General features: G+C 46.2%; 1 protein-coding gene and 1 long non-coding RNA gene across 3 annotated transcripts; one reads left to right on the forward strand and one right to left on the reverse strand.

Annotated features, from left to right (window-relative positions):
• Positions 1-28,246: 28,246 nt before the first annotated feature.
• On the reverse strand, positions 28,247-30,511 carry HELT (helt bHLH transcription factor). 2 transcript variants are annotated; one of them, XM_025471814.3, is made up of 4 exons: positions 30,193-30,511; positions 29,627-29,731; positions 29,266-29,362; positions 28,247-28,893 (listed from the first exon to the last, which is right to left on the reverse strand). In XM_025471814.3, exons 1-4 carry the CDS (start codon positions 30,217-30,219, stop codon positions 28,397-28,399), a joined length of 726 nt encoding a protein of 241 aa, XP_025327599.1. In that variant the 5' UTR covers positions 30,220-30,511; the 3' UTR covers positions 28,247-28,396. The 2 variants fall into 2 exon arrangements, with proteins under 2 accessions (XP_025327599.1, XP_025327598.1); XM_025471813.3 differs by having other exon boundaries at positions 28,247-28,896.
• LOC112675221 (uncharacterized) lies at positions 28,478-42,769 on the forward strand. The gene is made up of 4 exons (XR_003145820.3): positions 28,478-28,555; positions 35,583-35,790; positions 37,630-37,830; positions 41,256-42,769. It is a non-coding gene; the product is annotated as an uncharacterized LOC112675221 (long non-coding RNA).
• Positions 42,770-71,238: the final 28,469 nt, after the last annotated feature.

Raw genomic sequence — 71,238 nt, forward strand, 5'->3', positions numbered from 1 at the left:
CCATGTAGAATTTAACAGAATCTTGGGGAATATAACAGACAAAGAAAAACTGTGAGAAATCCAAAACAGAGTAATGGCTGTAAAAATAACTAATGGCTTCTTATAGATGGCACTCAGATATTTATACACTGGTGTTCACAGCGGCAGCATTCATAGTAGCCAAAAGGTAGAAAGGTAGGCCTGGGTGTCCATCAGTAGATAAATGGATAAACAGAATATGGTCTATCCCTACAGTGAAATCTCCTTCAACCTTGCAAAGGAATGAAATTTTGACACATGCTGCAAAATGGATGAATCCAAAAGACATTATGCTAAGTGAAATAAGCTACAGAATAAAGGGATAAATATTATGTGTTTCTACCTACGTGAGGTACCTAGAATAGGTCATAGAGATAGAAAATAGAATACGAGTTACTAGGGACAGAGGGAGAAAGGGATGGGGAGTTCATGTTTAATGGGTACAGACTGGGGTGATATAAAAGTTCTGGAAATGGATTGTGGTGATGGTTGCATGACAGCCATGTGAATGTACTGAGCCATATACCTAAAAATGGTTAAAATGTTAAATTTCATATTATAAATGCTTTACCAATATGAAAATGTAGAATAAGAGAATGGGTGACGTGATATATAAGTTTAAGTGGTAATGAAAAATGTATGACAAGAAGTTGACAGATCAGCCCCAGGGATAAGGTCAGATGTAGACAGGTTCTGCTTCCTTCCTGTTTCTTTTATCTTACCACTCATACCTTTCAATTATTATAAATTTATTCTCCTATTTCTTCACTCCCTTGTTTTTAGACACTTAGATAGGGCATGGAGAGATATAAAGTGGAAAATAAATTGAATTCATTTAGCCTGAGGGAGAGAAGATTTGGGGGAGGCCACAACAGCTGTGTTTAAATATTTACAGGGCTGTCAGGTGGAGGAAAGAGGAGGCTTATTCTGTATGCTCAGAAGACAGAAATAGGATTTCATGGGAAGCAGATCTTTCCTGCCTCTGGAGAAGGAATAACATTTTAATAAATAGAAGAGTCTATAAATGAAAAAGACTCCTTTGAATGCTGGAAATAGGCAAATAGTAGCTAGGGATTTTGTGGAGGGGAGTGTTCCATTAGATGGGATGTTGGGCCGGGAGTCTCTGTATTAGCATCCCAGCAGGGAGGAAGAAGGAGGTTTCAGCTGGCATTTTGAAGCGTATATAATGAAGAAACCATTTTCAGAGATGTGAGCAAGATTGAGGGAGCCTGTAAAGGATGTTGAGGCACCCAAGAACTAACACAGTGGGAAGGCCTTCCCATGAGGCCAGAAGTAGCAAGTAGGGCAGTAGGCAGTACTGTCTGAGGAGGTCAGTGGAGCTGTGGAAGAGGAATCCTCAACCACTCTGGGGTGAGGGGGGCAGGCACAGAGTAGGGGCTGACAGTCCCAGAAGGAGCAGCCACAGGCAAAGCCATGGCACCAAGACAGAGAAACAACAGGGATAGAACTTCCTCCCAGCCTTGCATCTCCTATGTTGTTTCTCTTTGGGCAAACCCAGTCAGCAGCCAGAGGGCCCAAGGGGTGAAGTAATGCGGGTTGTAGGGAGAGATCAACTCTTAGGGCAATGAGCAAGACAGAGAAATGCCTCTCTGCGGTCTCTTTTCTTCTATCTAAGAGACCTGTAAGCTTTGAGGCTGTGACACGCTCGATTTTTGTAGCAGAAGTCCAATTCTGCTCCTCCCCCCACAAAAAAACTTGAAAAGAGCAAAAGACCCAAAGATTGCACCTGATGTTCTGTGAATGACCAGTATGTCATATGAAAGATGACATTAAAGAGGTTATCTGACAGTATCTATAGGGTCAGTGAAATGCCCTTGAAAGATGGGAAAGAAGCTGTCAGTCAGCATATTTATTGAGCACCTACTGAATGCTAGACACTTTTCTAAGTGCTGCAGACCCAGTGGTAAGGCAGAGAGACTCTTCTCCTCTTATATAGTAGAAGTAGGAGATAGACAATGAAGATGTAAGTAAATGATTCACTATCATACAATATAGTGAATCAGTTAGATCATGAACTACACCATTTCCTAGTGTGACCTTTATTAAGATACTTGCCCTGTGTCTCTGTTCTATATCTGTAAATGGGGATTAGTGATTATATTTGTCTAGTTATGTTGTTCTGAGGATATAACTGGTAAGTGTATGTAAAAGGTTCAGATCGGTGCCTAACACATAAAAGTGCTACATATAAATGTTGTTATTATCAGACACTATTAGGTACTAGATGAGAGAGGGGATAAGAGCAAAAAATGCATAGAAAAGAGAATAGTGGTTATGAGCATAATGGCAGCCATGAGATAGGGAGCAGGAGGGCTGCTGAGCAGCATCGCTGACATGGGAAAGAACCAGAGGTCCCGGGGAGAGGGCAGAGAACAGCGACCTGCCCCTCCAGAATGGTGGCAGGTTTCAGGGACAAGGTAAGTGACACTGAAGAAAGCACAGTCATGGCCTGGTTAATGATAAATAGGAGACTGAGTTTTTAATGAAAATCAATAACTTTCAGCATTAAGGACCAAACAAATGGAAAAGATGCTTAATAGAAGCAGAATCATAGTACCTAAAATCTCAGGCTCTGGAATCAGACTGGCGCAAGTTCAAATCCAGCTCTGCCATGTAAATGCTATTACCTGACCTGGGGCAAGTTGCTTAGCCTTGTTGATGACCAGTTCCCCCTTTTGGAAAATGGAAATAATCATACCTACCTCAAGGATTATTTTGAGCGTGAAATGAGATCATCTATGGTAATTGCTTAGCACAACGCCTAGAACATTCTAAGGCATCTAATCAGCATGCGTTGCCGTTGCTTATGGCTGTTGTAAAAAGAGGGAATGAATACCTATGTATGACCTGAAAAGAGTGAGCGCGGTAAGATTTTTTTTTTTTTTTTTTTTTTTTTTTTTTTTTTTTTGCTTTAGTTGCTCTGTGTGATGTCAGGGTTTAAAAAGGACAATTTTTACATTTCTTAGCCAACCCCAAATCATCCTAGGGAGCAGCTATCCTGTGATGCCCTCATCAAACCAGAACATCTGCTCATTTTCTGCATAAGCAGTTACCAACAAAAAGATCTCTAAGCACTCAATGGAAAAACAAAATATTGTAATGATAAAATTCAGGACTCAATCTGTGTTTATTTCTGAATGATTATTTTGACATTTCAGGCTTACAAAACAACATTCAGCTGAAGAATAGTACTTAGAAAAATTACTGAAGAAAATTTATTGAATTCCTATGCAGAGGGGCACCTGGGTAGCTCAGTCAGTTAAGTACCTGCCTTCAGCTCAGGTCTTGATCTCTGGGTCCTGAGATTGAGCCCCTGCTCAGCAGGGAGTCAGCTTTTCCCTCTCCCTCTGCCTGCTACTCCCCTTGTTGTAGTCTCTTTCTCTGTCAAAAAATAAAAAAAATAAAATCTTTCCAAAAAATTCCTATTCAGAACAGGCATATATTAAATTGGGATGTGCCATAAACCAATTAGAACTTTAACATATGAACATGAATTATGGGATTCAGAAGTTGAAAATCCATCTTAAGGAATACATAACTTTATGAGACTTTGAATTATAACCTTTACTGGTTTTAGGTTGACTATCCTTTATTTTCAGGTAAGTCCAAGAAGTTTATGAGGGAAGAAATTATTTTGAAATTTTTATTCTTGAGGTAGTTGGGCACTTAGCATTAAAATGCCTATAACTGGGCAGCCCTGGTGGCTCAGCGGTTTAGCACCGCCTTCAGCCCAGGGTGTGATCCTGGAGACCCAGGATCGAGTCCCATGTTGGGCTCCCTGCATGGAGCCTGCTTCTCCCTCTGCCTGTGTTTCTGCCTCTCTCTCTCTCTCTGTCTCTCATGAATAAATAAATAAAATCTTAAACAAAAAATGCCTACAACTTTTGCAAAACTGTGGAGAATAAATTAACAATGCCTGGCAGTGTGGAAAAGTCTTTTGTAATGTTCCTTTTCTCTTTGAGAACTTAATAGTTGATTTACCATCGGGGTACTAATCTGTTACATTTTAGGAACTAAGAACAACTGAATATGTAAAACAAAATCTGTATTTAAGGGCATTGCTGGGGCGGCTGGGCGGCTCAGTTCAGTTGGTTGAGCGTCTACCTGCCTTTGGCTCAGGTCATGATCTCAGGGTCCTGCTCACTGGGGAGCCTGTTTTTCTGCCAACCCACCCCCCTCACTTGTGCTTGAGTGTGCTCTCTTTCTCTCTCAAATAATAAATGAAATATATATTTTTTTAAATAGAGATATTTCCTTTGGTTTTTCTTTTCTTTCTTTTTTTCTGTTTTTCTTCCCACCCCCCCTCTGGGGAAAGCTTACCTTTGTATAGTTAAAAAGCCATGTCTAATTCACCTTGAGAGGCAGCTATATATTCTGAAAGGCAGTGTTTCCAGAGTCCGATCATTTGTGTAGTGTCCCTTGCTGATCTAGTAGAGAGCCTCCCTCAGGGGACTTTGGCTGTCATATATATCTCTTTTGCAAAGTAGGCAGGCCTTTCTCCTTAAGGAAGACTCACTGGCGTGAGGTTGCTGGCTTCAATATGTGTGGCTTCTTGTCTGAGTCCCCCACGCTGAGTTCTTGTATGCTCTTCCTCCAAAGGTCATGTCTGACACAGTGTCCCCACTGTGCTGGGTCAGCAGGAACACAGGATGACCATTTTCGTTCATCATTATTTGCCTAAACTTAGAGAAAATAACACCCCTATTGATTTTATCCTCTGCTTTCCCCTACAAACTGTTGTTGTACTCACAGAGTAATTATTTGTTTTCATGCCAGAGGCATGTGTAAGAGGTGAAGATGGATTCTCTGCTTTTCAGTTTGGGCAGGACATTATTGGATAATGGACATGGTGCAAAGAATGGCTGATAAAATCTCCTTATTTCTTCCACTAGTCACATTGAGACTATTTCAAGCATGTACAAGATCAAGCATCCCCTAGACCTTTTTTTATTTTTTGTGACTTCTGTGGGTTTCCATAGAACTCCAGAAGTGCTGTGCCCTCTTTTAAAAATTAAATTAACTAAAAAGGGAAAGGAAAAGAGCCTGCATTTTCTGAGGTTTCCCCACAGGCTTTTTATCTGTTTAAACTAACAGGGATTTTTCGCATATTGACATAAGCATTCATTTGCTAATTTCTTGGACATTAAACTGCATGGAGGCTTCCCCAGGATCTTGAATGGAGCCGAAATTCTTGGGTCCTCAGGGCTGCTCAAGTCCTACATCATTCCCTGCACACATACGGTTTTTCCTCCTCTATCTCCTTAGATAAAAGTCAGTGCTGATCGCCTTAAGGAAAGAATGAGTTAAATGGACCAATATTCTAGGCCTGGATCTAAAAACCCAGCCTTTTCAGAGGCCCCTGAGCACCTGCAGCAGCAAGGTCATTTGCACATACATAAATAAATAAATTAACAATGAATAAATAATTTAATCCCGGCCACACAATGCCACCTTGCAGATTTGATCCTTTGCAGCTCCCAGTGAATCTGTCCATTTCTAATTCTTTTTGATAAAGTCCTCAGATACTTGCTGTCAGGCTCATTTTCTTATTGTTTTCGCTTGATTAGTTCTGTATGACCTAAGGTTGCCCTTAAGGTCCACATCTCTCGTGAAGACCCTGAAAGTCCTTCTGTTTAGCACTCCCCCCAACAAGGACGGAAAGCCCCTGCCCATTCCCCACACAGACCTTGGAAGGCATTCTGTCCCTAACTTCCTTCACCCAAGTGCAAAAGCCACTCATTAGGGGTAACATGTTTTTGTGGCTTCTCTCCTCGTGCACTTGGGTTTGCCCATGTCTGGTCCCCTAGGGCCCCTGGCCAGGCTAAGCACCCTGTCAGAGACAGGTGCTGCTGCCTCTCCCCAGCCACTCCCTTGCCCGGGCTGTTTGTTACAGGGACTTTGGGGAAACAAGCTGGCCTTCACTGGGGAGGTGGGGGGCAGGGTGGCTTTTTTTTCTTTTCTTTTTCAACTGGCCAGGAGTTTGCTGCCCAGTACCTCAGATTCAGGCTATCCATTCAACTTAGGCTTTGGGTCCAGAGGTAGGAGTCCTGTCTAATTCACAAATCTCTGTGAGCCCCATGGCTATGCTGGGCCTCCTCACCTGAGGGCAGGACTGCTCACACACCACTGGTCATTCTCTCCCCTCCCAAAGGGGCAAATAATAGCTTTTAATTAGTGGCGGCCAAATTCTGGTTTATTGAAAAATTCAGACTCTTTAAGTCAACGGTTCAGTATCCTTCAACATTTCTGAAAAAGTTTTCCATGATTTTTGGCTGTCAAGACTGGGATTTTCAAGAAGATTTTCTTTGTGGTTTTTTGTTTTTGTTTTGTATTTTTTAAGATTTTAGGTAGTCTCTGTACCCAGTGTGGGGCTCGAACTCATAATCCCAGGATCAAGAGTTGCATGCTCTACTGACTGAGTCAGCCAGGCACCCCTCTTTGTAATTTTTTTCTCCTTTCTTCTTCTGAACCATGGAGTAAAAACTCACTGTATTATGTGGAGTCTTTATAATGGTTACTTTTTAGTGATGGTGAGTCTCTGGAGTACTTAAGGGAGATGTTAATGAAAATTGTACTACTATATGAAAATTTGAAAATGTATCCTCCACAAGTCACATGGAAATCTGCACAAGTTTTATAATCTCATTATATAATTTCCTTTTATGTGGTACAATTTTAAGATTGGGTTTAGTATGCTTGGGTGCATTTCTCAGTCTTCCAGAAGGGCAGATTACCTAGGCTGAACCATCAGAGCCCTTCAAGAATTCAGTTCCATTATCTGAATCTTAAAAAGGTGAATATTCTTGGCTCCAGATGAAGTCAAGATACCTTGTCAGTGAAACCCCTTATTAGCTCAGAAAGCTCTGGAAGAGCATGCTGGAATGCAGGAGGAAGAACACTGACCACAGTGATGTTTTGTGTGTTGACAGTATTCCAGAGCCACCAGTAGCTTTATAATTGTGTTTCTGAATTGGCTTTCTGACAATGAATTTGTTGACAGTATTCCAACTCAAATGAACCTTCAGGTGGGCAGGCACCAAAGTCATAAGTTTATATCGGTCTGTGTCATCTCTGAACTATTTTATTTTTAATTTCAGCCTCTAAAAGATCATCTGGGGATATTAACAGCGAAGAGAAAATATGACTTGAGATGCTTGTATCACAAGATTGTGCTCAGTGTTTATTGCTTTCTCACAGTTAATGTTGGGGACATTGGGGCAGTCAGCATTGTATATTCCTAAGGAGAAAGGGTTGTATCTTTTTTTTCAGGGGAGGGTATCTAGTCTATTTGATGAGAAATCTCTAGTGGATATTTCTGAGCTTTGTGAAGAGCAATTTTTGAAAAACTGGAAGAGTCCACACTCCCCAGTGAGAAGACTGCAGCAAACAGACACCCCCAGGAATGGCAAATAGCAATTTTAGCTCTTTCTTATGTGGGAACTTATAAAACATTTCAAACTTATGGCATATGGCAGAGATGCTAGAGCAAACACTTGTTTACTTATTCTCCAGTCTCAACAGATGATAACGTTTTGCCCTGTTTGCTTTAGCTTATTTCTTCAATAACATTTTATTTTTTTTATTTTTTTTTTTAATTTATTTATGACAGTCACACACAGAGAGAGAGAGAGGCAGAGACACAGGCAGAGGGAGAAGCAGGCTCCATGCACCGGGAGCCCGACGTGGGACTCGATCCCGGGTCTCCAGGATCGCGCCCTGGGCCAAAGGCAGGCGCCAAACCGCTGCGCCACCCAGGGATCCCTCTTCAATAACATTTTAAAATGTGACCAAAGCCACCTTTGTCTCCCTCCCTGATCACATCCCCTTCTGAGACTTCCCAAGATAACTCTGAAGATAACTACAGTTTTTAAGGAAACTTTGATTCCATTCTGTTTCCATAATTTACTGATAGAATGGAAGTATCATCCCAGTTTGGTAAATATGCTGTACACATATACAAACACACTCATATACACAGAGAGATCAGAGGGTGAAGAATGTTCATGAAAAGGTAGCAGGTGGTTTTCATAAAATTTGGGATGTTGCTTCCTTGTACTTTTACGAATTTTCACATGTTCTCATTGAACATGTACTATGTAATGATAAATAATGATAAAAATGTTATGAAGTAATATATTTTACCATTTTCAAAAACAAAAATATTATATTGTAAGGAAAAGTATGCCAAGGGTCCTTCTAAGTCCTCCAAGACTATGGGAAGCCTACCTATTTCTTTCTTTTTTTTTTTTTTAATGATTAGGAAGATTTTTTTTTAAATTTTTATTTATTTATGATAGTCACAGAGAGAGAGAGAGAGAGAGAGGCAGAGACATAGGCAGAGGGAGAAGCAGGCTCCATGCACCGGGAGCCTGACGTGGGACTCGATCCCAGATCTCCGGGATCGCCCGCCCTGGGCCAAAGACAGGCGCCAAACCGCTGCGCCACCCAGGGATCCCAAGCCTACCTATTTCTTCTCTTAACTTCATGGTAGCTTTCTCTGCCAGAGGGTGTAAATCAGTAAGAAAACAACCAGGCATTAATATCAGCAGTCAAATGGATATCAGATTAGTTCCCAGGAGATGAACACCATTATTTGTTACATCAGCAAATATGATGAGTCGATAAACCTGCATCTGATGATAAATAGCAGTATCTAGACATTTTTAAGAAGAGGGCTAAGATGAGGAATTCTCAGAAAAATGTTCAGGAACTGGAAGATATTAATAAGAAAAAAATTGCCAAGGTCTTGTATCTCCAATGACAGTTTCCTGGGCTGTTCTAAGTGCATTAAGAGGACAGTCTTTGGTAAATGTCAATACTTAATGGTAAAATGGATGCCTCTTGCACTGAAGCAGGAGAGGAGGCCTGTCCCACAGAGCTGCTAGCCTAAGGCCACCTTTATGAAGTTAAAAAGGCTGTCCCCTCCCCTCTGGGTGGGCATAGCTCCATGCCAAGGACACAGCATTTAGAGTGCAGGCTGGTTTTCAGCCCCCACTTACTCCTTTTGCCTGGTGTCTTGTGCAGTGCCTGTGTGTACCACTGTACCCAGCAGTCTTCAAGTCCAGCCTCTTTTATACTCTCATCAGTGGCATTCCCTCTTTTCTCTGCTTCCTTGGAAATGGCCCCATGTGTTCTGACTTTGTACTTCAGAATACATACCTGGCACTTGGGTATGAGCCCTTACAAAAGCAGGTTGGCCTGTTTTCACAATCTACTTTGGTTCTGGTGTTTACACCCATCAAGCGTGGTGATAGGAAATTCTTCAAGTTCAGTCTTGCTCACTCAAGCTCTGCTTCATAGTTAGGATAGAATCTTTTGCTCGTTGGGAGTGTTTATTTGTTGTATCTCATTATCTTTGTCTACTCCTCCCTCAGAATCCCTTGAATATGGGGGGCCTGAAGCAGGGGTAGGATATTTTAATTTCTCATAGCATTCTTTAGTCATATCCCAACGCCTCAACGTTTGTCACAGTCAGTGAACACCCATTCAGACAAAATTTACAGAAGAAACTCAACAGAAGGAATATCTCATTCACTCTTAGAGCAAACAATAAAATGTCCTTGGCCTTGTGGGGTGGGGTAAAAAGCAATGTCCTGACCCATCCATACTGTGGAACAGAGTGGGAAGATGAGTGGGAAAGATGCCACGCTCCTTCTAGAGGCCAACTTCACCTCCATTCTCATCTGAACTTGCACGTCCTCTTCTGGATCTCATTTCCCTAGTGACAAGGGGGGTAGGAAGCATGTCATGGACCAAAATCCTGCCTGACCAGTAGAGGACCACTCTATAGAGGCTTCCCATGTACGTGTAGAGTAGTCAGCAGGAAGAGAAGAATGACTGGGATGATCATTGGGCTTATGATTCAGCTGGTGGTTGGAATAGCCATTACTTAGTATATGAGAAAAGGTGGCCAGAGGCCATCTTTATCAGATATATTGCCAGTCACTGAGCTACATGGCAGGAGACAGCTGTCTACCCGGTAAGCTTATTAAACTTATAAATTCAAGGACTACTATTCCTTCTTGTGAGTTTACTACTTATTTTATTGATCTTGTACTTGATGCTCGTAAGTGAATTTCTGTCACCACGGCCTTTTAGTGGTATTTCTCTGTGATTCCTCAAGATAACTATAATTGGAAGTTTCTGGTGAATTTTAATGTTTTATATAACCTAAATAAAAGTTGGAATTTAGTTCTGAGTTTCCTCTTGTGGTTGAATTAAATTAATATTTAGAAAACAAAGCTTCCTGTATTATTTTTTCTTTCAAAAGTTGTTTAAGATAATTAAAAACTGGATTTCCAACCACTATCATAGAAAAAGTATTTGAAGATTAGATGAAGCTAACCTCAGACGCCTCATGTGGTAAAACATACATTCTTTAAAAGAGGTGAGAAGCCTTATTATATTGTTTGAAGAGGCTCTTGTTTTAAGGTCACTTTGTTGCACTGTCCTTTTTTCCATTCATTTCTTTTCTGAATGTATATTTTCACCCAAGAATAAATTATAGTCTAGTTTTGGAGAAAAATTGATAATCTTTTTAAGAAAATTAAATGGTCATATTTCATAATTATGCCTGATTTATGCATGCTTTCATTTGATGGAGTTTATTGAAAGTGTCCACTTTATTATAAGCAACTTGCTTTTCTGTAAGCTCTAGAAATAGTGTGAAGACATAGAAAAGTCAAAAGTCAGCTGGGCTGTATTTCTACACATATATTTATCCTAGTTGCTTTCAAAATTAGATCTCTCATTGTTCCAGTACAATTACAACTCCCAATATTTTGTTTAAAGGTTTGATATTCACCGTGAAATAACATGAGGAGAGATCCATACTCTTTGGGAAACATCACAAACCAAGACAATAAAAAAAGAGAAAATTTAAGCATAATTGTTTTTAAGCCTTTTACCTTAGTAACTTAATTTTGATACATGAGAAAGATGCTTAAGGGTTTGAGGCAGTAATGAGGTTTTGGGCACTTGGGGTACATTGGCTTATTAGGGTAAGGATGATTGGATTTGTTGGCCTAGATTAAGCACTAGTTTGTATCAGTCTTTTATTATGAAATTGATTTTGGCCATTTTTACTTATCATTAGAATTTTATTTTTGTTTCTTCCTTTTCTCCTTCTTCGGGTTTGACCTTGGTACTGTTTTGTTTATACTTGACATGATGATTTTTTTTTTTGGAGGGGGGGCAGTGGCTGGTAATAGCTGACTTAAAAACCTCATGAGCTCCCCCTGCTGTTCCACAGCTGACAATGCAAGCCCCCTTCAGTTTTAAATCCCAGAGGCAAATAAATGAAAGAATTGAATGAACCCCTTCAAGGTGTGCTTGATCTACTAAGTAAGAGCCAGAAGAGTGGTCTTTAACTTTCTCATGAAAGTTTACAAAATCAGAAAGGTTTAGAATCTTATCCGGACTATCTCTTAAGCTCGGAAGCTGGTCTATACACCTTTTGGAAAGCTGCCAACGAAGAATGAAGAAATATATAGCAAGTCACCTCATGTCCAAAGTGGATGGACTAAACCTGGGAGATACGTTTTTAGTAATTTCCTTTTTGATCTGTAAAGGTTTGGGGGGAAATGTTTTTAAAATAAGCCACTGATATAATTTCTGTTGTGTTTAATTTTACCCTCCAACATTTCTGAAAACTTGTGGTTTGATTTCAATGTATGCACCTTCCTTTAGTGTGACTTTTCAAGCTCAAGATAATTAAATAGCACACAGAAATCACATTTGTCAATCAATATTTTTCATATATATGTACAGGTTAATAGGGTACCATACTATACCACAGATTAAAAACATCAGAATATATGCATTCATCAGACTACAAGTACATATATTGGAACACCTGCTAGCCCTCAATAGGATGGTGAACTAAATAGGTTTCTGCCTTGGTCTCTTGGGGTAGGAAGTCATGAAATAATAATTCAGATAAAGAGGTGCCTGGGTGGCTCAGTTGGTTAAGTGCAGTGCTGCCTCCTGCTCAGGTCATGATCCCTAGGGTCCTGGGATCGAGCCCTACATCGGGCTCCCTGCTCAGCAGGGGTGCTTGTTTCTCCCTCTCTCTGCTGTTCCCTCTGTTTGTGTTCAATCTCTCTCTCTCTCTGTTAAATAAGTAAATTATGTTTTTTAAAAGCTCAGATAAGGAATGCCTGGGTGGCACAGTGGGTAAGCATCTGCGTTCAGCTCAGGATGTGACCCTAGAGTCCCAGGATCGAGTCCCACATCAGGCTCCCTGCATGGAGCCTGCATCTCCTTTTGCCTGTGTCTCTGCCTCTCTCTCTCTCTCTCTGTGTGTGTGTGTGTCTCTCATGAATAAATAAATAAAATACAAATAAATAAATAAAAACTCATATAAAAGCCTAATCAAAAATTATGAGAGATTTCTTGGATATGATACCCAGAGCAAAGCAACAAAAGAAAAATAGATAATTTGGACTTTATCAAAATTTAACGATTTTGTGCCTGAAAGGATACTATCAACAGAGTAAAAAGACAATCTAAGAATGGGAGAAAATACTTGCAAATGATATATCTGATAAAAGGTTAATATCCAGGATATATAAGTAACTCCTAACTCAACAACAAAAAAAGCAACCTAATTTAAACATAGGCAAAGAACTTGAATAGACTTTCTCCAAAGATATGCAAATGGACAATAAACTTATGAAAAGATAATGAACATTTATCATTAGAGAAATGCACATCAAAACCACAAATGAAATGCCACTTCATACCCTTTAGAATGGTGGTGATAAAAACAAACTAGAAAATAACAAGTGTTGGTAAAGATATGCAGGAACTGGAAACTTTGTGCACAGCTGGTGGGACTCTAACATAGTGCAGTCACTATGGAAGACGGTGTGTGGTTCCTTATCAAATTAGCCATAGAATTACTATATGATCCAGCAAGTCCCCTTCTCGCATATACCCAGAACTGAAAGCAGGGCTTGAACAGATATTTGTACACCCATGTTCACAGCAGCATTATTAGTAACCAAAAAGTGGGAGCGACCAAGTATCCCTCGACAGATGAATGAATAAACAACATGTGATCCATAAGTAGAATGGAATAGTATTCAGCCTTAAAGAGGAAGGAAATTCTGACACATGAGAAAACATAGATGAACCTTGAAGAGATTATTGGTTAAGTTAAATAAGCCAGACACCAAAGGACAAGTGTTGGCTGATTCCACTTGTGTGAATCACCTATAGCAGTCAAATTCAGAGACAGTAGGATGGTGGTTGCCAGGCAGTAGGGGAGGGTGGGATGGGGAGTTGTTGTTTGAAGGGTACAGAGTTTCCGTAAGGGAAGATGAAAGGTTCTGCAGGTGGATGGTTGGTGATAGTTGCCCAGCCACGTGAATATACAGAATGCCACAGAACTCTACCCATAAAAAGCGTTAAATTGATAAATTTTGTGTTATGCATATTGACCACAATTTAAAACAATCATGATAAGTAATTCGAAGGGGAAAAAAGCAACAGGCTTCTTCTACTGGATTTTTAGTGGATAAGTGAGGAGCAATCGAATTTAGTAGATGGTCCAGGAAGACATTGCTGAAACCAACAGGGAAGAGAGAGTGAGCGGGGACACTGTGTGAAGGCCCCATGCTGAGAAAGACAGCCTTGCTGAGGGACAGGGAGACCCACGGGGAGGGCAGGAGTTGGGAATGCACCATACCTACGGGCTGTGGTGAGGCCTTTGGACTCCACTGCAGCAGGGAGAGGTTATTGGTGTAGGAGGGAGCAAAGGAAAACATGATCTAAACTCCATGTAAACATGCCAGTCAGACTGCTGTGTGGAAAACAGATTTTGAGGAGCTGTAAGTATAGCCTGGCAGTCCAGGTAGGCTGTGCATTGTTGAGGGTGGGAAATAGTGGCTTGGACTGTATCAGTGAGGAGGGATGTGTGTGCAAGTGGAAAGATGTAAGATTTGGTGAAGGATTGTCTGTCCAGGTGAGGGGGAAGTGCCAAGGATGACATCCTACTTAAATGGTATATCATTGCCCTGTGAGGCATAAGTGACATGTGACTCAGTGTGATCAGAAAAATAGGGGGATCCCTGGGAGGCTCAGCGGTTTAGTGCCTGCCTTTGGCCCGGGGCATGGTCCTGGAGTCCCAGGATCGAGTCCCACATCGGGCTCCCTACATGGGGCCTGCTTCTCCCTCTGCCTGTGTCTCTGCCTCTCTCTCTCTCTCTCTCTCTCTGTGTGTGTGTGTGTCTCATGAATAAATAAAATCTTTAGAAAAAAAAGAAAAATAGGGTCCATTTATTTTTCCTCAGAAAAAATGAATTACGAAGGTACCTTTAATTATTCTAGGAACAGTGCTCCATGAATTTTGGTTATTCGCATGACCAATCTAAGCCATCCGTTACCAAGATCAAACTTAATTTCTTTTTTTTTTTTTTAAGATTTTATTTCTTAATTTGAGAAGGTGTATATGCACATGGGGTGTGGGGGAGGGCAGAGGGAGAAGCAGACTCCTCACTGAGCAGGGAGCCAAAGGTGGGGCTGGATCCCAGGACCCGGAGGTCATGACCTGAGCTGAAGGCAGATGCTTAGCTTAACCGACTGAGCCCCCCAGGTGCCCCAAGATCAAACTTAATTTCTGACCAACTGAATCCTAAGAAATGACAATGACAGCGGTGGGTAACCATTGTGTTGTTTTAAATGCCTCTGGGCCAAAAGTGCATTCAGAAGATAAAAGGTGACATAAAACTACATCAGAATTTTCACTGAGATCACTGAAACAGTTTAAAACTTTAAATAAAGTCATTTTTTCCCCTTCACTATGATTGAAAGTAATATTTGGGAAACAAATGGGGAAGAGACTAGTGTGTTGGAGCGGAGGAAGAGACACTGTCCCCATCACCTGGAGCTGAGTAGGTGTGCTCATAGGCCGGCCCAGCCTCTCTCTCTAAAGCAATGAGAGACCAGTCACTTTCCTCGGTGTCAGAAGAGCAGGTCAGTGCAGTGAACTCTTTTTTTTATTATTAATTTTTTAAAATTAAATTCAATTTGCCAACATATAACACCCAGTGCAGTGAACTCTTAGGGCCCAAAGGGGGTGTGCAGTGACACAGGGAGCTGCTCCATCACTGACAGCCGAGAACAGGATGCAGCAGAGGGCAGAGCAGACCGGCATTGCTGGGAGCAACTCTGAAGGAGCCCCAAGTGCAATGGGAGGCTTACTAATAATAGTTCATCCAGTTTCATGAAAATGAAGTGCTATGTTTTGTCAAAGGAATCAAAGCTAAGTTGGTTCTAGCCTCTGGATCTAGCTGCAGGATATGGAAGAGGAACGTGTTGAGCTGCCCACGCATTGACCCCCAGCAAACTCCAGCCTCTGAGAGACCCGACAGGGCAAAGAGCTTGGGCTTTCCAATAGAAAAATAGTAAGGAATTGAACAGGATGGAGGAGAGAATCTATAGATTAAAAAAAGAGTTAAAGGGCATATAAAATATTTTTAGATGAGCAAGACAAAAACTAACCTGTATTATTGTCCAGGGATGCACATGTGGGTGATAAAGCTATTTTTAAACATCCAGGTGGGGGTGCCTGGGTGGCTCAGTGGCTAAACATCTGCCTTTGGCTCAGGTCATGATGTCAGGGTCCTGGGATCGAGTGCCACATTGTCAGGCTCCCTCCTCAGCGGGGAGTCTCCTTCTCCCTTTCCTCCCTGCTTGTGCTGCCATCATCTCTGTCTCTCTCTGTCCCAAATAAATAAAATCTTTAAACATCCAAGCAAGTGATTGCTGTAAAAGTCAGGACAGCGGTTACGTGGTTGGGAAGCGAGGGCTTGGAACTGGTGTAAAGCGACATGGAGATGCAGAGTTCTGTTTCTCGACCTACGTGGTAGTTAAGGGTGTGCACCTTAAAATACAGCGTTAAACCAGTCATCTTTTTATGAGGTTTTCTTCATCTTTATTTAATTTTATAATAAAAAGATTTTAAAAGATGTTTAGTTCTTACTAGGCATTTTATCACCTTTAGTCTCTTCCCTAACATTCAAGATGCTCTCAGCATCACCACAGTGCAATTCAGCCGTGTTTCCCTCAGGAGTTTTATTATTGTGAGCAGATAATTTACATTCCTGAAACCACTATTATTTGTTTCTGTGTTGTCATCATAAGGATCTGTTTCAGTGGCTGCTTGTGGCTCAGTCTTTGGGTTGCTTCCACTATTGTAGGTAATGCTTGTCGCTTATCCACTTTGGAAATTGGGGTTAGTTTACTAAACATAATATTGTTTTGTTTTGTTTTAAAGATTTTAATTTATTTATTTGACAGAGAGAGAGCAAGGGGGCACAAACAGGGGTAGGGGTAGAGGCAGAGAGAGAGGCAGTCTCCCTGCTGAGCTGGGAGCCCCGGATAGGACACCAGGGTGGGGCTCCATCCCAGGACCCTGGGATCATGACCTGAGCTGAAGGCAGACATTTAACCGACTGAGCCATCCAGGCACCCCAAGATAATAGTATTTCAATTTAACAGTGTATTTTTAAAAAATATTTTATTTTTTTATTCATGAGAGACAGAGAGAGAGGCAGAGACACAGGCAGAGGGAGAAGCAGGCTCCATGCAGGGAGCCTGACGTGGGACTCAATCCTGGGTCTCTAGGATCAGGCCCTGGACCCAAGGTGGCACTAAACCGCTGAGCCACCAGGGCTGCCCAACAGTGTATTTTAATAGGAACAGTCAGAGACTCTATGTTGTGTTGCTTTCTTTATTCAATATAAGAAGAGACGAGCTGAATCTTTGAGCTTGATCTACTCTGAGGATGGACTACCATTTGTCCTTCATAGACATTTCTTGAGCCCTTACTCTGTGCTAACTTCTGCCAGATTCTGGTGCTAAGAGAGGAATATAATCTATTGCCCTCCTTTTATTTACTTATTTACTTATTATTTAATCTAGTGCCCTTTTAAAAAGGTTCAGAAACAATCATCAAAAAAAATGCAGAATTATAAGACTCAAACTGTTATTGGGCTTCAACTCTGTAAAGAGAAATCCCATGTAAATGCAAAAACACTGGTCCCTCCATCTCTGTTCTTGCACCAAAGACTCAGTGTACACAGAAATCATAGTGATCTTTTTTATTTATTTAAAAAATTATTTTTATTGAAGTGTAGTTGACACACAATGTTACATCAGTTTCAGGTATACAACATAGTGATTCAATGACTGAGCCTGTTCACACAGGGTATTCTTTCTATCTGAAACCCTTTTCCTTCACTTCCCCAGCTCACTTCCTATACTTCTTCTGGCATCTGCTGGTATGTCCCTTTCTCTGTCCCATTCGGACCAGTTGGGAGCTTCTGCTCTGGACACTGCCCTCCCCATCACCACCCCAGCAACTCTAAATGTTCCTTTTTAGCATTTATCACACTTTAATAGTTGCTTACCTAATTTCTTCCTCATTAAGCTGTGTAAGTGCTCTCAGGTCATCACTTGCCTCACTCTACATTTCCTCAGTCCCTGGCCTAGGCACTTAACAGGTGTCATGACCTGAAAGATGGGGGTTGGGGCGGTTGCTTTTAGGCTTCTTCCTCTACACCTCCCCCCTGCTTGTGATCTTGCTCACTTGCTCTCAAATAAATAAATAAAATATTTTTTAAAAATGCCTAATGATAGTGGGAGGTAGGGAGGTGGGACATCACAGAGAGCTCTCTAGAAGATCTGGTGATGCCATCTCAAATGGGAGGATAGATGGTGCCAGGTAAAGAAGGGAGCTGAGGAGGGTGGGGTGGCGGTGGAGCAGTTTTCTAGAAGAAAGGGCCAAGGGCGTGTGCAAAAGCAAGAGAGGGCTTGACAAGTTCAGGATGCTCCAAGTAGTTTGGAAGACAGATGGGTGGAATAGGCAAGTTGTTCAGACTCTGTGACCCTTCCTGCTTAGATAGGCTTGGTTTACCAGAAGGACATTGTACAAAGAGCAGTGCTAGAACATTACACATCCTGGCACATGCGCAGCCCCGCTGGAGAGACTCTCCACATGACAGGGTTTGTGGTTCCTGTCTTTCTTAGGTGCAGTATTTCCTGCATCTCAGAAAGAAGTTTCAAGAATTTGATCCCTCTCACACTGGATTTACCAGGAAGGTAGATTTTAAGGTGATTTTGACTGGCCTGTGCAACCACCTGAATGAGTGTGAAATGCTGAAAAGGAGATGTGACACTAAAGGGGATGGAAGGTGAGTCAGGTGTAGAGAGAACGAAACACTGCATTTGTATTTACTCATAAAGGAATGTAGCATTTTGGGATGCTCAGGTGGCTCAGTTGGTTAAGCATCCGACTCTTGATCATAATTCATGTTATGATCTCAGGGTCTTGGGATCGAAGCCTAAGTTGTCAGGCTCTGTGCTTAGTGCTTGAAAATTTACCCCTTCCCTCTACCCCTCCCCATGTCTCAAATAAACCTTTTTTTTTTTTTTAAGGATCATTTTTGAAATAAAGAGAATTGCAAAATAACTCAGTTTATGTGTATGCATGGGTAATCTTTTAAGATATATAAAAAGCTAATAATAGTGATTGCTTCCCAGGAGAAGCACTGCTTGGTTGGGGGCAGAGTGGAGAGGGAGACTGACTTTTCACTGTTTACACTTTTGTACTTTTAACATTTTATATCATATAAATGTATCAGCTAAAACTTATTTTAAAATTAGTATGTGCAGGGATCCCTGGGTGGCACAGTGGTTTAGCACCTGCCTTTGGCCCAGGGCGCGATCCTGGAGACCCGGGATCGAATCCCACGTCGGGCTCCCGGTGCATGGAGCCTGCTTCTCCCTCTGCCTATGTCTCGGCCTTTCTCTCTCTCTCTCTGTGTGACTATCATAAAAATAAATAAATAAATAAATAAATAAATAAATAAATAAATAAATAAAAATTAGTGTGTGCATAGTGAGGTTTTAAGGAAACATCGAAAATGTTAGTGCTTATAACTGGATGATGGGATGATAGGAGTTTGTATTTTCTTTATACTTTCAAATATGTTTACAGCTTTCTGCAATGAGAACGTATTGCTTTTGTAATTAGTCTTTTCATGTTATATTATTTTCTTAAACCTGCATTTTAGAGATTGTACATTGGGACATCCAACTGCCAATTTCGAACTCCTGGAGGACCACAACTTTACCCAAGAAGAGTATTCTTAAGCTTAGATCCAAACCCTACTATTCTAAGCAAGTGCAAAAATAGTCCTGACTGTGGCAGCTGCAGCACAGAAGAAAGGGCACTGGGCTGGGAAGCAAACATTATAGTTCAAATCCCAGCTCTGCCACAAAGAGACTTTGTGTGACCTAGGACAGACTCTGAGTTAGCCCTCATCTAGAACTTGAGGGTGACGTTACCTACCACAGAAGTTACTGTGGAGGTGAAATGGGGCAATGGCATGGGACAGCACCCAGCGCTGTGCCAGGTCAAGGAAGACAGCAAGGAGTGCCTTTGGAGGATGAAGCTCTCAATTTTCAGCAGCTCAGCTAAGGCCACCTGCAGATGGTGTGTTGTGTTCATAGCTTCAAGACACATCCCCTAGCCCTACTCTATTCCCAAGCTGCTCTGAACTCTAGAAGTTCTAGACCTGCCTCTGTGCCTGATACCCAGCAAGTCCTAACAAAAGGTCCCTTCCTTTCTTCTATTATTGATGTCTTCTCTATGCAAAGAGGAAAACACTAACATTAAGACTGGTTCAAGAAAAAAGAGGTGAGTTGACAAGATCAACTGTTTAAAAAAAAATCAGTATTATTAATAGGTCATCAGTTTCAAAGGAAACTGTTTTAATCTATGTAACAATCTCATGTAGTTTTCAGCCATAACAGCTAAGTTACTGGGTACAGGCCATCAGCCAGGCACTGCTCCATTAACTGTTCGTCCACCCTCCCAATGGGGTAGGCACTGTCGTTCCATTTAACTAGGGCACTGAAGCACAGAGCTGTTAAATAATTCATTCAAGGTCATACAGTGGAAAATGGTGGAGCCAGGGCTCCAGCCCAAGCAGTTTAGCTCCAGAACCCATGTTCTTAATCACCATGCCTCTTAGTGATAATATTCAATGTCTCAGATAATGATGCTATTTGACTTAGTTTAAAAGTCCAGGAAAAACATATAGACCAGAGCATAACTTTCATATCATTTTGTCAATGTTTCTGAAGCCATTTCTGAGATAGATTTGTACGCTTGGGCACAGCGTTGCCACAAGTAGGCATTCCCCCCTTCACCGGAGGAGAGTCAAGATCAACATCACATTAGATAAAATAATAATAATAGAAAATAAAAAAATAAAAAATAATAAAAAATAATAATAAAAATAAAAACAAAACAAAACAAAAACATCCCATTAGAGAAAAGTAGGCAGATCTGAGTGTGCTGATCAGTCGCCTAGGGGAAAAGGTACTTTCAACTTTTCTTTGCCTCTGAGATGTGGTGTTCACCGACCCTAGCCTGGCATGAAAGAGAGCTCTGTACTCCTGAGCAATGAAGGAAGTCAGCGCGCCTGATGTTGAGTTTGGGGTGGTAGGGATGCATTGAATAGTGCTAAACAGGGAAGTTTGGACTTTGTGTTTTAGAAAGAAATCACTCTGGCTGCTATGTTGACATTGAATTAGGAGCAAACATGGAAGCTGAAGGAGGGACATTGGCAGGCTGGTCTCTGGCCGTGGCAGGGGAGACAGAAATGAATAGATTCAAGAGGTAGGAGGTAAAATCAACCAGGCGTGACGACTGTTTGGATGTGGAGTTCAGGGGAAGGGAGAGGGACAGACCAAGGGACAGACCAAGGGACAGTGGTGGATGTGGGGGAGACACATTGTGAGTCTACCTGGAGGTAAGGAGATCTGAAAAGAAAACGGAAGCACCTTCCCTTCTGTTGCATAGGATACCTTTGCCTGCGTTAAGAAACTCCAAAGAAACCCTCAGGATAAGTGGATCCTACCTCATAAAAGAAAAAGTTGGTGATCAGGACAGGAGGAGATGGGTAGAGAAAGAAGGGGTGATGGGAAGGGAGGAAACATTTGTGTTTTGATAGATTTATATATTTCAGGAAAAGGTTGTTTGTCCATTGATTTTTCTCTCCTGTAGCTCTAGGGTGACTGGAAGACTCCCCGGAGTGCTTTTTGAGAAGCTGGGTGTTGATAGTTTGGCTCCCAGAACTCAGGTCAGTACTCCGACTCTGCAACTTCCTCCTTAATGAAGATGAGGTTCATCGTGGCCTGTCAGTGCATGACCAGACATTAGATGTAAAAGGAGACCACAATTCTTTTTTGGAAGAAGCTTGCAAACCACAGCAAACACCCCGTGTCCAAAAACCACCATCAGGTACAACATAAATTCCTCATATATTCTCTTTCTCCGCATCCCTTTGTTATTACCCACAGGACCATCCTCGTGGGAAGTCACTTGATGCTTCTTGGGACTCACTGTTTCCTAAAATCCATCACCCTCCAAAGCATATTAAGCCTTCCTGGTGTCTGTCTCTATAATTCATAATTGAACAGATTCAAAAATGTTGTCTCACTGATAAATGTTCTTTTCATACCAAGAAAGCAGATATCACAGTTCTACTTTCAGGAGTTTTAGAACTTCCAAAGTTTCTCTTTCAGTTTTTAATTGCATTCTAAGAAATGTTTGAACAAACAGCATTGAAATGCCTCCCCCTGTAGCCTCCCCTCAGCACATATGTTTGGGCCATCATCAGCCCAGGGCTCAGGGTCAGAACAGATATAATTCAGCTCTAATCTGATAGTACCCCTGTTGCTCTTGTCCTTTTGACTGAGTTGTAATATAACTCAGGGGAGGTTCCATTGTGTTCATGTCTACCTCTTTACTGGATGTCAGAGGAGGAAGAGTTTGTGAGATCAGGACTCTTCACGCTTTCACAGATTTATTGTTTGTGGCTTGTGGCCAGAATATACATTTGCAAAAGACCCTCCCTCCAATTTGACTTTTTCCAGAACAGCTTCTCTAGGTGTCCAGAATTGGCTCCCTTACTCCTCCCTCAAGCTTTGCTGAGGCTGTATGGGTTGCAGTCACGGCTGTGCCACCGAAGTGGGGAATAACACATCCAAAAAGCACAAGGCTGCGTTGTGCCTTGTAGTCCTAAGGCTTGTGTGCATTCTCCCTGTAGCTACCTTCTAGAATTCTTTTCTCTTCACTAAGTACACTTTAGGTTGTATTTAGAAAGAGCAACGGGGCTAGGTCACAGTTTTATATTCTGATATAAATTTAAAATAGGGGGCAGCCCCGGTGGCTCAGTGGTTTAACGCCGCCTACGGCTTGGGGTGTGATCCTGGAGTCCTGGGATCGGGTCCCACGTCGGGCTCCCTGCATGGAGCCTGCTTCTCCCTCTGCCTGTGTCTCTGCCTCGCTCTCTCTCCTCTCTGTGTATTCTCATGAATAAATAAATAAAATCTTTAAAAAAATAAATGTAAAATAAGAATCATGTTTATGTAAAAAATGAAGTCCTGGTGTTCAGTGAGTAGAAATAAAACTATTTTATTGTGGAAGACCTCTACTGATGGACCTATAACAAAACGGTGATAGAGGGGATGGACGTTCATTTTGTCAAACCTTGCGAAAGGTCTCCTAGAAATATGTATTTATGTATAAATATGTGTTTAAAGAGTTTCATCATATTTATAAAGTTTTAGCTTACATATTTTTATCAACTCTTGCTTTTTTTTTTAAAGATTTTATTTATTTATTCATGAGAGACACAGAGAGAGAGACACACACACACACAGAAGCAGAGCGAGAAGCAGGCTCCATGCAGGGAGCCCAACGTGGGACTCGATCCCAGGACTCCAGGATCACACCCTGGGCTGAAGGCAGCACTAAACCGCTGAGCCACCCGGGCTGCCCTCGACTCTTGCTTTTAAGGCACACATTATACATGAGGCTGGTCAGGAATAGAGAAATTAAAAAGTGTTCAGGTTCCCAGTTCCCTTGGGGTCTTTTTGCTTCCTAGCTCAGCCCAGAGTTCCTGTTCCATCTCCCACCCCCGTATCCTCTGGCTTCCGTGACTTTCCTGCTCTCTCCCATGCCCCCAATTTGGCATCACACTGCCTACCGCCTCTCTTCTGCTCTGCTTCAGCTCTTACCACTGTATGGAGGGGTTGTCAAAAGTTATAATGGGGCAGATTTGCAGACCTTCATCATAGCTGCTGCTATTCTTCCAAGCCAACCAGACATAGCTGGGTCCCTCAAGTTCTAACCTAGCCATTCTCTTCAGTAGGCGGCTCTTTTCCCTGGCCCTGGGGTGCCTGTCCATACGCACACTTATGTATCCATGCAGACATCCTATGCACACACGTGCAGGTGCCCCCGGGCCTGTGCTGCTGGATGCACAGGTGTGATTCCCGGCTGCACACATATCGGCCCCCAGGTCCTGGGGCTTCCAGGTATCTGATAAATCAGTCATTTGTTCTCCTCCTCTCTCTGCTCAGAATCATTTGAGATGTAGATGTGGGTGTCAGGTGGAGATAAAAATGTCTATTTTGCTACTGATCAGAGGATGTACCTCCTGCGGGTAGAGAGGGGCGCTTGCAACACTTGACCTTAAAATTAAGCTTATCCAGAAGAGATAAAGGAAGAGCTAGGAATCTGCCAACCAGCCTAGTAGGGATGCTTGCCTCCCATGGGCACGCTGGCAGCCAAAGAGAGAAAGGGCTTCTGTGGGCTGCTGCGTGCCTGGGCTGGCTCCTGAGCTCCGCCCTTGATAGCTGCAGAACAGGAAGCCACCACCAGCAGGGTCAGAAGGATTCCTCCAGGAATACCCCCTTGCACGGGGGAAACACGCACAGATACATTCTTCGGGGGAAACACGCACAGATACATTCTTACACCAGGCCACCGACCCATAGAGAAGCCGATCGCAGGAGCCAAGCAACCAGAATGAGTACTGAAGGCCAAGTGAGCAAGGGAGTGAGCACTGAGGACAGAGTCCCTTCCAGGCATCAAGGCTTGAGTCTGGAGCCAGCAATGGAGCAGACAGGTGATGAAGGGGACAGATGAAAGGCTTGCAAGGGAAAAGTGCAGGGCAAGGGGATGCTGGGAAGAAAATAAGGCTGCCATAGAAAGTGTGCTTAAGGAATATTAAATTCATTTATTCATTTACCCCATGTTCCAAAAAAAGAATTTGCAACAGCTAAGATTTGTATGTTAACGGGCATTGCTGTGTAATTGGAGAAGAATGTGGGAACGCAGGTGTAAGAGCTGTTGCAGGATACCATAAGGCCAGCTTTCCTTGTAGGGAAGTGTGAGAGATGGCACTCAAGGTTATCACGGGGCTCTTATCCGTCATCATCTGGAGAAGGGCTCACAGTCCCCAAATTGACCATGCACTGGAATTAGAGCTCCTTAGCCCCACTTGCCCTAAATGGAGAATATTGCCTTGTTCTAGAACAAGACTTAGGTTTTAAGACTTTGGCAGGGGGCGGGCAGAGGTTAAGATTTTTTTAATGATTGCTTTGACATTTTACTTTTTACTTTGAGGTAGCCCCAAGGATCTGACTCTTTGGGAGAAAGGAGGGTGTACTAGATAATTATTGTTATAATAGCTAACATCTGTTGAACATTCGCTGTGGGCCAGACAGTGTCTAGAGGGCTCTGAATGTACCAACTCACTTAATCCTCATGGCGACCCATCTGAGGTATATGCACTTTTAATAGCTCTATTTTACAGATGATGAAACAGACACAGAGAGGCTTAGCAATGTATCCAAAGGCACACAGCTGGTGCACAGCAGAGCTGGAATGCAAATCTGGGTAGTAGTGGTACAGAAAAGAGAGTAGAATCTGGCTCAGCCCAGTCTTGAATCTTTGTCATGTGAAAGGAGCAGAACCCCCATCAGGCTAGTTCTGAATTCGAATCCTGGATTTCGGGTTTACATTTAGCTGAGAACTCAGTAGGCGTTAACTGCCTTACAAGCAGGCCACACATTGTCTCCTGCTGCCAGACCACCAGGTGGAATTTCTAGGCAAAGGCAGAGCCATTGCTATGCCTGACAACTGTCAGAATGTATGTAGGTTACACCACATACTTCCGGTTGGGTATACCAGTACTTTCTGGTCTCTGCTGAAGTGGGGAGGGGCCTGGGGTTCCAGAAATGAGAGGTCTAGGGGAGATGCAGAATTCCAAGAGGGTCAGCACCATCAGGCAGTTCATTTAGTTATTTGACAAATGTTTATTGAGCACCTACTAAATGCCGCATGTCACCTTTCCTCGATGTGTTTCCGTATGCACAGGCTCATTGCCAGGTTCCTAGGAATCCCATACCTCTGTAGGGTCAGTGAAGCTCTTTCATAGCTTCTCCTCCAGCTTTCTTGCCTGGTATCTAGCAGCCCAGACTGGAGGGCCCCCACTGGTACAAGGACTGTGTGTGTTCAATAACGCTTGGAAGCACAAGTGAGCTCTGTATTACCACCCTTTCGGTGGGGGCGGTTGGAAGCTCCTGGTTCTACCCTACAGAGCCACAGGGACCGACCCAAAGCACCAGCCCTCAGCTTTGTTCCTCAAGCCTCTGGAGAAAACCTTTGATTTCATGGGGATGATTATTTTTATTCTTGCCCACTCAAGGATGAAGCCCAAGAAACAAGAGGTTACCCCTTTCAGAGGCATCACAATGGGTCACCTCCAGCCAAACCCACTGTTTTTTGTTTTTTGTTATTTCTGGGTTTGGTTGAGCCTCTCTTGGAAACCATTACTATACAACTTACTTAAAAGAAAGAGTGGAGGGATTGGGCATAAGAGACTCAGACCGAGGGGGGAGAAGGGGAGGGTTGGGGACAGGGAGGCTGGGAGTAACGTGTTGTCAGAGAAAGTGCAGGAAAGAACACTTTAAAGTCACAATCTGATTTGAATCAATTCCATTTTGTAGTGACATTTTTAATCTTTTGCAAAGTCAGACTATTCCAAGTTTGACTTTTGGCCAAGCCTGGAGAATTGGAACTTCGGATGAAGGTTTCAGAAAAAGACACAACACACACAGACACACACACACACACACACACACACACACAAACAGAAAGGGGGAGAAAGAGAAAGGGGAGGGAGACTTTTATCCTAAAGTCATTGTAAATCTAAAGCAGGGTTTTATCCTCCACAGTTAAATGAGAAAGAAAAAAAAAATCAAGAATACCAACATTTGAGGTACAAAGACTGTCATGGGCCAGTGGAAGTTTGCAAAATTATATGTAAATGACCAAAGTTTTTACTGTGGTGGCCCTGTGCATTCCCAAAGCTAATCCCAAAGAGAAAATCTACTTAGTAAAAGAAAGTTTTGTCTAATTTGGTTAACAGTTGAGAAGTGACAAAAATGCTGAATATATTAATAATTTATATTTCCAGGGTAACACTATATCTTTAATGCTTCACTGCCAAAGGGAATTCAGATTGGCTTAATGCTCAGAGAAAAAAAGCCTGAAAGGCCTTCTTCATATTCTGTATCCAGCGCTGATGAAAATGGGTGTAAGACATGTGTTCCAATAATAGGCACCATGCATTCTCCCATTTCTGCATAATTCGCCTCCATCCCATACTACGCAATGTATATTTGTGAATCGGAAGGCCTCCTGGCCTGACATTTGCTTTCAGGCTCCAGCTATATCAGTTCATGAGGGGAGGAGGTATTTGCCTCTCACATTTTATAGATAAGTATTGTAGTGACGTGGGGTATATGTTAGGGCAAGAACTCCTTATTTGCAAGACCTTTCCTAAACTTTATAGATTTTCCCCTGCCCCCTCAATGCACATTTAGATATTTAGATTTCACTTTATGGGTGATATAATGAAGAGGGTTTATTTTTCGATTGGTGGTGGTGGTTGTCCTTGTGGTTTTTTTTTTTTTTTTTGGCTTGTCCCTGCATAATCAAGTTTGATGGTTTACAAATTGCAGGTCATCCTATTCCTTGACCTCAGTAAATAGAGCTCCCTTAAACCCTGTCCACAGAAATGGAATAAGTTAATTTATTGTCCTCCAGCTAATCCAGGAGAAGACAGATCATTACCGTTAAGTTAAACCGGTCTCTGGAAACAGGAAAATCTGCTACATAATTTCATATTATTTATTTAAAGAGCACCAAAGCTAGGAAAAAGGAAATATAGGAAGAAAGAGGGGGGAAAAAATCAACGAAGGAGAAAACTGTAAATCTCCAACAAACACTTTAGCCGGCTGGATACCGTGTTCATTTTACCTGTTTACATAAAACAGTAGCAGGCTCTTTTTGCTGTTTGCGTCTTAGAAGAAAAACATGATTTTGGTTTGCTATTTTAAATGCACCTCTGTGTCGTGGGGAGGGCGCGGGTCCGGTAGGACTCGAACACCCTCATCTCCTAAAGATCAGTGACCAAGTGTCCCCTGGGCGCTGGAAACTTTTCCTCCCGACGTTCTGGGTGGAGCAGAAGGTTAAAGTCCACCCTGGCTCCCCCCGGGGAAGGGGGAGAGGGAGGCTTTCTCTCGGCGGGCCTGGGCACCCGGACCCCGCGCCAGCGTTGGGCGGGGGCGTCCGCAGGGGGAGCGGCCCCTGGGGAGCGCGTGTCCCCACCCGGCGGCCTAGCGTCCCCGACGCGGAGCCCAGGTGCGCGCAGGAGGCAAGGCCAGCTTCCCCGAGCCCCCCGGCGGCGCCGAGTCCTGTCATCCTCCAGTAGCAAACCTCGTCGGGTGTTGCCTTGAGCCACACCTCGGGGGGCCCTTCCTCTCCCTCCTTCCTCCGGAGACGTGTTCAGGCTGGGAACGGAGTCCCGCATCCCGCGGGCCCGAGGGGCGCGGCTCTCCAGGCCGCCGGTGCGCGGGGCGCGCGCGATCCCCGGCTCCTCTGGCGGCAGGCGGGGCGCCCCGGGCCCCTCCGGCCGGGGTCCGCTCGGGCCCGCTGGGGGCGGGTCCTCGATTTGCATTTTCGGAGGTGCGGGGCCCGGGTCTCCGCGCGCTCCGGGCTCCGGGGCAAATGCCCAAGGTGCGCCCGGGTCGGGCGAGGCTCTGCTCCTCCGGGAGCCACGACTTCCCGCTCCATCCCGGGGTCCCTCCCTCCTCCTCCGCACACCCCGCAGCGCCCCCCTCGTCCCCGCGCCCCCGGGCCCTGAAGGTCGTCACCTGGGCCCTTTCCGGCTTGCTGCGCCCTCGGCACCTGCAGGGGTGGTTGTGGAGGAGCGGAAGGTAACAAAGAAATCCAGCTCTCGGGGCTTTATCAGAAAACGTTTATTGCCGGGGGTCGGGGGGTCGGGGGGTGGGGGGGGAGACCAATTTGCTCTTGGCCCTCTCCCACCCGGCTGTTTTGTCGGCGCCGTATTTACACCTGTACAGTATGCAGTATTTCTCGTCGGCAGCGCCCGACGCTCGGAGAAATCCGGCGGGCGAGGCGGCGTCAGAGCACCGGGGGGTGCTGGGGCGGGTGCAGGTTGAGGGCGTTGGGGTGGGCGTGGCCGATCAGGTTCAGGTAGTGGCGGTCCAGCCCCTGCACGGGCGCCAGGAAGGGGCTGTGCGGCTGCGCGGGGCTCGGGAGCGGCACGGGCGCGCTGGGCAGGTAGGGCAGCGCCGGGCTGCGGGCCGGGCCGTGCGGCCAGGGGAAGGGCCCGGGGGCGGCGCCCTGCGGGAACACGGAGGCCTCCCCGGGGCTGTGGGCCGCGAGCTCGGGCCCCGCCGGGTGCAGCTGATGGGAGAAATCCGGCTCCGGGAGCGAACCCAGCGGCTGGAAGGCGGGCTCGGCGCCCAAGCGGGCCTTGGACTGCAGGAAGGCGAGGATGCGCGCGTACTTGGTGTCCTTGGTCTCCATCCGCTCCACGGTGGTGAGGTAGTGCACCAGGTTCTTCATGCACTCGTGGTAGCCGTAGTGGAAGTAGTTGGCGAACTCGGCTAGCAGCTCTGCTGGGGGGCGAGGGAACCGCGGGGGGGAGGCGAGAACCGTGAGCAGCCCCTTCTCCACCGGGGCCCCAGGCGGGTGCCGCCCATCACGCTCCCGGGCCAAAGCCCCCGCCCGAGGCCTGTGCTCTCTTACCCGGAGACCGGAAAAGCGCAAGCAGGCGACCCCCTTTTCCTTAAGAGCCTGACGCCACCCCCTTCCCCACCTGAGAGGAGGCGACGGAGCCAGCACCCCACGACCTGCCCTCCAGCGCCCCCACCCCCACCCCCACGGCCCGCCCCCGCCTCCGGCCGCATCCCGGGAAGGGATGCCCTCCAGCGCTCCCACTCCCACTCCCACCCCAAGCCTCCCTGCCCGGGTTCCCCGTTGCCCACCTTTTTCCCTTCCCCGGGGAAAATCGGCGGAGTGCAGGGCTCTCAGGTACTGGACGGTCATCTCGAGGATCTCCGCCTTCTCCAGCTTCCCGGAACTCTGCAAGAAGGAGCAAGGGCTCCTCGCAGCGACCCTCCGGGCGCGAGCCGAGCCGGGCAGGCCGGGTGCGCGGTTGTGCGCGGAGCGGCGGGCAGGGCGCTGCGGAGGCCCCGCGCCAGGCCGCCAGGGGCCCGGGGCCCGGGGCCCGGGGACGCGAGCCCGCGGGGGAGGCCCTCTCCGTCTCCGCGCTGCCTGCACCCCTGCCGGGGGTGGCAGCCGAGGAGCCCCGGCGCCCGGGCCTGCGGGCTCGGCCTCTGACGTTACCTGCTTCGCCAGCGCCATGGGCACCGTCTTGCCCAGCTCGTTCAAGCAGCGGTTAATCCGGTCCCTCCTCCGCTTTTCTATGACTTTGTGGGAAACAGGGGTTCTCTGCGAACAGAGGTTCGTACGTTTAGGATAGTTTTGCCCAGGGAGTCGTCAAAGGCACGGCCGTGGCTGCGTGTCCACCGTCGTCCCAGCCCCCCACGCCGCCCAGGGCCGGCCCCTCCCGGAGGGGGGCCGTGCCCCTCCCCGCAAGGGTCCCAGGGGCCCGGCCTCTGACGCCCCGGCCGGTGCGCTCCTCTTCCAGCCCCTCGACCCGCTCGGGCCGGGCTCCAGCCGAGCGCCAGGCCGCCGGGGAGGTGGCCAAGCGGCCTCGGGCCTGGGCTCCCCCGGGAGGAGGAGCCTCGTGTCTCTCCAGCCGCTTTCCCTCCCCCCAACCCCTCGAGATGCCTCCGCTCGACGGTCCCGGGTGCCGCGTCCCCAGCGTCGGGCCCGCCAGGTGGCGGCTCGGGGAGTCGGACGCCCCCCGCGGCCGGGGCGCAAGGGCCGCCTGGGCTCAGCGGACTCACTTTGCGTTCCTTGAGCCTGTCTGACATCCTGGTCGGGACGCGCCCTCGGGGGAGGCGGTGGCGCGAGGCACCCGTGCCCTTTCCGCCTCGTGTGCCTCCTCGGGCGTCCCAGGTAGACTGCAGCCTCCCAACTCCGAGGCACCGCCTTATAAAGCGGTCATCTAGGGCTGCAAGTGCATTCACGAGTTGAATTATTCCATAGGATTAGGGGAGCTGCGTTTGGGGGATGTATGCATTCAAGATCAGTTTTAAAGACGTTTAAGAAAAAAAAAAAATTAGCAGCCGAGGGGGGCGAGCTGGGGGCAGATCAGCTTTGTTAATCCACGTGGCCCTTCAAAGGACACGTGATCGGCGGGGGAGTAGCATTTGCATGGCAACAGCCCCGGCGGGAAAAGGAGGCGGTAAACCGGGGCCGGCGGGCGTGCGGGCGCCTGCAGCAGGCGCAGGGCGCCGGGGCGCAGCGGCCGCGGGCACCGGGGGGCGAGGACCCTCACAAAACAGTGTCGCCTCCTTTAGTCCCACCGCTGAGTCTCACACGATTGCCTGTTTACAAATCCCAGCAAGCCCGCAGCCCCAGCGCCGAGTGCGTTTTAAAGCCTGTCCAGAGTCATTAAAGTAATTAAGTAAGCCTTTAATAGGCTGTTCCGCCGGGTTCAAGGGAGAGCTCTTGGAGACGGAGGCGCCCCGTTTGTTCCCAGGCTTTTCTCACACGACTTGGTGACACGTCCATCTCCCCCCTTTTTGTTTACACCGCTTTATTTGTCCGGACATCCCGGCAGGTGTGGGGCTGCGGCTGGCACACGAGGCTCCCGCCTCGCCTCGCCCCTCCCGCGGGTCTTTGGCACGCGACGCTCCCCCCTTGCTCCCTGACCACGTCGCTGTGGCTTTCTTTTCTCCCCCCTCCTCGGGCTCTCTCCTCGCGGGGGGAAGAGGCTCAATTTGTAGCCTATTATCCTATACGAAAATGTCCATTGAAAAGTATGAATAGTTTCATCGGGCTAAATTTTAATAATGCCAGAGGGTGGGGGAGGAGAGACCGGCAGGCGTGTGTGTATGTGTGTGTGTGTGTGTGTGTGTGCATGTGCATGTGTGTGTGTGAAGGGGGGGTCGGAGGATGGGGGGGGGGTGAACACGGAGAGGAGTGGGCCGAAAAGAAAAGGGGGAATGCAGCTGGCCCAGGCGAGCATTATACGACGTCACCTGCGAGAGGGGGCGCCTACAGACCCCTATTCATTTGCCTAATTTTGGTCAATTTAACAAACTTCAGGAGAAATTATTGTGGCTTTGTCAGGGAGGGTGAAGCCTTCTGATCGAATTAACAGCATGTTTTGATCCGGTAAATGTCATTAGAAAGGGAGAAACAATCGCGCTTAGAGTGCTCTGAGTAATGCGCCCAAGTGGAGACGCCAAAGCGCACGGCTCACAAAGGGAGCAAGTAGCTGCCACAGGGAACTTTTGTACCCGCCCATCGCCCAAGTTTTGACACAAAAAGGCATTATTTCATACTTGAATACGTTTAATCCAACGATTGTCTATTTTCTGCAAACATATTTTCACAGCATTGTTAACTTTTTATGTCCCCCTTTCGCGGGCGCCTTTTCTTAACGTTTGGGGGCGGGAGAGCGCAGACACTTTGGGCATCAATATTTGTCACTGAAAAGGGCTCCGTGAAGTTAGGGAAGTTGATCTCTTTTTTATGGTTTTAGAGAGCGAATATATCGGGGGAGGAGGAGGGAGGGAAGGCACGAACAGAAACCGGGGAAGAAGTTTGCTGGACGGGCCCGAGGGGAAGGAGGGGGGCGGCGGCGGCTGGGAACTCTCTCGGCCTCCTGCGCCCCTGCGGGCAGCCGGGCCCGGGTCGGGGGGCCTCCTCCCCCGCCCGCGGGGCTCCGCTCGCGGTTGCAGCCTCCCACCCGCGCTCGGGGGGCTCCGGGCGTGCGGGGTTCGGCTGGGGCGTGAGCTCTCTTGCAGATGGAAGCTATAAAAATGGTTTTTGTTTTACGACCTGCCCTGGAGCCACCGAGCTCTCCCCTTTTTTTCTGATCTGTTCCATCTGAGAACCACCGGGACATCCCTTTGGATATCTGCCCCTCCCTTTTGCACCCCACCTTTTGCACCTCAACTCTCCACCTCGCTGGGCCGTGGCAGGGCCCGGACTCTCCCTCTGGGTGTCGGGAGTCCTCGCCAGGGGTGGCTAGGGAGGGGCCCCGCCGGCTTGTGGGAGCCAGGGGGCTCCTAGGGCGCAGAGGCAGGCCTGGGGTGCGGGGCCTCGGGGAAGACAGCGGCCCACCCGCCGCGGCCTGGGAGGTGTGGGGCTTGCAGGGCACCACGCACCCCTAGGGTGTCCCTCTCCGTCTGCCTTTCAGTCTCCCCGGGACGTTTCTTTTCTGCTTCACGCCAGATTGGACACGACCCGCACTCTCCCGCAGGTCGCTCTGCCAGCCCGGGTGCCCTCTCAGGGGTTGTCGATTTCAGTATATTCACTCGCACACAAAGGGATTAAACACCAACCCTTATCATCCAAATTAACTAACGTGAATGGGTAAAAGGGAGCGCGCACACTTCTCACCCCACCCCCCCTTTTAAGCCCGGGGACTCGGCGTTGATCCTCTTACTGCTGGTGTTAACCACCAGCTGCAGGCACCTTCCACGGGCCAAATCTCATCCTGTGCAAACTGTTTAATTTCTCGTGTTTGCTCGCAGAGCTGGGCTCCAGGGCTTGCCCAGGGCGGTAAGTACCCGCGTGTGGCTAGGCGGGGTGGGGTCCAAGTGAAGGTGGGTAGGTGGCTGGAGGTGGGGTACAGGCGCGCTTCCTCACCAAGCCCTCCAGCCTCAGCGGCTCTTTCTGGGAGAGGGGGACCACGCCTCACCCGATTCAGGTGAGGCAGAGACTTGCACTCCCACCCAGCCTGGAGGCTCCAATCACAGTCCCAGAAGGTGGGGGCACCCCGGGGCCCTCATGGCCATCTTTTCCTGAATCCTTCTCTGCAGGATGGCGGTCAGGTGTGCCCAGATCTCGACCTAGTTTCCACATAGAACCAAGCAGAGTCTGGAGCTGTGGATGCTGGAGCCCAAGGGTCATTCACATCTCAGCTCCACCCCTACCAGCTGGGCCAGACTCTGGGCTGGGCCTCAGTGTCCTCTTCTGTAAAATGGGAATAATTAATGTATTTACAAGGTCACAAGGCGGCCACTGAAATAAAGTAAATAAATATAAACAAGGCACCTAAAATAAGACAGGGACTCAATTAATGACTTCATTTTGCCCAGAAGTCTCTTCTGCAGTGGCCCTCATGTAGTGTTCCGTGGGGTTTGTGCTGTTGTGTGATATTTTCATTCATTCCATATTTTCTTTCTCATCTCTAGGAAAGCTTTAACTCTCCTGAAAAGGCCACAGTACTTCCTCCTGAGAGCTTTGTTAAGTTGACCCAAACTGGACAAATGACTGGGGCCTTAGATGCCCCCTCTTGCGGGTGTGACATTATCCGGTGCTTGCTGGCCAGCTGGGTCCTCTCTGTGTGGGAGACTGAAGAAGGCCCTCTTTTTTTTTTTTTTTTTTTTTTTTAAAGACTCTTCATGAGAGACACAGGCAGAGGGAGAAGCAGGCTCTATGCAGGGAGCCCAATGCAGGACTGGATCCCGGGACTCCAGGATCACGCCCTGAGCCGAAAGCAGACACTTAACCGCTGAGCCAGCCAGGCGTCCCACGTGCAGAAGCCTCTTAACATCAGAGTCATTTCAAGTGATTCAACGACCAGCATCAAAGCAAAACTAGGAAGACTCAGAAATTAGACAATTCTAATTAAATATTGATCTGCACTTAGACTCCTGGTATCTAAAGACCTTTGTTGGAGAATACCGCAATCACCAACAGAATACCTATGTCATGGTTGCAAATATTGCTTTCTCTTTTTTTCTTTTTTCTTTTTTTTTTCTTCTTTATAGAAGTGACCTGTAGCTTCCAAACACTGAAAAAGATGGATTTTGGGGGTGGGAGGGTTTCTTTGCAATTCCAGAAACTGAGGATTTATGGATTTAGGAAGGGGAAGAAGAAATAATTGAAAAATAAAAATGTAGCGAATATTTGATAATCTCAGCTGAATTGCTCTAAGACAAAGTGTTCTGGGTGACCTCAGAGCTCTCCCTCCAGCTGTCACCTTGAATACCCAGAGCAGGTTTTCCTAGTTGCACTAATGGGACTGGGAATTTAATCAAGTGGGAAAACGTGAGTCTTGTCAGAGGGTGGAGGAAACAGCTCTGGCTGACCCCCTGCACTTCTCTGGTACCAGCAGGACAAGGTATGGAGGGAGTTGAATTCCTAGGCTCTATTTCTGAAGCGAGGAGCGTCACAGAATGTGGGATGGCAGTCGGCTTCCTCTGAAAGGAGCCTAAAAGACCATCAAATCCAACACATCATTTTACTGTGGGAGAATCAGGAGCAAGGAGGAGACCTGGCATTGCCTAGTGGTGTGCAGCAAGCTGCTGTCACACTGTGATCCTACTTCTTGATTTGCTGTGTGACCCTCCAGGGCCAACTGCTTCAGCTTGCTCTCTGTTATTTTGCAGAAGAGCCTAGTCAGGGACACTGTGATGTAGTGCCAGCAAGCATTTTGTGGGGTATCCTGTTGCCTTGGGCTGGTGTGATTGTTGTCAGAGGCCTCAGCTGCCTTCGTGAGCCTCCTTTACGGGCTCCTGCTTCTCACGAGTCCCATGATAACAGCATGTTGTGAGCACTGCTAGGAGCCAGAAGCTGGGCATCCCAGGCAGAAAAGGACGTGGCCCAAGGGCTTGTACTCTAAGAAATAAGTGTGTATTTTACTGATGGCTCCAGTCCACTAGCCTCAATGCAACGGTCACTACCATAGCCTCTTTTAGCAGACGTGCACCAGGAATCCTATTGGGCTGGCAATTTTTCTGGACTTTTCCTTCCTTGGCATCCTTGATTCCTCACCCACTCTGATCACCAACAGTATTCTCAACTCAATGATGAGGTCAACAGGAAGTGTGTGGCAGGGATGGTCCCTGTTGGTGCAGCCGGGTGAAGATGAGGTCCAGGGGCACCTGGGTGGCTCAGTGGTTGAGTGTCTGCCTTCAGCTCAGGGCGTGATCCCGAGGTCCTGGGATTGAGTCCCACATTGGGCTTTCTGTTTTTAGATATAGTACCTGACAGCCTTTGCTGAACAGGGCAGCAGCTCTGAAACCACACTTGCTTTAATAAGCACCACCCTTTATCCAAATGCTTTTCAGCTTCTCTGCCCTCATGGAAACCTTGACACCTCACACACCTGCTACTAGAATCTGATGCCTTCAGAAGTTGGTTTGTTTTTGTTTTAAGTGGGGGGCAAAAAGTGCTCTAATGTCTTGCTACTCACCTGTGCTTCTCACCCCAGCAGTGTCCTCACCACCTGGGAGCTCCTTAAGAAATGCGGAACCTCAGGCTCTGCCTCTTATCTAATTAATCTGGATATGGATTTGAACAAGATCCTCAGTGGACTCCAGTGTACTTCAGAGTTCCAGAAACACTGCTCTAGCAGAACTTGGAAGCCACCGTTTGGTGTTTAACAACTGATGGTTATCTGATGGGCGAATAAATCCCAGGTAGGAACGCCACCCCAGGTGGCAGCAGGAGGGCAAAGGCAGAGGGGACTTGCAGGCTCTCCTAGGTGGTACTAATTAAGTGCATAGATTGAAAGGTTTCCTAGGAACCGAGGGGGCTTTGTGGCTCTGCTTGTTCACATATTCTATAGGGTATTTGCAGTACTTCCCTTAAGTACTGTCTCCTATATGCGATGATTTATTTCCTACTTGTCTCTCTAGTACTTGAAAGTAGTAGATGCCTTCAAATGTGGTTTTTCAACATTGTTTTGTTGAATGAAGCAAAACTGGGAGAGGAGCCCTGGGGATTATTCTGGCATCATGCTAGAGCTGATTCTATAGGCAGTCTCTCACGGGACCCCATATTGTCTTATTTTACCGGTTATTTTCAGACTTAAAAGACCTACAAGAACTCAGAGAAGTATAAATATAATTATGGAGGATAATACTTTTGGGGAGATTGCAGGATAGATGAGGCTGTTGTTTTCCCTCTTTTGATGTTAACATGGCTTAGAAAAGTATATTGCAGATGCTGTGAATGGTGTCCCGTATGGGCTTTGATTTTTTTTTCTAGGCAACTGGCTTTCTTTTGGGTTGATAATTACAGCTTTTTGCTCCTGGTTAACTTGAGTGGCCTTCCCGAAGTTATGACTGAGGAACTTTGGCTCATAACTTTGACTCTTTCTTTAGCATAAAGATTTCAGCTGCTCTTCAGGCTAAATTTGCACAGAAAACTAGAGATACACATTACTGAAAATAGGAAATTATTGTAAATTATAATACATGACAGAGAACACGGGGGAAAGACTCCAGGTGGGGAGAAAAGGAAATTACAAGGAATAACACTTCCCTTGTATGGGCTGTAATCAAGTAGCAGAGGTCTGATGAATGGGTCACCCGGATCTGTGCCTGCAGGTGACAGCCCAGCTCCTCCCCTCCCTCCCTGTCCTCTTCATTCATTCACCACCAGATCTGGCATTCACTGCATGCTACGCACTGGATGGGGTGACATCGGAGCCCCTGAGAACAAATGTAGGGTTCTTTGAAGAATCTACAGGTTCCCACGTGTGAAAAGAGCTGTCCTTCTTAGGGACAGACCCTCATTTGTAATTTGCCTGTTCAACAGGGCCACACTCCCCCTGGAGGGCCTAGAGCAGAACTTGCTTCTTGGCCTTCCAGCCTCCTGGCTCCAGCACTCCTTGGCTTGTGTCTGCATTTCTCCAAACTGTGCCTCTGGGGTCACACCGCCTTCTCTTCTCCCTCCCTCCCCTCATTCGGAAAGATCCTGGTGCTTGTGTTTCAGACCACCTGGTCAATCTCCCTTTCTTAGGATCCTTAGCTTAATCAAATATGCAAAGTCCTTTTTGTGTGTGATATTCCCAGGCTCCAGGAATTAGACGTGATGTCTTGGGGTGTGGGGGGGTGGCAGGATGTCAGCCTCAGGTCGGTACCTGGGGCAGTGCCATAGTGGGAGCTCAGACCCACTAGGCACTGATGCCCTGAGAACAAGGCCACCAGTGGGGGCAGAGGCGTGGCCCACAGAAAGTGGGGTGGAAGGTGAGGGAAAAGCATGCTCTGTTTCCAAACTTAGCAGAGCGATCCCTTCTCCTTCCTGTCTTTCTTCCCTGTTCCCTCTTCATCTTTTCTTAGCCCTTTTTCATCACCGAACTCCTGGCTCAGGATTAAAGCTGCTGTGAGACATTTATGCCACATTATGAGTTAGGCCATCTTTAGTTTCTAACCTAAGCCTTTGTTACCATACTTGCTGGTGTGCACACACAATGGCTCTGTCTCAAACCTAGCTAATTAAGACTCAATCTTTCTTTCCCCCGACTTCTCCAGCATCCTTCGCCTAGTTGGCCGCAGGTCTTTTTGGGAATGCTGTACCCCTGCACAGTAGGACCTGTGATCTGAGGAGATCTTGGATGTACATCCCAACTCCGCTTATGTGAAGGTCTTGGGCAAGTTGCTGCACCCTGGTTTCTGCATCCATGAAACAGAGTTGATACCTCCTTCCTAGGCTTATTGAGTTAACTCAGCGAGGTAATGTTTGTGAAGTTCCTGCCGCAATGCCCAGGCCCTAGGGGGTGTGCATGGGCTGACATCCTCATGGGTTGGTCTGGTGGGGCACCTGCTGTCTTCCTGGAACACTGCTGAGCCCTCTTATGACAATGGGGATCAGCCCCCAGTTGCTGCCTTTCAGGAGTTTATTGAGTGAGACAGACCCAGGAAGGGAATCTGACGCGAGCTGGCAGGAGGCAGGTGGTGGTAAGAAGAGCTCAAAGAGGACTTTCTGGAGGAGATGATTAGTGAACTGAGTTCTGAATGATGAGTTGGGTGTGTTGTTTCCTAGGGCTGCCACAAACATGGTAACTTGAAACAATGGAAATTAATTTTCCTAAGTTTTGGAAGCTAGAAGTCCAAAATTGAGGTGTCATCAGGGCCATGGGCCCCCTGAGGACTCTAGAAGAGATTTTTTTCCTTGTCTCTTCCAGCTCCGGGTGGCACAGGTGCTCCTTTGTTTGGGGCAACATAACTTGGGTCTTTGCCTCTGTCTTCACGTGGCTGTCCACGTGACTCTCCTCCTCTTATTAGGACATTTGTCATTAGATTTAGGGGCACACCTGGATAATCCAGGATAATCTTGAGATCCTTAATTATATGTGCAAAGACTCTTTTGCCAAATAATGTAATAACCGCAAATCTGGTTGGGCATTAACTTTTGAGAAGTTCAACCCACTGCAGCGAGTAGGAGGTAGCCGGGCAAAGTCAGGTGGGAGGGCTGCCCTTAGAAAGGGGGTGGCACAGAGAAGGGCACAGAGGCATGGAATGGCTTTCTGGTTTTGGGAAACATAATGTAGTCTTACTAGCTCATGCACTGCGAGGAGGGCTGAGGTAGGAAATGAGTGGAGAGGCAGTCCTGGGTGGGGGGCAGACTGGGCACAAAGTAGTAGAACATCTGTCAGAGGCTGAAGTAAAGATGCTGAGGTTCCGCATGAGAGTTAGAGATGGCTGAAGATGTTTGAGAGAGCAGATCCAGCAGGACCTGGAGAAGGATGCGACATGGCAGGAGAAGAATGGGGAAGATCATTGCTGGGTTTCTGGTTTGGGGAATTGACTACTCGGAGACCCCACTGATAGTAGCAATAAGGGGGGAATGTAAGGAAGCCATGGATACAGGGCAGGTGGCTAGGAGAAGATGGCTGATTAATTTGGGGCATATAAATCCTAAAGCTCATATAAACACCTGTAACTGGGTGCCTGGAAGATAAGATAGGAAACTGCAGGTCAGAGATGAAAGAGGTCAGTGTCAGTGTACAAGGACCCACAGACAGTTACAGTGGATGAAATCACTTACGAGCTTAAAGGAGAAGGGAAGGGGGCCAAGGACAGAATCCTGGAGGATGCTCATGGGCACAGAGAGGGAGAAGGCCACCAACCAGGAAGGGGTCATTGGAAAGGAAGAAGAGCTCAGAAAGTGCTAGGATTCCTAGGAGCCAAGGTGCAGATGGTTCCAGAAGGAAATACTCCAAAAAGAAGAGTTGTGAGGATATCTGGTGATGAATTCAGCCCACATACCTGAAAAGACAGTCCTCATAAACTACGGGGGCTGGAGGGAGTGGGGCATGAGGTGTATCTGTGTAGCACAGACCCACGCAGAGCCCAGGCCACTGGCACCCTGCAGAGGGCAGTGGTGGGTGGTGTCCTGCTCTTTCTCCTAGGCTAATAATGGTCAGCTCTTAGCCAGCATCCCTCCCCTTCCTTGCACTAAGCGCTTTGCAGATCTTTGCTCATTTAATCCCCACAATGCAATGAGTAGCATGTTTATTTGCCGAGGTGTGGGGATTTCAAGGACACTTGACCCAAGGGCTTAGAACCATTAAATGGTAGAGCTGAATACATAACCACCACCATTGCCTTGAGCCCATTGAGCTCAGAAGTCACAGAAGAAGACTTCTCAGCTAAGAAACTCACACCCACCCTCCAACAACCAAATGTAGCTGCTACTTCACCAAGCTGGAAGGCAGTTCTTCTCAACATGTCCAGAGACCTTGTAGATTTATTCTCCCTCTTACATCCCCCAAAGGTACAAGTTACCCATAATCATCAGATACTTCAATTCAGTTTTCTCTCTCACTCTTAATCTCCACATTTCTGATACTCCAGTTATATAGCAATGTTCCTAAGCTCTTTTATACACCAAAAGCTTTTTGACAATGCACATCCTGAGGTCCATGAGAGAGACTATCTAGGGTGCCTGGGTAGCTCAGTCAGTTAGGTGTCCGACTCTTGATCTCAGCTCAGGTCTTAATCTCAGGGTCGAGTTCAAGTTCCACATTGGACTCCATGTTGGATGTGAGCCTACTCAAAAAAAAAAAAAAAATTTTTTCCCCCCCATGGTTTGGTTTTCAAACACCATGTGTTTGGATCTGTCTCTTTGATTTTGACGCCCTGGTCCATAATCTGGCCTTTATTTGGATACCGTTGCTGTACAATGGCTTGTCAATAATGTGAGGTTATGTTGTGGTTATCAGATGCTTAGGATAATGAGCATCTTTTTTTTTTTTTTAAAGATTTTATTTCTTTATTCATGAGAGACCCAGAGAGAGAGGTAGAGACACAGGCAGAGGGAGAAGCAGGCCCCATGCAGGGAGCCTGATGCAGGATTCGATCCCAGGACTCCAGGAAGGAGAAGGCAGGGCGGAAGGCAGACCCTCAACCACCGAGCCACCCAGGTGTCCCATGAGCATAGGTTTTTAAAAAATCCTTTGTCATAGGTTCTGATGTATTTCTCAATTAGTCAATGTGTGGCCTTTTTTCTTTCTATTAGGATAGTTGATTCCCTCGCCCCTTACCTCCTTATTGGCTCAAGAGTAAAGTCTGTGTGATCAGTTTAAAGTTTACTTGATTTGCAAGACTCATTTTGAAAAAAGATAAACGGTATTAGTATTACGATCCGGGAGCTTAGTGACCTGGAGCTGGGCAGGTTTGGACAGATGGGGGTTAGCTGGTGCCCTCTAGTGGTCGGAACTATTCAACAGCTTCTAAGAGGAGGGTTGACCTTTGTGGGCTGCAAGCTTAGAAAGAAAGGAGTCTGCCTGCCTTGGACTTGCTGTTTGGATTGTGGCTATGTCTTGCCAGGGTGCCTCATCTCTCTGGCTACAGTATTTTTCTGTATGAGTTGGGGTGAACAGTAGTGAACAGTCAGCATGTACAATAGGCTGCCCAGGGAGACCGGTCGGGTGTGAAGGGAAGGCAAGAGGGCAGGTTTGCCCCCGCAAGGAGCCCTGTCATAGCCTCACCATGCTGCATGTGAGCTCTCCGAGGCCAGGACCCTGACTTCTTCATCTTTGCATTCCTAACCCTGACCCAGGGCCTGGCATGGAGAAATTATTCAAATAAATATTGAAAGAAGGGAGGCCAAAAGGAAGGAAGGTGTGTTGGTAAACTTGTTTATATTTACTCAGGAGCTGGAAGATCAAGATGAAGTCTGCAAAGTGGAGCTTAGCGTGGTACCCCTCACATCAGAAACACGACCCAGAGGTGATGATGGCACAGCTGCTGGAGGCCTCACGCTGCCTGGAGGAAGAGTAGCACCTGGATCCTGGCACTACAGCTTGGAACACTTCTGAATTCTTTGCCTTCCAGCAGAAAGGGGGTTTCTTTTTTTCTTTCTTTTTTTTTTTTTTTAAGATTTTATTTATTTATTCATGAGAGACCCAGAGAGAGAGGCAGAGACACAGGCAGAGGGAGAAGCAGGCTCCATTCAGGGGGCCTGATGCAGGACCCGATGCTCGAACTCCAGGATCGCGCCCTGGGCCAGAGGCAGACACCCAACCCCTGAGCCACCCACGTGTCCCATAAGTGGGGTTTCTCTGCCTGCTAGAGTGGGATGTGGCTTCTCTGAAGTGCAGCTTGCAGAGAAGTCAGTTTTCCCACAAGGGGCCTTGTATGACTTCTCAGCCAGTCCTCATTGGAGTGTTTTTGGCACAGCTGTTGGCAGAGCTCTCCTGCCAGGTGACCTGGGTTCTGGTTCTGGCTCTCCACTCTGTAGAGTTGGGACTTGTCGACCATGATTGCATGGGCCAATTCCTTAAAAATCTTTCTCTGTCTCTTTTTCCCTTGTACACACAGATACATACACACCCTCTTGGTCCTGTTTCTCTGAACCCTGATCAATACTCCCAGAATCGTGTTAGCTCCTGGGTAGAGTGATCAACAGACCTGAGAGACTCAGCCAGCCTCCTGAGAGAGTCCCTTAGCCCCCTGAGAGAGTCCCTTGCAGTGAGGGATTGGAGGTCCGATGGTACCTAGTGATGGCAGACAGTGGACACACAAGGCGGGGGTGGTTGGAGAGCAGACTGTGGTCAGGAGAGACCCCCAAGGAGGACATGGGTTTGGGTTGACCAAGGATGAGTGGAGCACCTGGAGAACCAGGCTGTGGGGCAGTCGAGGCTGAGGGAGCGTATGAAGCAGGGCATGGAGGTATCGAGGAGCCACGGGGAGAGGGGGCAAGTCTCCTCACCCCTCCTCTCTGGTTGGCTGTCACTTCCAAGGGAAGCCTTTCTGGCTTCTGTATTTGGGTGAAGCCCTTAATATATAGTCCCAGCATCCTGTACTTGTGACACATAATCCCATTGTTGTGTAATTGCATTTTTTAACCGATTATTTGATAAATAATCTGTAATCTGAGTGTAAAGTGACCCGGAGAAGCTTGTTACTGGTGATGGGGAAGAGAGTGAGGGGTTCTTACTGAAACCCATGAGACAAGTGACAGAGTGACGAAGGCGGTGGCCATGGGGATGCCGGGGTGGGTGGAGACAGACGTCAAGGAGAAGGGGCTGTTTGCCGCAGGGCTCTAGATTGTCTCTTTCTGGTTTATTACGATTTCCCCAGAACTTAGTGTGGCATTTGGCACACATAGGGACTCTGTCACGTTGGTTATGGAATAAAGGAATGCCTAGTAGACACGTGCCTGGCACACAGTGGTGCTTCCTGAATATTTTGCCCAGCGCCTGAACATTTTGTTGCACCTCAATGTTGTGTACTTTACCGAGAGTCCTAGCCGCCAGGGTCCTGCTTCGAGTGTTGAGACATCTGGCTGCCTCCCATATCTTGCAGTAAGTCCTGAAGACTGTTGTGTGAGCCACCAGGTTGTGTGCACACCAAGGGGGAGTCCCTCTGTTTGTGACAGGTTGGGGCGAGTCCTCCTTTCCCTTCCCACCAAACAGAAAGCCCCATTCTCTTTGGGAACGCAGGCCAAGAGTATGCCCTTCCCCAGACTCGGGCAGTGAATCCTTGTCTGGTCTGTTGTATGTGCCAGGAACGGTATTAGGAGCTTTACACATATTGTTTGATTTACTATTTTCAGTTCTTTGAGGTGTTATAATCTTCATTTTCTGGAGGAGGAAACTAAGGATGGGTCACCTGGCTGGTAGGGGTAGAGAGGGGAGGGCCATCCTGCAGGCTCTGTACCCTCCTCTCTGTGCCAGGAGGTCTCAAGCCTGGCTGCCGGTTGATCACCTGGGATGCTTTGTTGTAACCCAGGCTTGGTATTCCATCAGCAGCTCCAGGCGCAGGGCCCAGGCATCAGTATTTTTCAAAGCTTTCCAAATGTTGGCAGTGTGCACCCAAGGTTGAGAAACACTGTTTCTCAGGCCTCTCCTGGGGCATCTCTCTGGCTTCCAGATTCTTGTTCCATCACTCCTTGGCTGTCCCAAACTTGGGATACTCAAAACAACACTCTGCCCTCTTCCCCTAAATTTGCTTCTCATAATCTTGCTTTAGAATTCTTTCACCCAAGGAACATGGGAATGTGGGGTCGTCTGTGAGTCTAGCTTTGCTCCCACAGCCTCTGAGTCCTGCTGATTTCATCTTGACACCTCTCCAGTCCCTCTCAGGATCCCCACAGCTACTCTCATTACTGCCTCATGGGTTTTCCTCTTGAGTTTTGGCAATAGCCTCCTAACATTTTGCTTGCCGCCAGCAAGCTCCCCCAGTGCGTTCTATGTCTACTGGTGCTAGGGCCATCTTCCTAAAACGCAAAAATCCTTCAGTTGCCTCCCATTGGCTTTGAGAAAAGCCTCCCAACTCCTCAATATGCCCTATCCTGCTCTAAGATACCAGTCTTCTGCTGCGTTATTTCAGGCAGCCTACAGTCCTGTGTTAAAGCACCTGCAGTGTTTCCTCAGAGCACTAAGCGCCCCTGTGCCTGCCTCTCCCTGCGGTTTCTTGTGTTTCCAGCACCCCTCTTTTCCTGGGTAAATTCAGTTTATCTTTCATGACCCTGTTCAGGAGCCTCTTCCAGGGGCCTCCCTAAATGACCTCTGACCACAGAGCTGGTTTGGGTATTCCTCCCATGTGCCGTAGTGAGAGCACCTTGAATTATGTTGTATTTTCCTACGTGGTTGACTGTTTCTCCACTAGACTGAGAGGCTCTGAGAATTAGGCATTATTTTACTCATGCTTGAACCCCTGAAGCCAAGCAAATTGCCTAGCATGGCACACAGCACACATGTAGTCACACAGCGTGTGTTTGCTGAATGAGGAAGTACCATGAGATGAGACAAAGCTTGGACCCTGATGGTAGGCCACCAATGCATAATGTTGGAGTTGAGAATGGACGGGATATAGGATAGTGGGGAGAAAGGAAAAGGAAAAGGCAGAGAGCCATCAGAAGATTCTAGTATCTGGGGTAGGAAGACTTAAGCCTAGTGTAGAGCTTCAGATACAGAAACAAGGAGCAAGAAGGGAAAGGCCAAACTTATGATCACATTATTTTTTTATAAAGATAGGAACATTTTTAGAAAACATCTTGCATGCATTCAAAAAGCAACTACATCTAACATGGTGTCAGGGGAATACTTGATTCTAGATTCTTGAACTATCTTAATTAGGAGTGAATGTCTATCTGTACGTTTCTTCTGTCTGTCTGTACGTTTCTTCTGTTTCTTCTGTTTCTTCACCCTGCTGCAAAAGGCACTTACCATATTTGTGGCAAATATGGCCTTTCCTATGTGGGGGGAATCTCTGCATTAGGACTTCTTCGCCTGGAGGTAGAAACCAGAATTCAGTGTCCCAGTTTCCCTTGAAGTCCGGGCACAAAAACTGACCTAGAATCTGCCAGTCAGACTTTTATTTGGAAGAAGGCAATCTAAGAAAAGATTGCTGACTGGAGTGTCTTTCTGGAAAGGGTGGCTTGTGGTGGCAGATGGACGCGCAGCATTCAGAACAGCAGTGGCAGAGGCCCTGATAGGGTCCTCCAGTGCTCACTGTCACGGTGGGACCCTCCCTCAGTGGCTGCGAGGTGTGAGAGAAGGCCTGCGGGGTGAGTGGCTGTGGTTCCCGGCTGCAGAACCCCCTCCTCCCAATTCTCTGCCGCTCCTGGAAACACTGTAAGCTACCTTCTATCCTTTGACAAATTTTTTTAAATAAATATTTTATTTGTTTATTCATGGGAGACACAGAGGCAGAGACACAGGCAGAGGGAGAAGCAGGCTCCCTGCGGGGAGCGCCATGCGGACTCAATCCCAGGACCCCGGGATTGCGACCTGAGTCAAAGACAGACGCTCAACCACTGAGCCACCCAGGCGTCCCAACAAGTTTATTTTCTGTTTAAACACTCCAGTGGATTCTATTGCTTGCAACCAAGAACCTTGACTGATAGGACTGCTTAGACCTAATAGGATAAGGTGTAAGGTGTCTGGGAGAACCTTGTGATCAAATCTAAAAACCGAAGATAGACTATGGTGTAACAAGCAAAGACAAAAGAAAGTAGAGAGCTTAGTCTTAGTATCCAACAGGATGGGATTCAGGTCCTCCCCCTTCCCGACAGGCACTGTATAATACTAATAGGTATAATTATAAGGAGATAAAATAGCAAGGGGGATTCACAAACTGAGTCCTACAGTACCTCCATTCGTAAAGTGGGAATTATAAGCAATATAAAGAGAAGTCTACATTTCCTACTTCTAGTCTGTGACATTGAGTGAGGAAGAGCTGATTGAGGGAGATCGAATTCATATCTTGGGAACAGAAAATGGACCTTCTTCCTAAGTGCCTGGGTAATATTTGTCAATTACAGATTTTCCAAGAGTATAAACAGTACAGAAAACATTCAATGATCATCACATAATAAAATCAGACATTAATAAAGCCAGAAACAAAATGTCTCTTCCAGTAGGAGGTTAAAAATCTATTTACATATTGAAATACTTAAAGAGGAAATGATAAGATGTCTGGGATTGGGTTAAGATGAGCCAAGATTGGTCACATACTGATTGCTGTTGAAGCTGGGTGGTGAGTATATAGGAATTCATTATACTATTCTCTCTACTTCTGGGTATGTTTGGAATTTTCCACTAAAGAATTTTAAAAGCACTTTATTAAATGTTCTTGGTATAAAAAGAAGGTATGGAAATCAAAATTGTAAAATTTCTAGGAACCAACAATAATGAAACTTATAGAATATAAAGCAGAGCTCATGAGAAAACTTATAGTCTAAATACTTAATCAAAAATAGAACTAAATATTCAACTCAAAAAACTGAACAATAGAGAATAAGAAAAGAAGCCAAAGAAAAGCAGAAGTAAGAAATGAAACACAGATAAAAAGCAGAAATTCATAAATTGGTAAATGGAAAAAGGTGGTGCTGAATCCAAAAGCTGGTTCTTTGGTTAAAAAAAAAAAAAAATCCTTAGCATCAATCTAGAAGTAATGAAGATAACTTGCAATTAGAATAAAAAAAAAAAATCCTGAGAATAAAATGCTTACAACTAAGTGGGTCACAGGCTTATCGCGAATAATGCTATGATGCCCACCTTTTTACCCAGATGTTTGCAGAGATTGACCAGTTGGACCATAAACTTGATTATGTGCTAATAGCAAAGGTGGATTTGATGCAGAACACTCATGTGGAAGGAAAAGTATTTGCAGAGGAATTTTGAAAAGATGAAGCAATTGTGCCATAACAGGTTTTCAGTGAATTTCTCCCTAAAATTGAGATGTGCCCATGAACAGAATATTTCCCTTCACGGTGATCACTTTGGCCTGGGTGGCCGCTCCCGTGGCTTGCTCCTGGTTTGAGCAAGCACTCCCTCCAGCCAGCACCGGAGCCAGATGCAAGCAGCTGGTACAGCCTCCCCCATCAATCTCAGCTCAAATCCTCTCTGGACAGAGCTCTGGTCAGAAATGTGAGCTGAGTTCATTTTGGCCGGTCATCCCCCTCCTCTCCAACCTCCTCCACCCCTTTGTTCTCTCTTCTCTCTCCTGCTCTATGCCTCCCAGGTAGGTCACCGTGGCTCTGATGACTTTCCCACCAACATTTTCCATTCTGCCCTTGTCCACCACAAGTCACACTTTTGCTCTTGTCTGCAGAGACCACCTCCTGTTGAGTTGCTCATTCTCTCCTGTCCCATGACTGCCATGCCCTGAGGGGACCACCTCTAAGCTCTGCAATTCCATAACTGAGGCCCAGAGGCTCCTGCGCACGTGTGTGTTCACCTCTTCACCTCTGGTTCTCGGTCCCTACTCTACTTTGGCCACTCTGCCTTGGGTCCAGTTATCCCTGGGGAATATTCACCTGGGAGATTGTCCAAATGCCTTTCTAACCATAATCCAGTCTCTCCCAGAGCCTCTGGCTCTGTCATTACACATCCCACAAAGATTTCGTTAGCACCTGCTATGCCCTAGGGACCACGCAAGGCACTGAGATGCGGTCGTGGGCCAGAGACACGGTCCCTTCTTGCTCAGAACCTGTTCCAACTGGAGGAGAACAATAATCAAATAAGGACCTCATTGTTAACTGAGGCAAATGCCGGGAAGAAAAGCCCTGCTACCCATCCTGTTCTGATCACTGTTGCGGTCTCCTCTACATTCTTCAGGCGCCAGGAGGCCCTGCTCACCCCCACTTGTTTTCCACGCTACATCATTGAGTCCTCTCTCCCCGCTCTCCCAGCTCCCTCTCCCCTTTCCTTTGGCAGACCCACAAGCACAGAGTCAACTCTGCTTTACCTCTTCCTTCCGTGAAACTGGGCTCCTGAGTTATGCTGATGTCACAAAGCAGCATGAATGGGTGTCCACCCCCCACTTTGAAAACATCCAGCCCTAAATGCACCCTCAGGGCTGCTTAGCAATGCTCACACACACGTCCTGGTCTCCTCAGTTATCATTCCAGACTCGCTCACCTTTGCCCCTGCATGATCTTACACCCTCTTCTCTGGAGATGTCTTGGTGTCTTCACAAAGAGAGTGGTTACTGCTAAGGAGAGCTCTCTGCCCCCCCACTCTCTCCCCACACACCCACCTGGGTTATATTCCTTCTTACCCCTTCCCCAACACCCCCCCCTGCAATAAGGAGCCCCTTCTCTCAGGGGCTCATTTCTCCTCCCCTGCCTCTCACCTGGCCCCTGTTTTCTGAATCCCATTAACTTCCTACCTCTAAGAACTTGCTCCATGGGGTCACCCCTTCTTTTCCCACATGATCCAGCTTTCTCCATTCCCTAGCTCCTTCCCCTTAACACATAAACCTATTCAAAATGTCCACGTCCTGAAACAAACAACAGTAAAAATTCTCTTACCTCTGATTTGCTTTCTAGCTCTCCTTTTTTCCAGTTTTTAGCCAAGCATCTAGCAAGAATGGGCTCCACTCATGGTCTCTTTTTCCTTTTCACTTGTAAACCCCGCCCACTGAAATCCAGCTTCCGTGTTCGCTGCCCCAGTAAAATTGTCTCATGCATCTTTGTGCTCAAATCCAATGGACATTTGACTTCTATTGGCATTTGGTGTAGGTGACACCATCCTTCTCAAAGCTTCTTCCTCACTTGGTTTTTATGACCCTGCTTTCCTGGTCTTCCTGTTATTTCTGAACTCTTCTCAATCTGGATTTTTTTTTTTTTTAAATCTCTGCGAGTCCTTTATTTTTTTATTTTTTTTTATTTTTTTAAAAGATTTTATTTATTCATGAGAGACCAAGAGGAAGAGACACAGGCAGAGGGAGAAGCAGGCCCCATGCAGGGAGCCTGATCTGGGACTCAATTCCGGGGCTCCAGAATCACACCCTGGGCAGAAGGTAGTGCTAAACCACGAGCCACCCAGGCTGCCCTCTATGAGTTCTTTAAATATCCAGTTCCAGTTCCCTGGATTCTGTCCCCTGCTATGTGCATTTTTTCTCTTACTCTTCCTACTCTATTTGAGTGATTTCACTCACAATCATGTTTTCAAATGTACCCACAGGTTCATTAAGCTAAAAATCTCTTTTTCTTTCTCTAGAGACTTTTCTCCTGACCCCCAGATGTGTATCTCCACCTAGATGTCCCTTAGATTAGTTACACACAGCATTTCAGGACTGGAGCCATCATCTTTCTCAACATGCGTGGATGCATTCCAGTATTCCTGTCCTCTGCTTCATGTGCCAGGGAATTGTAAACACATGCAGCTGTCCAAACAATTAAGAATATCATTGAAGAGCTTCCTTTCCCCACTTCCCAAGCACTGTTCATGATTTTTCTTAAATATATTCACCCCTGCCCTTTAACCACCCCTTGCCACCCCACCCCTGGCATCCCACTGCCAAAACTTTGTTTTAGATGCAATGGCCTTATTTTAAGCATTTCTGCTTCTATTGTCTCTCCCTCTAAAAAGGATCTAGAGAGATCTTTTTAGAAAAAATTATTCTTGGGCAGCCCGGGTGGCTCAGTGGTTTAGCACCGCCTTCAGCCCAGGGCGTGATCCTGGAGTCCTGGGATCGAGTCCCATGTCCGGCTCCCTGCATGGAGCCTGCTTCTCCCTCTGCCTGTGTCTCTGCCTCTCTCTCTCTAATGAATAAATAAATAAAATCTTAAAGAAAAGACAAATTCTTAAAAATTACTCTTGAAATAATTGACATAAAATGGGTCACTACTTTTAGGGGTACAACATAGTGATTTGGCAATTATATACATAACTTGGTGCTCACCATGGTAAGCGTAGTCACCATACAATGTTATTACAGTATTATTAACTATATTCCCTATGCTCACTTCTTGTCTCTGTGATTTTCTTTCTTTCTTCTTTCTCTCTTTCTTTCTTTCTTTCTTTCTTTCTTTCTTTCTTTCTTCTTTTATTTATTTTTTCTGTGATTTTATTTTATAACTGGAAGTTTGTACCTCTTAATCCCCTTCACCTATTTTACCCATCCTCCTACCTACTTCCCCTCTGGCAACCGCCAGTTTATTCTCTGATTTTGAGTCTGTTTATTTTTGGGGTGCCTATGGCTCAGTGGTTGAGCATCTACCTTTGTTTGGCTCAGGTCATGATCCCGGGGTCCTGGGATTGAGTCCTGCATCAGGCTCCCTATAGGGAGCCTATTTCTACCTCTCTCTGTGTGTCTCTCATAAATAAATAAATAAAATCTTAGAAAAACAAAAGTCAATTTATTTTTGTTTTTCAGATTCCGCCATGTTCCAAAACATGATACTTATCTCTCTCTCTGTCTTATTTCATTTAGCATAATACCCTCCGGGTTCATCCATGTTGTTGCAAATGGCAAGATTTCATTTTTTGTATGGCTGATATTCCATTGTGTGTCTGCGCGAGTGTGCGCGCATATATATACCGCCAACAGTGCGTGAGGGCTCCTTTCTCTCTACATCCTCACAAATACTGGTTTCTTCTCTTTTTGATACTAGCCATTCTGAATAAAGTAAAGTGATAGCTCACGTGGTTTTGATTTGCATTTCTCTGATGATTAGTAATGTTGAGTATCTTTTCATGTATCCGTTGGCTCTCTCTATGTCTTCTTTGCAAAAATGCCTATTTGGGTTCTCTGCTCAGTTTTAAATTGGATTGTTATGTTTCTTTGGTGTTGGATTGTATGAGTTCTTTACATATTTTGAATATTAACCTCTTATCAGATCTGTTATTTGTAAATATCTTCTCCCATTCAGTGAGTTGCCTTTTAGTTTTGCAGATAGTTTTCTTTGCTATGCAAAAGCTTTTTATTTTGGTATAGTCCCAATAGTTTATTTTTGTTTTTGTTTCCCTTGCATAAGGAGACCTACCCATAAATCTGTTGCTAAGGCCAGTGTTCAAGAGATTATACTGCCTATGTTTTCTTTTAGTAATTTTTGGTTTCATGTCTCACGTTTAGGTTGCTAATCCATTTTGAGTTTATTTTTGTGTGTGGTGTGAGAAAGTGGTCATTCTTTTGCATGTAGCTGTTCAGTTTTTCCAGCACCATTCACTGAACAGACTGTGTTTTTCCCATTTTATGTTCTTGCCTCCTTTATCATAGATTAATTGACATATATGCATAGGTTTATTTCTGGGCTCCCTATCCTGATTCCTTGAGCTATATGTCTGTTTTTACCTCAGTACCATATTGTTTTGATTATACATTGTTGTTGTTTGTCTTGAAATTTGGGATTGTGATTCCTCCAGCTTTGTTCTACTCTCTCAAGAACATCATAGTGAATTGGCAATTCTACACATGACCATGATGAATGTAGTCACCACCTATCACCATACAGTTTTGGCTCTTTAGGGTCTTTTGTGGTTCCATACAAATTTTAGTATTATTTTTCCAGTTCTGTGAAAAATGCTATTGGTATCAGTATTTTTATGGGAACTGCATTGAATCTATAGATTGCTTTGGGTATTTTGGACATTTTTACAATATGAATTCTTCCAATCCATGAATTTCTTTCCTCCATGGTATATCTTTTTATTTGTATCATCTTCAGTTTCTTTCATCAATGTCTTATAATTTTCAGAGCATAGATCTTTCATATCCTCTTTAAACTTACTCCTAGGTATTTTTTAATTTTTGGTCCAATTGTAAGTGGGGTTATTTTCCTAGTTTCTCTTTATGCTACTTCATTATTAGTGTATAGAAATGCTACCAATTTCTAATTTTGTATCCTGCAACTCTACTGAGTTCATTAATCAGTTCTAATAGTTTTTTTATGGAGCCTTTAGGATTTTTGATATATAATATCATGTCCTCAGCAAATAGAGACAGTTCTACTTTTTCCTTACCAATTGGATGCCTTTTATTTCTATTTCTTGTCTAATTATTATGGCTAGGACATCAATACTGTGTTGAATAAAAGTGGTGATAGTGGACATCCTTGTCTTGTTCCTGATTTTAGAGGAAAAGCCTTTTCACCATTATGATGTTAACTGTGGGTTTTTCATATATGGCCTTTTTGTTATGTTGAGGTATGTTCCCTCTAAATCTACATTGTTGAGAGTTTACCATGAATTGATGTTGTATTTCATCAAATGCTTTTTCTGAATCTTTTGAGATGATCATATAATTTTTACTTGCTAATGTGATATATCATATTGACCAGTTTGCAAATATTGAACCATCCTTGTGTCCTTGGAATAAATCCCTCTTGATTCATGGTGAATGATCCTTTAAAAAAGTTTTTATTTTTTATTTTTGAGAGAGAGAGAGAGAACAAGTTGGGAGGAGGTGAGGGGCAAAGGGACAGGGAGAGAGAGAATCTTAAGCAGGCTCCATGTCCAGTGTGAAGCCTAACACAGAGCTTGATTCATGACCCTGAGATCATGGCCTGAGCCAAAATCAAGAGTTGGACACTTAGGGCAGCCTGGGTGGCTCACTGGTTTAGCACCGCCTTCAGCCCAGGGCGTGATCCTGGAGACCCAGGGTTGAGTCCCGCATCAGGCTCCTTGTGTGGAGCCTGCTTCTCCCTCTGCCTGTGTCTCTGCCTCTCTCTCTCTCTCTCTCTGTGTGTCTCATGAATAAATAAATCTTAAAAGAGTTGGACACTTAACTGACTGAGTCACCCAGGTGCCAAGTGAATGATTCTTTTAATGTATTGCTAGATTTGGTTTGTTAATAATTTGTTGAGGATTTTTGCATCTGTGTTCATCAGCAATGTTAACCTATAGTTTTCTGTTTTTGTGGTATCTTTGTCTGGTTTTGGTATGAGAGTAGTACTGCCCTTGGAGAATGAATTTGGAGGTTTTCCCAGAAAGATTTTTCTGTCCCATAAATCAGGTAATGTTTTTCTCACCAGAATTTACCAGTGGCTCCCAACTGGCTCCAGGACAAAGCCTAAAATCCCTCCCATGGTGTCCAAGGCCTTCACAGAGGCCCTGCCCTGCTGAGCTGCTCTCAATCTCATAGTCTATGTTCCAGCAACACTGACCTGATTGCCATCTACTGAGAACACCCCTCCCTTCTCTTTCCCTTTAGCAGATGCTTTTTATTCCATAAAAACTGCTCAGACATGCCTTCTGAGAGGCACCAAGGAGATACGTAGCATACTTCTCCCACTTCCTTTCATCATACCTCCAATATAGTAATTATAGTATCACCACTTGTAAGTCTGATAAGCTCCAGATACTACACCTGCTTCTATTCATATCCTGAGTTTCTAACACAGTTCTTGGTATCTTGCTAGTGCTCAGTAGATATTTGCTTGGATTATCTTGACCTCAAACTCCTTGGTAGCTGTTCCTTCTTTTTCTGTTACAAATATAGGGACCCAAAATGGCTGTTTCACATCATTGATCTAGTTTTCTCCCTCGTCCTTCCTTTGCCACTTAGATTTCTTTCCTCCAATCTTTCTTTTGAGAGAAAACTCTCTTCTCTCATGGCATAATGGCATATCTTGAATTTTTCTTCATTCTGTATCCTCTTGAGACCTAGCTTGTCCTGTGAAAATAGATTCTGAAACACTCTGGCCAGGCCCCAGCTTTTGTGGTGGATCAGAAGACTAACCTGCCACTAGGATTGTGCACAATTTCTGGCCTGGCTTTGTCCTTCTTACTGGCTTCTTCTCAGCTGATAGGCCTTTTGTTTGCCAGTGTTAACTCTTGTGGTATTTGCTTTTCTAGTCTTTGTTTCAACTTCTTTCTTCGGACAATTAACTACCAGGAAGAAAAGGAGGAGGGACATTTTCCACTAAGAACTAAATTATAAAATCATGGTGTCCTTCCTGTCAGTGGTATGGCACCTGCAGGGAGAGAAATTAGATGTTCCATGGGCCCACCCTGGCTTTCACCCTCATGTCCTGAACTTTTCTCCAGAAGTCAGTGCTCTTATACATACCCTCCTGCCCTAGTTGTACTTTTTTTTAAATTAGCGACTCCTGGGTGGCTCAGTGGTTGAGCATCTGCCTTTGGCTCAGGACTTAATCCTGGAGTTCTGGGAACGAGTCTCACATTGGGCTCCCTGCGGGGAGCCTGCTTCTCCCTCTGCCTGTGTCTTTGCCTTCTTTCTGTGTTTCTCATGAGCAAGTAAATAAAAATCTTTTAAAAAATAAATAATAAATTTAGTTAATTAATTAATTCATTAATTTTAGAGAAAGAGAGCATGTGAGTGGGGGGAGTAGCAGAGCAAAAGGAAGGGGGAGAGAATCCCAATCAGATGCCACGCTGAGCTCAGAGCCTGATGCAAACCTCAGTCTCACCACCCTGAGATCACAACCTAAGCAGTAACCAAAATCAGATGCTTGACTTACTCTGTCACCCAGGTGCCCCAGACTCTTACTTTTTAACCTTCAACAGTTGGTGAGAAATTTTCTGATCTTCAAATTGGGACTTTAGATTTTTTTTGGTGAATTTATTTGCTCAATAAGCCTTAAGAAACATGACCATTATGTTGCATTTAAGTGATCATTATGCCAATTTTACTAAAAAAGACTAAAATGACACCAAATTGGAATTGTTCTGATAAAGGGCGTGAGAGAGATTTCTTGCAACAATGGTCATTGGCCATCAGTGTTTAGGAAGTGAGGGCAAAGGTGGTGTTAGAGGTTGAATTGTGTCCTCCAAAAAGATTTGTTGAAGTCCTAACCCTTCATTCCTAATGTTAATTGGAAATAGGGTCATTGCAGATGTGATTAGTTAAGATGGAGCCCTTAACCCAATATGACTGTTGTCTTATAAGATGATGGGAACATCTAGGGGGCTCAGTCAGTTAAGTGGCCAACTCTTGATTTTGGTTCAGGTCATGATCTCAGGGTTCTAAGATTGAGTCCTTTGTCCGGCTCCCGGCTCAGTGGGGAGTCTGCTTGCAGATTCTTTCTCCCTCTCCTTCTGCCCTTCCCCCTGCTCATGTGCTCTCTTTCTCTCTCTCTCTCTCTGAAATAAATATATACATACATATACATATGTATTTATAAAGAAGATGACATAAGGATACAGAGAGGACATCATCTAACACAGAGATTAGAGTTATGCAGCCTCGAGCCAAGGAAGGCCAAGGACTGCCAGCAGGATTAGAAGCCAAGAGAAAGGCGTGGGATAGATTAGAGCCCAGCCCTGCTGGCTGGCAGCTTGACCTTGGACTTCTAGCCTCTAGAACCGTGAAAGAATACATTTCTATTGTCTTACCCAGGTTATGGTAATTCATTACACCAGTCCTAGGAAGCTAATAAAGGCAGGTAGTATTCGAGGCTACATGCGTCTTCTAATAAGAGTGACACATGGGTTCATTTTTGGCCTCATTGGCAGTAGTGTCATGTTCACATTTCTGCAGATTCAGCTACAGCCCCCATTCCTTTGAAGGAGGCATTTATAATAACTAGTGCAGGAGAACTCAAGGCTGCAAGAGGAACAAATTAATTGTTTGTAAATTATGGTCGGTTCATATAAAACATGATTGGTCTTTTGCCAAGTGCCCCACGGTGACTAGGTATCTTTCCTTTGTGAAAGGATGGAGTGGATGTTGGTGGATTTTAGGTAAATGCATTGAAAGCTGATTTGCCAAAATTTGATTTTGTGGAAATAAAACTTGCCTAATGATGAATTCATTGAATTTACCACATTTGCTGATTTAGTAAATTTGTCATTCGTACTGAATGACTTTAATAGCCAATAGTGTTCTGGAAAGATTTAGATAACTGGTTTTCAGTTTTGTCAGGTCTGTCCAGCAGTATTGAAGTAAGATTCAATTTCCAGAAAGCTAACAATCCTAGGTCAGTATAGCCTCGTTATGAATAAATATACTTGGGATCTGATAAAGCATGTTTTATGACTAGGAACCCCAATTTCAGGGTTTTATACGGAAACTTTTCTGTTAGATTTTAGTTTGACTGACTTTATTCACACAGTTTTAGGACCGTTCTACAAATTTCTTAAATACTCTGTAAACTTCTTTGGTAATTTCTAGCCAGTAGGAGCCAAATTTTAGTATATGATATAGTTTTTCCTATTGTTTCCTGCTTTATTTTATATTCTACCCATATTTCAACTTTTAAAAAATTATTTTGCTATTTTATTTCTTCATTCATATTTTAGTACTCATGGTGTGAATATATCCATTTTTAGACCTTCATCAAACAGACCTTCTTTTGTAGTAATATCTTTGGGCATCACCACTCTGAAAGGTGTTCCCCATTCACAGTGAAGCTTTCTGCGGAAACCACGACCAAATCTGTATATATCCCTATTGCTCCCTGTTAGAAACCAGAAGGTAGCATTTTAAAAAATGTAAGCATTTGTAAAGATACAATAAATCTAATGGTTTATAAAGTCAAGAAAAAGTTGTGTTTTTGCTGGTTTCACCAGTTTTTCAGTCTCTTTGATAGTGTTGGTGATAATTAAGAACTTTTGTTGTAATTTAAGAAGTAGATGTTTTACACCAGCTACTTTGTAGCCTGCTCACTGGATGCCAATTTCTTGCATGTTTCACATTTTAGATTCTGAGCATCTTTTTCTTTGGCATAAAATAGAAGCCAGCTATTCATTTGATGACATACTTTAACAAATCCTTGAATCTGGTGATATCAAAAGGTGATAGATTAAACTGAAAATATGTTCTTGCAAGAGAGAAAACCTACCTTGTCATTTATAAAATCCTAGACCCTTGAGAAAGCGTCAATGTTTGTAATTTGAAATATATAGGGGCTTCTCCTTACCCAGAGCATATCCTATACCCAGAAATCCCTGGAATATATTGAGCTTTGAGTGGGCCATGGGTAGGGAGAAACTAAAACTCAACTAGAAACCAAAACCAAATTCAGATGTAGTGGGGGAGGACGTGGGACTTTTTGAAGGCAATATAATCCTGTCCTGTAAATCTGATGAAGGGTGGTAGGAAGTGCTAGCCGTTAACTTGCCAGCTCCCCTTGCAGGAGGGTATATAGGCTGAGTTCTGGTCAAAGGACTGTGGTCACTTGAGAGGTCCCACCTGTAGGCCTGGCCCCATGAAACTTCCCCTGCCACTCTTTCCATGGCCCCCTTTGACTGGTGCAGTGGAGACAAGGCCCAGCTCAACCTTAGAGCCATGTGTGGAGGATGAGGGGTCACTCAATGGAAGGAAGCTCGGTCCCGGAGGGTGCCCCTTGGAGAGCTGCCTGTGGAGCAAGGATACATGCTTCAGATTTGCCCAGAGCAGGAAGTAAGGTTCAGCTGTGTTAAATCAACAAAATTTGGCTATCGTCTGTTACAATAGCTAGCTTTTTTTATCGTAATATAAAGATTATAGAAACTATCAATTTTGAAACTTGGTCATTCAGGAAATGACCTTTTATGCAACTGCTTTGCTCATCATCAAGAATACAGTAATAGCCACCTTTATTGCATATCTTTTCCAGGAGCTGTTGGGACATTGACACATACTCACCTGTCTCATGGTCACCACAGCCCTGTGAGGTAGGTAGTGTTTTGTTTTTTTTTCACCCTTTTTTCACAGAAGTGGAAACTGAGGCAGAGATGTTTAAGTATTTATGGTCACACAGCTAGTAAATGGTGGAGCTGGAATTCAAACCCAGGCAGCCTGGCTCTGTAATGTTCTCTGTTCATTGCCCTCGAGGGACTAAAAATGTCACATGAGACTCCAGCAGATCTGTTTGACAGGAAGATCACTCTAGTGCTTCAGAAACCAGGTCTCAGGCTCTTGAGTTAAAGACGTCCTTAAGTAAACGTTATCCAAATCCCTGTCCTCCATGAACAAAATAACAGCTGAGCCAGAGACGCTTCCTTTAGCTGCCTTGATCTGTAAGAAGTTCGTTCTGGGGGATCCCTGGGTGGCTCAGCGGTTTAGCGCCTGCCTTTGGCCCAGGGCATGATCCGAGAGACAGGGGATCGAGTCCCACGTGGGGCCCCCTGCATGGAGCCTGCTTCTCCCTCCGCCTGTGTCTCTGCCTCTCTCTCTCTCTGTCTCTCATGAATAAATAAATAAAATCTTAAAAAAAAAAAAAATGAAGTTCATTCCGACCCACGTGGTGTTTTGATGGTTGCAGCTGAAACAGACTTCCTAGGCCTCAGATGTGATTTGGGGGCTGCTCCATGATGAAGCACCAGTGCCTGCTCTGCAGGAGTGATAATGACATCAAAAAGTATTCCAGAGCATGTGGGAGCAAATACACCCTGGAAATGTTGAAATGCTTTGTAAGCAAGTGTATCCCGTTCCAGGCAGACCTAACTTGCTAAACTTGCATTTTGCCCGACGGCTAAACTGTGATCCTGCCAAGAAAAACCACCACTGAAGGCCGCACAGGGAAGGCGTGGTGTCACAGATCCATCACTATCTCCTTCTTGCAAGAGGGACAAATTACCAACTCCATGGGAGGCCACGGATGTTCTTATCTCCGCACAGGGAAACTCCTCGCCTTCCACCTTCCACATGAAGCTGTGTCAGGGGGCAATGCTCGGAGGAGAACTCTGGGTGGCTGCCAGCAGCGTGGGGTGACTGAACTGCGCACCTGACTTGTCACACCCCCGGAGGGCAGCCACCAGCGCTCATCTGGGCGGTGCCACCTTCCCACAGGGAGCCAGGACGCTCTCATCCAGCTGGATGGGTTCATTTTCTCTTGCCGCTCTAGTAAGCCACACAAACGTAGTTTCTTAAAACAACACAGCTTTGTTTTCTTGTAGTTCTAGGGACCAGAAGTCTAAAATCAGTTTTGCTGGCCTATGTTAGACGTGGACAGGTCTGCTTCCTTCCGGATGCTCCAGGGGAGGAATCCTTGCCTCTTCCAGCTTCTAGAGGCCGCTTGCACCCCTTGACTTTGGGGCTTCCTCCTCTATCTTTACCATTAGCACAGAGCCTTTCCCCCCCTGGAGCCGATTCCCTCTGTCTTCCTCTGGTCGGGACCCTTGTGATCGCATACCCGGCTAATCCAGGATGATCTCCGCAAATCAAAACCACAACGAGATCCCACCTCACACCAGTGAGAATGGGGACAAGTAACGAGACGGGAAACAACAAATGTTGGAGAGGAATGTGGAGAAAGGGGAACCCTCCTGCACTGTTGGTGGGAACGTGAACTGGTGCAGCCACTCTGGAAAACTGTGTGGAGGTTCCTCAAAGAGTTAAAAATAGACCTGCCCTACGACCCAGCAATTGCACTGCTGGGGATTTACCCCAAAGATACAGATGCAGTGAAACGCCGGGACACCTGCACCCCGATGTTTCTAGCACCAATGTCCACAATAGCCACACTGTGGAAGGAGCCTCGGTGTCCTTCGAAAGATGAATGGATAAAGAAGATGTGCTCTAGGTATACAATGGAATATTACTCAGCCATTAGAAATGACAAATACCCACTATTTGCTTCGACATGGAGGGTATTATGCTGAGTGAAATAAGTCAATCAGAGAAGGACAAACATTATATGGTCTCATTCATTTGAGGAATATAAAAAATAGTGATGGATTAAAAGGGGAAAGGAGAAAAAATGAGTGGGAAATATCAGAAAGGGAGACAGAACATGAGAGACTCCTAACTCTGGGAAACAAACTAGGGGTGGTAGAAGGGGAGGTGGTGGGGGGTGGGGGTGACTGGGTGATGGGCAGTTGGATAACCCTTAAACCCAGTGTTTTATGAATTATGTTGAGATCACAGAGCACCCCCCCCCTTTTTTTTAAATACCAAAAAGCACACTTAGGGAAATACTCCATTGGTCTCTAATGAAATCATGAGTCATGCCCCTTTAAAATGCCCTTTGAAACAGGTACTTTGCTAATGAACTGGCCCCTGAGAACAATGGAATATGCCCCATGTTGCCTCACCTAACCTCCTGGAGGCTTTGCTCATTTTCATCTTCAATTTTAGTGGAGACATCAGGCTAGGGAGCTAGAACCCATGAGTCAGCCCTGGCAGTGAGGTGGAGGGTTGCAGGGTTCCCTGCCACCACCCCTTCATGTATTTATTTTAAAGACTTTGTTTATTTGAGAGAGAGAGTGTGTGCAAGTAAGTATGAGTGGAGGGGAGGGTCAGAGGGAGAAGCAGGCTCCCTTCGGAGCAAGGAGCCTGACGCTGATGCCTCAGAGCTCAATCCCAGGACCCCGGGATCATGACCTGAGCTGAAGGCAGATGCTTAGCAGACTAAGCTACCCAGATGCCTCTCACCTCCCCTTTAGATTTGCTTTACCTCCCTATTTCTTCAGTGTCTACTAGGAGCTTAGCCCTGGAGATGGAGGCAACACAGGAGACTTTGAGAAATGTAATTTTTTGAAATTACTTGTCCTCAGAAGCCAGCAAAAGGGAAAGAAACAACCAGGCAGTAGTCTCACACTATGGGAGGGTCCGTGCTCCCCCATCTTGGTTAATCTTTTGGAACATCCTGTAAGGCAGATAGTCCCCTTGAGGAATGAGAAGCCCAAGACAGAGAGACACGGGGCTATGGGAAGAGCCCTGGGCTGGGAGTCCACAAAAGATCCAAGTTCAAGTCCTGGCTCTGTGACTTGGGACAATTCATGCAACCTTTCTACTTCCTCAGACAAAAAGCAGGCAACTGGAGACTATCCTGTTTGCTTGACCGATGAACCTCTTCCAGTTGGGAGTGGGCCCTGAGCAGGTCTGGGAGACAGGTTACACTTCGAAGGTGGGAGAAAGCAGAGACAAAAACCAGGAGGCAGGTGAAAGCTTGCACGACCTCAAAGTATTTACGAGACGAGCACTTACTATGTGCCAGACCCCATCCTAGGCCCTGGGCCTCCAGAGAGAACACGACAGATCAAAGCCCTTGCCCTTGGACAGCCTGCACGCTAGAGGGGAGACAGCGACAGTATGGGTATTGGAGGTGGTGTGAGTTCTACCAAAAAGTCGAGCAAGTGAGGGAGCCAGGAGCGGGACTGCCCCCTGATTAGAGGGTGCTCAGGGAAGGCCTCCTGCAAAGATGACATTTGAGCAAACTTGAAGAAGGTGGGGAGTGAGTCAGGTGGATCCGGGGAGCAGCCTGTGCACGGGTGCTGAGGCAGGAAGGCCAAGGCCCGGCTCAGCGACCAGCAAGGGGGGCCAGCAGTGAGGTTGCAGAGGGGGGCGTCAGGGAGCAGGGCCGTAAAAAGACACGAGGCTGGGAAAGTTGACCTTTCTTCAGTGTGCCAAAACTCCGGGAGAAAATCCAATGGTGTTGTGATTCTTTGTGTTCAATAGCACCATTTGAAAAATCTTAAATGGAACGTTTTGTCATTTGGCCCAGATTCAGGAAGACAGGGCCTCCATCCTCGGTCAGGCTCTGTATGGGGGACATAAATAGCCTCCCCAGGGTTGTCTTTCCCCTTGCCTGGGCACCGGCTCTCTCTTCTCTCTCGAGGACATCTGAGGTCTGCTTGTGACTAATGTGTGCACAGAGCAATGACTTTTAACATTTGTCACAGTTTTGTGTTGTCTTCTCTGCCTTTTGTGAACACCGACATGGAAGGCCGTCTCCTACCACTGGATGGGGTGGGTCATGAATACCATGACTTTCTTTGCTCTCCGTGTGATGTTCTGATTCTGCAACAAGCTGGCTGTGTGACCTGGATCCCGCCCCTGAAATCAACCTTCATGTTGTTTTCTTTGTCTGGAAATGGATGGGCGAAGACTAGATAATCTGTAAAGTCCCTTTTCATCTGAAAAGCCCACGTTCTCCGCTCTCTGGCAAACAACATTCCTTCCCTGAGCTTATCTCCTCTCAGAGGTCAAACCAGCAATTACCCCTGTCCCCTTCTATGCTGTGTGTAAGGCATGAATAATTCATAAATGGGCTTGCAAAATGGGAATGGAGGACCCTTTGGCCAATTCCCCTGTGCCCCACATAACTAGTGCTCACATACCAGGAAGGTTACCAGGATAGATTCCAATTTTCTTCCACCCTTAGCCTCATAAGCCCCCAAGAGGTCTAAATGATAGCCCATTGCATCTTGTATATTTGTACAGTTTTACAGCTGGAAAGAATCTTCAAGATCCTGTAGTTCATCATCTTCGTTGGTTACCTCAGAGGTGACTTGCTTGATGGCATGTGTTCAGTGGGGCAGAGCAGGGACCAGAATCTCATCCCGCACCTGCTGGCGGAGTCTCTCCCCCACCCACACTCTTGTTGCCTCTATTTTGCCCTAAATGCTAACCCTGCCCCTCCAATTCAGAGATGCTTGAAAATCCTTTTGGGGATGATGATAAGGAACTTTGAAAGTAAGAGCTTTGTTTTTAGATACAGACTCATGGACCCAATGCAGTCGAAAGGGGGGGCGAGGCCAATTTCCCTAGAAATCCCAGATTAAAAAAATGTAGGGCAGCTCCCATGTACAGCATCCTACCTTAAATGATCCGATTTGCAAACCCCCGAAAATAAATGAAGACGAACAAGAGACTCCAAAGGACATTCCCAACCTCAGAGGGTGCAGAGCTTTCCTTTCGCGAGATGAGTAAGTTCTGGAGATCTAGTGTACCGCAAGGGGACGATAGGTAACAGTGCCGTTTTGTATACTTGAGATTTGCTAAGAGAGCAGATCCTGCATTAAGTCTTCTCACCACACACACACAGACACACACACACAAAGAAAAATTAGCTATATGGAGACAGTGGGTATATTAATCAGCTTGATTTCAGTGATCATCTCACAGTGTGTACATATCAAAATATCAGGTTGTAAACCTTAAACGTATACAGTGGTTGTATGTCCGTCCTACTTTCATAAAGCTGCTAAAAAAAAAAAAGAAATTTCTCAACCTTTTGTTGTTGTATTTCACCCCTCTCACCACTAGGTGTCCCCCGGGGAGCCAACAGCCGCCAGCGTGGGGCTTCCTTGCACATCTTTGTGGAGTGACAGTGGGGGAAAGGCAGGAGTCAGCAACAAATCCCATGATTTCCTGCAAAAAAAGAGGGTGAGGGAGGGGCTTCTCAAGGGGCCTTGCGTCCTGGCAAAACCATCCGTTTAATTCAGGAAGAGTCCTCACCGAGCTCAAGAGCCTGGCTGTAATTAGAATGAACAGATTAAATGTGAAAGGAACACTGTCAAAACCTAATTTCCACCACGGGAAATGAGCGTGGCCCAGAATAGATCCGGAGCATGATTAAACTGCAGGAGGGGCCTCTGGAGAGAGGGCGGGTTGGCACATACCCAGCTAGGAGCTGCCCGGCGCCCACGTTCGGGTCCCTCGTTGGGCCAGATGGATGGAGGGTCCTTTGCGGATGATGGAGAGTAGCAGCAGGGCATGTATTTGGGAGGTGGGTCCCACCTAAACCATCCAAAGCCATTTTTGTCACTTAATACCGAGTGTCTAGGGAAGCTTCTGGCAGCCACAGCCCAGGGCACCCCCACTGTCAACCCCAACTTCATGATTGGTCAATTGGCTGGATCACTAGGGCCCTGGATAGACTCTGTGGGCACTTACAAGGCATCTGGTCACCAGGAGATGAAACCTCAGATGGAAAGAAACCAGGTTCAACCAATCAGAATGCCATTTCAAGTGAAAGCCACCCTCGGAGTGTTCTTGCCCAGCCAGCGTGCTTCTCCGTCTCCTCCCCACTCCTGCTCCCCTTAAACTGTGACAAGTTCCCCAAGGGCACTTAGCCTTGAGCCTAGTCCACACCACCCCTGTTGGATATAAAAGGATGCATTCTAGAACCCTTGCTTTGCCAGCACAATAGCTAAGAGTCCAGGCTTTGGGTCTCGGGCAGGGAACTTGGCTTCTCCGAGGCTCTGTATGCTGTAGGACCTGATTTCCTATCAAATGTGATGTAGTACTACTGTCTTCACAGAGTTGTAGGGAGGATCCAGTGAGATGATGGAGGAAGTGTCTGGCACAGAGTCTGACCCCTGGCACAAAAGCTTCATAAGTGGTATCTTATATTCAGGGGCTCCCTTCTCAGCCACTGTCTCAATCTAGTGGAAGTGGTCAAGTCTGCATGGACAGAACTGATTTATTAGGCCAGGCCACAGGTATGGTTTCCACTCTGTGCTAGATGGCATGCCCGGGCATGAGTTCCCTGCCCACCCCCCAGGGGCTCAGAGTCTGGCGGAGGTCATACATACCCACACACTTGAAAACAAAACATTATATAAGGGCTCTGAGAGGTGTGGCTGTTGGGGGGAGTTGGGAGAGCTTTATAGGAGGGCCTCATGGGATGAGTGAGTTTACCAGGTGGCTGTGGGGGGGCAGGGGTATGTGCCAGGTGTGAAGCATGCACGTGACCAGGGCCTGAAGCACAGCTCATTAGGGCTGGCTCATTGAAGGGCATGAGGCCTGGTGGGGGAGGGGATGCCAAGTTAGCATGGAGGTCAGATGCTCAAGGATATTGTCTATTCCTCTGGAGAGCTTGAATTCCATCTTTTTTTTAAAAAAAGATTTTATTTTCTTTATTTGACACAGAGAATGTGCGTGCACGCACAAGCAGAGGAGCAGCAGAGGCAGAGGGAGAAGCAGACTCCCCACTGAGTAAGGATCTCAGGCCCCTGGGATCTTGACCTGAGCCACCCAGGCATCCCTTGAGTCCCGTCTTTTGAAAACCTTTCAACAGATGGTCTCACGGAGGACTCTCAGGCAGAGCGGAGGGTGGAAAGGTGGAGTCTGGAGGCAGGGGGCCCAGCTGGTAGGTTGTTGCAGGAACCTGGGTGAGTAGGAGGAAGCCTGGAATAGTCAGGGGTAGCACCTGACTGGTGTTTCTGATCCAGGGGCCCATGGGGCTCTGAGGATTAGTGGCCTAGGGACGAAGGAGAACAAATAGGAGTGACTCTGAGCTTCCCAGCTCGAGGGATGGTACAGAGGCCTCTGATGGAGATCAGAGGCCCGCGGGCAGGTATAGAGCTGGAGATGCACGGGGACACCTCGGGGCGGGCGGAGCTCAGCCTGGCTCTGCAGGAAACTAGCCGAAGTTCTCGTGATGCGCTGAATCAGTTCAATCTCTCAGACCTTTGGAAAGATATGTGAGCTATTTCAAGTGTGAACTGCTCATCAGAGACACCTCTGTGCAAGGTGTGACAAAGTGCAATTGAACGATCGCAAGCTCAGTGTTGAGCCATTTGCTTCATGGGGCTGATGACATCCCATGCAACGCTCTCTAAAATTTCAACTAAAATCCAAACTTTTCAGCTCGTGGAACCAAATATTGGGCACCAAACATGCCCCTCTTATACGGAATGGAGACCAATGCGTGTGGTTTCTAGAGTCCGTCCGCAGGGAGTCTGCGCCATCGCCCGGGTCTTCTGCAGCCTGGGGTTGGCACACTTCGGGGGTCCCCACGGCTCCCCCGGGAAGTCACAGGCCTGACTCAGCAGAGGAAGGCCGAACAACACCCAGGAAAGGTTGACGTTAGCCATCATCTCTTGCCTTCCAGCTTGTGGCAGAGTCATAACCTTTTCTGAGAATCCTCCCAGGCTTTGGTTTTCCCAGATCACAGCCTGCGTGTGATGACCACCGTGGGTCCTCGGCTCGGTGGGTGCCCTCTGTTCTCGGGCCGGGTTTTAGGACCTGTTACGTGCCTAAATAGAAGATGCCGCATTTCACTGGCAAAAGAAATATGGTTTGCTTATTAAACATCTTCAGATGGCAACGGGACTCCGGAGAGTATGTAATTGAATATCATATATATTTAAACACATCTCAGCTCATCATTCTACCTCCGGAGCTCCGATACTAAATGCTGCGTTGCTAAGGGACAAGGTGGTAGTAGATGACAGACGCACAGCATACTTTCGTGGCTGCAATTTAGAAACCCATTTTAAGGGAGCACTAGATTTGCCAGACCGTGGTCCCCCCACCGCCCAGTATTCTCTCCACAGCAGGAGAGGCCCAGCTGGTGCCAGGGGAGGGGGCGTCCTGAGGACAGGGGCTGCTGCACGCTGGTTGGCGGGGCGGCGAATGTGTGCGGAAGCATCCCTCCAGCTGACTTTGCTGTGTGTCCCCTGGCCACTTGTGTTCCAAATACATACTTCAGACACGTTGCTTCCTCTAACAACTGTTTGCCATCTTCACCATATTAGCAATGAAATACATTAACCCTGTGCTCATTGGCATTTTTGGAGCCTGTGTTCATGTGGAACAAATGCCTCATCTCCTTTCCTGCCCTTTGGAGGACTTACGTGCCCTGGACACAGAGGAACAAGAGGCCTCCTGCCTCAATGCTTGCCGGCCCCCGGCTCAGGTGATGATCCAAAAGCCAAAACAGAGATGCCACAGTCCAGAGGGACAGGACGGGAGACTCGAGGCAGTGTGAGCGAGCGGTCTCTGCTCGCACCCACCCCCGGGGAATGCCGTGTGTGTCCTTGTTTTCCGAGAAGACTCAGATCCCCTGTGGGGAAGCTGTGGTATTGACTTTGGATAGGCAAGAAGGGAACCTCTGCCAACCTCTCCTTAGGATGATGGTTGTGTCCCCAGGAGTTGGGGAATGGTGGCCCTGCTGTGTGCAGGCAGGCTGGGAGGTGGGCGCGCAGGTGCTTGCGGGGACTTTGAGCTGGACGTGAGTCAGGTCTACCTTTTAAACCAGACCATCGGGAGCATCTGCCGTTATTTCCCTTTGCTCAGTCCTAGCACTCAGCAAAGCCTGGCTTCAGTTGGGATGGAGAAGGTTGTATCTATAGCTGCTCTTTCTTCACATGCGTCCTCTCTGTGCACTCAGCCCTCCAACACACCTGGCGTAGGTGGTATTGAGGAGGAGTCCCAAGGGGTGAGGTCAGTTCTCACAGATAAGGGTTGAGGCTTGGAATAAAAGATTCAAGGGGAGAGAGGGTGGATGGGAGGGGTGTGCTGATGCCAGGTGGGTGGAATGTGGTGTCTGGAGCACTGGTGCCCAACCTGTGAGGGGGCCAAGGACAGTATTGGTCCCCAGAGGGCTATGTGGGGCCAGATGAGTGCATGGGAGCAAGGACAGAGAACCAGGTGGGGAACTTGGGCAGGTACTGCTGCAGGAAGGGCAAAATAGGAGCTGTGTCCTGATACTGGAGTCCAGAGCCTGGCCTGCAGAGTCAGAGTGCGCCCCACAGTTGAGCTGAGTGGACACTGGTTGACAAATTACCAACCTTTCTGTTTCTCCTGTATTCAGGGACCAGATTCGTTCTAGAGCTGTGCTGTCCTGTATGCTAGACACTGGCCTCGGGTGGATATTTAATTTATTTTGGGGGGGCACCTGGGTGACTCAGTCAGTTAGGCATCTGCCTTCGGCTCAGGTCATGATCTTAGGGTCCTGGGATCGAGTCCATGTCAGGCTCCCTGCTCAGCGGAGGGTCTGCTTCTCCCTCTCCCCCTCCCACTGTATGATGTCTTTCTCTCTCTCTCTCTCTCTCTCTCTCTCTCTCTCTCTCAAATAAATAAAATCTTTTTAAAAAATAAATTTAATTTGTAAGCAACTAGACTGAACATTTACAGAAAAGTTTGAAATTTGGTCCCTCACTTGCACTAAAGCCACATTTCAAGAACTCAGCGCAGCGTGGCTGGTGGAGGGGACCCTCAGATACAGCACAGTTCCCACAATCACAGGGAGTCCAACGTGACGATGCTGGGGTGGGTGCTGTGTTCTGGCTTCAGGGATGGAAGTTGGCGAGCCAAGATTCTCCTGACACTTTAGATGAAGAGCAGTGGAGTGGTTCTGTGGTTACCTGAGCTGTGTGTATGTGTGTGTGTGGAGGGGGGTGGGCATAAAAGGCAGCAACGGTACTGCTCCCCCGACTTCTGTGAAATACTTACATGTGCTGCCTCCTGGCTCCCATCGGGTGGCTTCGTGTGCCAGGCACTGTTTATCTCCAGGTTGGATGCAGACATGGTCCCTTCCCCCTTCTCCTACCCAGCTGAACCCTGTCTCCACCCCCCGATTCTCCTCTGTGTCTCCTATTTGTGAGCGATTCCTGCATCATACAGCTTTTGCTTCTTTCCTTTGTACTGTATGTCCTTAGGCTGATAGCCCTCCTTCTCCACTTTTCACCCCTGCGTGCCTCATTTATGTGCCTCCAGAGAGACGATCTGCTCATTGGCTCAGTGAGTTATAGAGGCATCAGGTTACCCTGACTTTCTCAAGAGACCACCTCAAAGATGATGGCCAGTTCACGGTTGGCTGCCCCTGTGGCAGGTGGACACCTTGGTCCAGCCAGCCTTGGCAGGCACCATGCACACTGCAGGTGAGAATCACCCCAGGAATGGCTGTGATTGTGGCAGGCCCCCCATGACCTAACAGATTGCTGTGCACTGTAATTTCCAAAATTGAGAAATTCTTTATGACGGGCACCCGTTACTTTTAAGATTGGAGGACCGAGGAGCAGAAAATAATTTTATTTTATTTTTAAAGATTTTATTTATTTATTCATGAGAGACACAGAGAGAGAGGGGGGCAGAGACACAGGCAGAGGGAGAAGCAGGCTCCCTGCAGGGAGCCCGATGTGGGACTCGATCCTGGACCCCGGGGTCAGGGCCTGAGCCAAAAGTAGATGCTCAACTGCTGAGCCACCCAGGCATCCCAGAAAACAATATAAGAAAGAAAAATAAGTGCCAAGAAACAAACACTGGTAACAAACACTGGTAGGTCCCAGATGATTCTATAAGCAGAAGTTAATTCATCCCCATTGGCTAACCACCAGGGAGCAGAGGACAAGTTCATAGAGAATGGGTCTGCTGGACTCGTTCTGTGGAAAGATAAGAGAGAGACTGACTGACGGACCGGCTGACCTGGAGCCCTGAGATTCTAGGAAGGGCCGAGCTAGGCAGGAAGGTTGTAGAAGGAACTTACTTCTTATGTTTTTTGGCACAAGACAGCCCTGAAGATTTGAACTTGGAAGGGAAAACAGGGCCACATGGTCCCGAAGAGAGGCCACAGCAACCAGATTTGCTATTTTTAAAAGCCATTTTCGGTGGAGACTTATAGCTCACACCACTCATACGCACAAAGAACCCTTTCACTTGAAAATGCCAACTGTTTGCCTAACTCTATTATTTTTCCCTCTTATCATTGTCTAAACGTGATTTTCCATGGCAGCAATCAATGAATGTGTGTGTCTTTATTCTTTCTATTCATAGACACTTTCCATGTGTTGACACAGTCCACATGTTTATTATTTTCCCGACTCTAAAGTCCTTCGAATGAATGTACATCAATACCCTAAAGGTTGGGCCTTTGGATGGTTTAAAATTTTTTGCTACTATGAGAGGTATAACTGGAAATAATTGAAAATTTGGGCTTGTTCTCTTTTTGTCAATAGTAACTGTTTATTCCTAAAAAATTTTTTTTTTGTTTCTTATGAAAGCTAAAACATGTTCATTGTAGAAGTTTTAGAAAGTATAAGCTACTTGGCATGTTTACGACCTACCTACAGGCTCACTTTTTATCTTTTCAGCTAATTGTCTGAGTCCTTGCTCACAGCAATTGGGTGACCTTTATCCTCAGTTGCCTATGACCTTGTTTTCTTCTTCGCTGTAGAATCATCGTAGAAAAATGGTTTGAATCTTAGAGCACCAGATTCCCAAACAAGTAACAGTGATGCCTACAATCGAAACTTCCAAGGCTACTATTTTTTGTTTTTGTTTTTGTTTCCAATTTAAGCTTATACTCTTAAACTTAGCCTTGCTTCCAAAAAAGTGTGCTAAGTCTGGAAGGGGAACTGCCTGAGCCACACCCCTGGTGTCAGCCATTCCCCATAGAACTATTGGATTCACTTGCTGAGCCCACATAACTAGTCCCGACTCCTTCCCAGGTGAATTGGAGCAGTCCTGATCCATCCAGAATGTTCTAATAATGTTAATCTTTAAAATAGAGCCTCAGTGAGCCCTATACAGATTTTCCTTCTCTCCCACCTGGTACCTTAGAGCTTTATACACCCTCAAACTCACCCTGAAGTTCTCAACTTCCCAGTTGTTCAGCTGGAGCTGGGTTAGGGACCCAGTTCCAATCCATGAGACATTAGAGAAAGTGTTCTGTGGAGATTTTTGGAAAACTCTTTCTTTCCTTATAAAGAGAGGCAGAAAATGCAATCCTTCTTTCTGTCTCCTTCTTCCTACCTAAATAAAGAGATGATGTCTGGACCTGCAGTAGCTATTATGTGATCATGAGGGGATGGGCATGAGAGAACAGCAAGAAATTTCCAGAGAGCCAATGACCCAACTAGTAATCACCTACACCCAAACTCCTGGCTAGCATTAAGTGACTTGAAGTTAGGTTTCCTGTTCATTGCTGCTGAACTCATTCCTAAAGGATATTTTTGTTATTAGAAGCAAAGTTCTAAACAATAAACAACTAATGGCGAAATCTTTGCACACATTCTTAACTGCTTTTATAGGATAAGTTCACATAAGCAAAGTTGGGAGATGTTTTGGGCTGAGCTATGTACCCCCTGCCCCCCATTTAAATGTTGAAGTTTTAATCTCAGTACCTCAAATGTAAATGTGATTGGAGATAAATTCTTTCAAGAGGAAATGAAGTTAAAACAAGGTGTTTAGGGTGAACCCTTTACTAATATGACTGGTAATCTTTATTTTTTTTTAATTTTATTTATTTATTTGAGAGAGAGAGTACAAGCAGGGGGAGGAGCAGAGGCATTGGGAAAAGCAAACTCCCCACTGGGCAGGGTGCCTGATGCGGGGCTTGATCCCAGGACCCCAAGGTCATGACCTGAGCTGAAGGCAGACGCTTAACCGACTGAGCCACCCAGGTGCCCTGGTGTCCTTATAAGAGGAAGAAATTGGGACCAAGATATGTACACACAGAGGAAAGAACATGTGAAGATACAGAAAAAGACAACTATCTCCTAGCAAAGGAGACAGGCCTCAGAAGAAATGAATCCTGCTAACACCTTGATTTCAGACTTCAGCCTCCAGTGCTGTGAGAAATAAATTTCAGTGGTTTAAGCCTCCTGGTCTGCGGTGCTTTGTTATGGCAACTCTAGCTAACTAGTACAGGGAGCCAAAAATACTTTTCTCATCTGTAAAATAAGAATAGTTCTGTTTGTTTATAAAGTGGTTAAGAGGATGAGATGAAATGACACACGTAAAACATTTGGATTGACGTCTGATATTCAGTAAACATGCAGTAACTGATGGCTGTTATTACCATGAAGCCCAGCAACAGAATTTTTGGGGCAAATATCTCCTGTAGACTCTGCAGAGAATTAGCCAAAGACCTTTCTGATCTCAGAGTGTCACTGAGCTTAAGGTATGTGTGATGATACTGTGGCAGAGGCAATGCTGTGTGATTTTTCTCCTCCTCCTGGACGCTCAGGAAGGGTGTATTTGCCCTTTACATCTCGGTGGTGTCACGCGACTCTAAGCAGAATTGAAATGTCACTTTCAGTCTGAGATTGTTCAGATAGGGGT

This window comes from Canis lupus, chromosome 16 (assembly GCF_003254725.2).
Source record: "Canis lupus dingo isolate Sandy chromosome 16, ASM325472v2, whole genome shotgun sequence".
Classification (NCBI taxonomy): Eukaryota; Metazoa; Chordata; class Mammalia; order Carnivora; family Canidae; genus Canis; species Canis lupus.

Excerpts from the sequence above, each read along its gene's own strand:
- HELT (XM_025471813.3), bottom strand. The coding sequence starts at position 30,219 with ATGTCAGACAGGCTCAAGGAACGCAAA. Across the intron at positions 29,732-30,192 it reads ACAGGCTCAAGGAACGCAAA|AGAACCCCTGTTTCCCACAA; the intron begins GTGAGTCCGCTG and ends CTCTGTTCGCAG. Across the intron at positions 29,363-29,626 it reads CCATGGCGCTGGCGAAGCAG|AGTTCCGGGAAGCTGGAGAA; the intron begins GTAACGTCAGAG and ends TCCTTCTTGCAG.